Source organism: Lontra canadensis, unplaced genomic scaffold (assembly GCF_010015895.1).
Source record: "Lontra canadensis isolate GAN:19392208 unplaced genomic scaffold, GSC_riverotter_1.0 scaffold12, whole genome shotgun sequence".
NCBI classification, from domain to species: Eukaryota; Metazoa; Chordata; class Mammalia; order Carnivora; family Mustelidae; genus Lontra; species Lontra canadensis.
The window spans coordinates 29601620-29673708 of NW_022631006.1; the positions used below are offsets into that span (position 1 = coordinate 29601620).

At 38.7% G+C, this 72089-nt stretch overlaps 2 protein-coding genes across 10 annotated transcripts in view; one reads left to right on the plus strand and one right to left on the minus strand.

Moving 5' to 3' along the window:
- Positions 1–1157: 1157 nt before the first annotated feature.
- On the minus strand, positions 1158–58724 carry HNRNPC (heterogeneous nuclear ribonucleoprotein C). Of its 9 annotated transcripts, none has more exons than XM_032857013.1 (10): positions 58579–58724; positions 57893–57938; positions 53239–53264; positions 30971–31248; positions 24173–24248; positions 23484–23531; positions 3014–3174; positions 2423–2536; positions 2020–2177; positions 1158–1920 (listed from the first exon to the last, which is right to left on the minus strand). In XM_032857013.1, the coding sequence occupies exons 4-10, from the start codon at positions 31209–31211 to the stop codon at positions 1837–1839; spliced, it is 882 nt and encodes a 293-aa protein (XP_032712904.1). In that variant the 5' UTR covers positions 31212–31248; positions 53239–53264; positions 57893–57938; positions 58579–58724; the 3' UTR covers positions 1158–1836. The 9 variants fall into 9 exon arrangements, with proteins under 9 accessions (XP_032712904.1, XP_032712901.1, XP_032712895.1 ...); XM_032857010.1 differs by having other exon boundaries at positions 24134–24248; XM_032857004.1 differs by having other exon boundaries at positions 2020–2180; positions 24134–24248.
- Positions 58725–69616: 10892 nt separating this feature from the next.
- The window catches only part of RPGRIP1 (RPGR interacting protein 1), an 88297-nt gene continuing 85824 nt past the window's right edge, over positions 69617–72089 (plus strand). Inside the window, exon 1 of the mRNA XM_032857017.1 lies at positions 69617–69712. The gene's annotated coding sequence lies outside the window, so the exon portion shown is untranslated. The remainder of the gene's footprint in view (positions 69713–72089) is intronic.

The window sequence follows — 72089 nt, forward strand, 5'->3', positions numbered from 1 at the left end:
TTTATTAACATCTTGGAACCTTAACCCTTTCTTCTAAGCATCCAGCTTATTTTGGGGATTATGTGCTTAAAGTGAGTTTGTGTAACATGAAATCATGTAATATCAGAAAACAAAGTGGGGGGTAGAAGTATTTTTGACCAAATTAACCCACAAAAGCTACTTCTGTACTATGGATGTGGGGTCCAAGAGGTTCAGAGTTTAGCCTCTTCCTTCTGTTTTGTCACGTGTTATATAAAATGATTTTTTGAGATCTTAATAAATAGGGACAGGACTTCTGCCCACAGTAGGTTGGATATAAATGCCTTTGTTGCATGCTATGAAACAGCAACTTTCTGGGGAATCCAAGGTTTGTGTGAATGGTAAATAGTCCGAACTAGCCATGTTCTTATCCTGCTCTGCTGGAAACAAGTATAAAAACATAAACCAGACCTTTCAGGATTAGTTAGGCAAGTGTAACAAATCTAGAAGCTGTTTAATAAATCCATCTGTAGAAGTCTAGGTGCTAATTTAGTATCATGACCAAAACAAAAAACAAAAAACAAATAAAGAAAACAAAACAAAAACCACTGAAATTAATCACACAGGAGAAAGGAACAAAAATTATTTATATGGATTAAACTAATTGAAAGTAAATGTTCTCAGTCACCTGGGAAGGTATAAACTAAGAGCATAGAAGAGCAAGCTTTTCTATTTTTAAGAACTTGGAGGCACAGACTCAGAATCCAAAAGTAACTGCGACTCTAAATAGCAATTAAAAGGATAAAATGAAAGTAACAGAGGTTCATTCTCCAGTTGTTTCTAATTTTCCTAAAATCCTGACATGTTCGAACCTCTTCTATTTAAGGACAAAACGATTTAGCACACAATAAAAATCGCAAGAAGGGTGCCAAATGGACCACAAAACATTAATGAAATATCTTAATATTGTTCCCAAACCTTTTCATTAGGATCGAAAAGCCATTCTGCACAAGAATCTCCACTCCACATCAAAGCAATACCCACCCCAATGACATATCATTTGAGTAGTGTATGTTCGTATGAGTGAAGAATGACTCAGAGAAAAATATATTTAGTACACTCTAGCGTTTTTGTGGAGGCCGCTGTGAAACAAAGAATTTGAAATAAACAATTATAAAATACAAAAATAAAAAACCAGGTTTTTTTTTTTCTCCAAACTCCTGGTTTAATAAGGACTTGTTTATTTTGAGAAAAAAGGGTCCCAAACATCAGGCTGTTCACAAAAATAACCCACAGTATCAACTTTAGAAAACAAATCTTAAGACTATTACACTAATTATTTTTCTAGAGGATGCATTTGACATGCCAACTCTCATTCACAAAAATACATTGTTACATTTGTGTTGAACAGCCCCACATAGCCCTCTTATGTGGGGTAAAACACACATACCTCTAACTCAAAGCTGCTCTCAGGTGCTACTCAACTAATGCGATTGCCTTTGCAGTTAGGGAAGCAACTACTGAGCTCATGTATGAATGGAAAGAACTGTACTCCCTGCATACCAAGAGATTATTTTGGAGACAGTTGATAAAAACCACACGTCCTTTTTATTGTTAAGTCATAAAGAGGTATCAAAATTAAAAGCAAAAATTACAGGGTAAGACTTAACATAACTACTAGGAGCATCAAAGGAAGTGAAAATGGGACTAGGCGCAGGGCAATATGAATTAATGAACATGGGAAGGACAAGGATGGGGAGAACAGTGAGCATGTGCTGAAGAAGATACTAGGGGAGAGGATCTGGTGAAAATTTTGATCTTAGACAAGCGCCTAGGTAAAGAAATAATGGGACAAGATTTCTAAACCCCACTATGTGCTTAAGAGTCATCCTCGCCATTGGCGCTGTCTCTGTCATCCTCTCCTTCCTCAGCCTCTTTTTCATCATCCTTGATCAACTCCAGCTGTGAGAAACAGACACAAATAGGATGGAGTTAGAGGCACTCCATGTGTCCCTGCTCCCCCCTCCACCACCTCTTTCTTTCCTTTCCCGTGGTTTTCACCTGGTCATCCCCCCGATCTTCATTATCATCATCATCCAGTAGGTCCCCCTCCTCAGCAGAGTCATCTGCACCCCCCTCAGACTCCATCTTCACATTAGTCTCATCTTTCTTCAGGGAGCTGCTGCTCTGCTCCTCTTCTGACTTATCATTCTTCATCTCTACTGGGGATGAGAAGGACAAGTCTGTCTAGGGGCAAGTAATGTCCACAGGATGTAGACAATCCCCATTAATGATCACAGAACTGCAGCACAAATCTAAATCCTCCCACACAAATGCCCTTCCCAATTCAAATTCCCCAAGTTTCATATTCAATTGCTTTATACCCCACTATTCCAACATGTACCTTCAACTATCTTCGGTAACTAACCCAAATTTACACCCAACAAGCTGCAAGGCCATTTACCTCCTTGTTTGCTCTGTTCTTTCTCAATTTTTTCCAGGCTTTCCAGTAGAGAATCCACTTTTTGTTTTATCTGGGTCAACTCCTTCTTAATGGTCTGAAGGTCATCACCTTTCACTTTAATACAAACAGAACTCTGTATTAGGATCAACTCTACCAGAAGTTACCAGATGCCGAACACATTTCCAACTAAACCACAAGGCAATAGCCAGAGGGGATCCTAGGGGACAAATGGAGCCAGGATCATACTGTCCCAGTCATGGGGATCACTTAGTTGGTAGCTAAAAACTGAATCTAATGTGCCTACTCCCTTAGCAACAGTATTCTTACTTCTGTAGGCCTACTGAAGATCTCAATTATATTTGAAAGCACTTTTTGTACTGTTTGACTTGACTTACACACTTCGTAAATTTTTAAGCGCTTACTAGCTCCCTAAATCGAATACTTTAACTGGCCCCTTAATCACTATCTTTTCTTCCATTATTTTGATTACACAAAGCCATTAGTATAAAACCTGAACATTACTAACTGCATTCATTTCCCTATTTCAACAACACACAAGTAGCAGAATCACAAAACTGCAGTAATACATACACTTTCCAGACTTGGAAGAAGATCCTCGCTGTCCACTCTTAGAATTGAAGCCACTTTTGCCTCTTCGTGAGGTGTTTCCTGATACACGCTGGCGTTTTGAAGGAACTACAGCCCGAGCAATAGGAGGAGGAGGAGGAACACGTGCTGGGTAACTATACATCCTATTGGATAAAAGGAAAACAGACGTCCTTCACAACTAAAATTAAGTCAGCAAGCTCCATCAGTGCCCTTAAAAAATAATAAATTAATGTTGTCTACCAATTTGTATCTTTTTGCTAATTTTATTCCAAGGTCCAGTAAAAGCCTTCCTTCTTTTGCTTTCAATACAGCCGCTACTTCAAGAAACTACTACATACACACATGCATAACCAATGATGGTTGGCCTTAAGGGATGAACATCCAAGTTCCTCTGTACTCTGGCAGTATTAGTATTACTTTGTACAATGAATAGACTACATATATATTTTTAAATTTTACTCCATATATGATGTAATAATCATAAATAAATAAAACTTAGAAAACAATTCCAAATAAAGTACTCAGAAAAATGGATTGCAATTAATGGAATCTGCAAACAGTGGTTATTTATGGTGAGCTAAATTTGATGAGTATAGAAATAAATAAATAATGTACAGAGTACACAGAGTGAGTATGTATGTATTTGGGGAGTATAGAAATAAATTATTATATAGAAATAAATTATGGTGAGTACAGAAATAAATTATTACTATTAGTAGTCATACTGAATTGAACCATATAGAACGGATAGTTGGTACTAAGAGCCATTCACACGTGTTGGTAGTGTATAAAAGCCATAATCCATTCTAACAACATTTAAGCAGAGGATGCACTCATAGTTCCAATTCCAGCAGGATGAGGAATACTGTGTTTTGTTTGCTATTCACTAATGCCTAAATCCACTGCCCAGCACACATTCAGCTCACATTCACTGGTTGCTTAACTGCTGCTTCCTCTGGAGGAGTATCCCAGTGACTGCTAACGATATACCTCAAAGTGATGGCTTGGTATTGACTTATTTGTAAAGAGAAAATTCAAAGTGTTACAAAAAATCTTCTTACATGAGTAACAGTTCTAGAAAACCTCTACATTCCTTTATTATTTTACAAGAGATTGGCAGCACAAGAAAGTAAGATCTACCACTGGGAAAAAAAAAAATCCTTCAATTTTGTTCTGTACCTTTTAGTAACTAATTTAATTCCAAGGCCCTTAATTCCAAGGTATTAGTCTACAAAAATTACCTAAAACCTGCTGCTCTGCCTAAAGTGATGTATTACAAAGCCTTAAAAATTTGTAATTCATCTCTATAACTAGTCTCCAAGATATCTCATCAGTGACTAATCTCTGAATTTTTAAGTCTCCAATCCTCTAGGTAGTGACAATTAACTTTCTCAACCCAACTTAATCTAAAACGTTTCCATCCTACTTTAATATAGCAGTAAGTTATTTTTTCCCAGAAGTAGCTATGACGGGAACATATTCCTAAACTAAGAAGGAACACGTGGTACACTGACAAACAAATGAGTGTACTAGTTTATAATTTTCACTTAAGCAGTGAAAATTATACTTCTTTCTTCCCAATACTTCTTTTCTGGGATGGAGCCCCGCATCCGGCTCTCTGCTCAACAGGGACCCTGCTTCCCTTCCTCTTTCTCTGCCTACCTGTGATCTCTGTCAAATAAATAAATAAAATCTTAAATTAAAAAAAAAAAAAGATTTTATTTGCCAAAGAGAGAGAGTGAGCACCAGCCAAGAGGGAGAAGCAGGAACTCTGAATGAGCAAGGAGACTGATGTGGGACTCAATCCCAATGATCTGAACTGAAGGCAGATGCTTAACCAACTAAGCCACTCAGGTGTCCTGTAGCAGACAAATTTTAAGTGAGTTGTTAATTTGTCAGTTTGGCATGGTTTATGGGAATTAACACAAACAAAAAAGATACTTAGACTAATGTTTTATTATCACCACTACTTTCCATACATAAAGCTTTTCTTCTTTTGGCCCATTAATTTCCCACAGTATAATAATTCAAAAACTGTTAACTTAAAATATTAAATAATTCAGAAACCACTCTTCTTTGTGCTAGATGATGTTATTTAAAAGCAATTTCTGGAGGTAAATGAAGGTGAGTTATCCAAACTTGGGCATGAAACATCTCATGACCTAATCCCGTTGGATTCAAAGATACAAACTACCCCTTCCCAACCAATCCATTCACTGGCACTGGCACTGGCCCCAGTCTCTAAACTAATGATCCTGCCATTCCACATTCCCTGTACTTGTGGGCACTGGAACTTCCTTTTGAACCATACAATTTCATCTGATGCAGCTAAACTGGCACAATGAAAATGAGGCAAGAGATGCAGTTTGTGGGGCACCTGGGTGGCTCAGTGGGTTAAAGCCTCTGCTTTTGGCTCAGGTCATGATCCCAGGGTCTTGGGATCAAGACCCACGTCAGGCTCTCTGCTTGGCAGGGAGCCTGCTTTCCTTCCTCTCTCTCTGCCTCTCTGCCTCCTTGTGATCTCTGTCAAGTGAATAAATAAAATCTTTGGGAAAAGAAAAAAGAAAGAAATGCAGTTTGTTTTGAATCTATGTAATGGCCCCATGAATATAAATGGAAGTCAAATGCTCTAGTTTTCAGAAGAAAAACAAATTTTTCGGAGGACCAAGTGGTAGTGCTAAAGGGCATTCAGTGCCAGGAACTTAGCTGCTGCTCAAGCAAAAATGGGCTCTTGAAAAACTCACAAAGATTCCCCTAATGAAGTTTAAGTAAACCTTCCTTGTAAAATGTCAAAGTGCATGATTGGGAAAACATGAAAACCTTGCCTACTGTGACAACACTCAAGGTCAAAGGGATAGGAAATACTACAGCTTCAAGAATTAGCTACTTGCTTATCAAGGTAAGTAGCATGTGCTGACCCCCTAGTGATAAAGCTCAAGTCATTAAAAAGTCTTCATGAAAGTTTCATTGTTAACAAAGGAACAAACACTAAATCCCGAGAATTATGACTGCACTCTAAATGAGAAATCTGGACATTAAGTGTTGGTATAAAATCTAGCCTGAATTAAAAAAGTCATTTAAATACCATTTTAAAGAAATTAAAAAACTGTGGAGGCACGTTAGCTAGCTAATTATCTGAAGAGGTTAAGAAAAAGAAACTGTCTTAATCTCAAAGCAAAAACTTAAGCACTGCAAGTTACTAAAAACAAGTTTACAGAGATGCCTGGCTGGCAGTCAGCAGAGAACACAACTCTTGATCTTGAGGTTGTTAAGTTCGAGCCCTATGTTGGGTGTAGAAATTACTTAAAAATAAAATCAAAGTTTACAAAGACAAGTTTCTTAGATGATTAGATAGAACAGCGACCTTTGGGTCTCAAAAACCCTGATTCAGACTTAGACTTCATCACTACCAAAGTCGAAACAACTAGAATGTATAGTGAAAATCTGCATTCTCCTGAATATATTTACTATACCATACCTACTTCCTGTCTTAAAAATTTAGAAGGATTAGGGGCGCCTGGGTGGCTCAGTGGGTTAAGCCTCTGCCTTTGGCTCAAGTCATGATCTCAGGGTCCTGGGATCGAGCCCCACATCAGGCTCTCTGCTTAGCAGGGAGCCTGCTTCCTCCTCTCTCTCTCTCTCTCTGCCTGTCTCCCTGTCTACTTGTGATCTCTGTCTGCCAAATAAATAAATAAAATCTTTAAAAAAATTTTTTAGAAGGATTAAAAATAATTTTAGGTGTTATTAATTACCAAATAGGAAACAGTAGTTCTGGAAACCAACTGTCAGATATTCTAGGCCCATGAAAATCTTAAAAAAGAAAAAAATGGCTCAGTAAGTTAAACATCTGACTTTCAGCACAGAACTCCATCTCAGGGTCATGACACCCTCTAAGCTCAGCAGGGAGTCTGCTTTTCTCTCTCCCTCTGCTCCTCCCCCCCACACTTGTGTACTCTTAAATAAAATAATAAAAGAATAAAAGCTACAATGTGATATAATTTATAGGGAAGAGCAATCTAATAAGAATACTCCCTCCTCCCTGTATAATACGGATTTATCAAACTCAGTTTAAATAGGCAATCCCATTATAATTTCATTCAAGTGTCAGAAATTATTTTCTTCTGCTTCGTTTTTTTTTTTTAATCTACAATGAAATTTCAAGATGATGTTTCTCCCTGCTTATGACTGATTTTCCTAGAAGGACTGATTTTCCAACAGGCTACCACCGTGTTAGAATGTGTGAAGATCTCTGAAACTGCTAAAATTACATGAATTTATCTATTCACTATCAAGTTAAAAATCACTGATGCAGGAAAAAAGACCAATCTGAGTCATTTCTCAGAAACAAGATTAAAACAAAAACAAAAAAACAAAAAACCCACAACTGATTTTAAGTACATTCTAAGCCACACATGATTGACCACCCTAAGAGTCACATACTCTACTGACTCAACCAGCCAGGCATCCTAAAATGTGCTTTAATTTAAAGAAGTACAGAGAAAAATATGTACAAATCCATGAGATTCAAAAAGAATGATTTTAGGAAAGTGAGATTAACAGAATCTATCCATAAAGTGTATTCTGTGGGATACATCTAGAGAAAACCATGTGATACAGTAACAAAAATTACATACAGAGTTTAAGAGCCAATGAACAGCATCCTAGTTTCAATAATTACTAGTTAAATAAACTCCCAGTTGATGAGATACCTCAAACTCAAGCCACCAGTGCACTAACAATTCATTTAAAGAGTTGGAACTAAAGCCCTGAGTGAAGGAAGCTCTTCTGCTACTATAACTGTTTTAAGTTTGGTTCTTGACAGTGTGCTGTGACAATCTACAACTTCAACTACAAGTATCCCACCATACCATCCAGCGTAAACCTTCAGAACACTCCTTAGAGAACTATTCAATAATCAAGGCCTTTAGTAACCGGTCTTTGAACATTAAAAAATATTGTTTCTGGATAGTTCTTTCCCATTCTTTATAAAAAGCTTTTATGAAACCATATTTGAATGATTAGGTAACTATTTTCCATTATCTTGTAAAACTACCAGAACCTTTTTCACTAGACTATACATAGTACAACCCCTCAGACTTTTAAAATCATGTCATTTGTTTTTAACCCACTGAACCACCCAGGTGCCCCATGTAATTTGCTTTTTAATGTAAAATAACACAATGAAATTACCTTAAATGCATGATTAAAGATTATGGTATAAAGTTCATTTTAATATGCAAATACTATAACTAAAAATTCTATAACTAAAGTTATAGAATTTAAAAGTTCATCCTAATGATTTAAGTCTCTATTTCTTTATTTATATAATAAAGGGGGGGTTTTAAATGTCTGTGTAATGTTTGATTCAGGTTTGCATCAAAATGTAAATAAATATGAGGGGCGCCTGGGTGGCTCAGGGGGTTAAGGCTCTGCTTTGGCTCAGGTGATCTCAGGGTCCTGGGATGGAGCCCCGCATCCAATGGAGCCCCGCATCCGGCTCTCTGCCTACTTGTGATCTGTCAAATAAATAAATAAAATCTTTAAAAAAAAAAATGTAAATATGAAACTCTGTCATGTAAAAAACGGATGCCCAAAAAACCTGTTTTCACATTGCCAAAATGCCTGTTGTGCTTCAAAATAATCAACTAGCTAAGTTTTTATGATTTGTGTTTTATTTCTAAAGTAAGAGACAATTAAACCTTACTTGCAGGTATTTTTCCACAAGCAAAATGCTGCCTTGGTAAGTCTTCTTGGTAGAAGCCGAACTGAACAGAAATGTGAACTTAGAATTGCTTTGTCAATGCAATATATGGAGAGAGTGCCAATTACCAATATAAATTTGCACAGTTGTACTTTATGTTAACTTTCTTTGCATTGCCTATATCCAATGGTCCATTAAGAATATAAATGATCTGGGCGCCTGGGTGGCTCTGTTGCTGAGTGTCTGCCTTCGGCTCAGGTCATGAACTCAGGGTCCTGGGATCAAGTCCCACATCGGGCTCTCTGATCAGCGGAGAGCCTGCTCCCCCCTCCCATGCCTGCCTCTCTGCCTACCTGCAATCTCTCTCTGTGAAAGAAAGAAAGAAAGAAAGAAAGAAAATAAATGATCTATGTATGACTGAAAAACAGCAAGCCCTGCTCACCTTAATGATAAAAGGACTAAAGGACAAGTCAGTATGCTGCAAAAGATCACTCAATGTATAGTGGCACTGAAGCTATTAAATTTTAAAGAAAAAACAATTTGAATAAATGGTTCTACAATCTTTAATAAAGAATCATGGGTTTAGTATTTAGGGGTATTTTTGAAAACTCAGTTAACATCTATAATTTCAGTATGTACAAATGAAAATTGCCTGATTTATTTGCAACTCTGAGAGGCGGGGAAAAATAAACCACACCCACTCATTTTAAGATGCACCCAATTATATGTATTCAAAAAAATAAAAGCTACAATTTAACAAGAGTCCAAGAGTCTTAAGAAAATACACGAATTTGTCTTGACAGACTCATCTGGCAAGCTATGTTAACACAAAATCAGGTGTTTCCAGGAAAGACAACTTGAAAATTCACCTGAAAATTTTCTAAACAAAAATAATCGGAGCAGTAAGATGGGGAATGCTTTGATCAATCCATTCGGGAACAGTACTAGATTCAAGACTATGTACAAAAAAAAAAAAATAATCTTTGCTTCTGCTTTTATCAAGCCTTGTATTAAAGTGACAATCTTTAACAGACACAATTTCCAAAGAATTATAACCTTAATTCATTTGTTATAATGTTAACATATATACTCCCCAAATGTCACTTTGGGTCTTTTCCAAAGGTAGTGTCTTAAAAACTGTCAATGTGGTGCAATTTTCTTATAAAGCCAACATTAAAAGAGTATTTATTGAGAATATAGTTTATGGACCACATGTTAAGAACATGTAAGCCCATCCCAGGCCAGAAGAGTACACTTCTTTAGCTTCCAAAGAAATTTCTTTTAAGTAGTTAAGTTTGAGAACACAGATCTGTAGTTGCCAGGGGCTATGGCAAGTTGATACAAAAGTGCTTCATGGTAAATTTTTGGGAGTATGGAAGGTTCTCTACCTTGATTACACTGGTTGATACTGTACACCTTGTTTATACTATGTTAAAACTGTAGAGAGTAAATTTTGCTGTTATGTAAAAAGGTATCCTATTTTTTTTATCTTTCCATTCTTGAAATCATCTTGTAGTGTTTCTGTCCCAACCAGCATCATCAAAACCTAGCCCTGTCAAAGTCAACAATGAACCCCATACATTTTCTTAAAAAAGATTTTATTTAGGGGTGCCTGTGTGGCTCAGTGAGTTAAAGCCTCTGCCTTAGTCTCAGGTCAAGATCCCAGGGTCCTGGGATTGAGCCCCGCATGGGGCTCTCTGCTCAGCGAAGAGCCTGCTTCCCCTACCCCCCGCCTGCCTCTCCGCCTGCTTGTGATCTCTGTCAAATAAATAAATAAAATACTTTTAAAAGAAAGATTTATTCATTTGAGAGAGGGACGGACAGAGAGCACAAGCAGGGGAGCAGGACATGGGGCTCAATCCCAGGACCTGGAGCTGAAGGCAGACGCTTAACCATCTGAGCCACCCAGGCGACACCCCCGCCCGTAATACATTTCTAAATCTTGGATAACCCATCAATATTCCTTATCAACTTTGTTCTGAAACTGCAGGCTGAGTTCTCCAACTTCTTGCCTGAAGAGAAGTCTCCAGTCACTTCAATTCTCATACTAAACAATACTCAAAATTCATGTGACCCAGGCGTAACTTTGCCAATTTCTAGATCTGCAGTGTCAAACTGAGTAATCATTAGCCACATGTGGCTCTTCAAATTAAAATCTCAGTTCCTGGAATGCCTGGGTGGCTCAGTGGTTAAGTGGCTGCCTTAGGCTCAGGTCACGATCACAGAGTCCTGAGATCCAGTCCCACATCTGGCTCCTTGCTCCACAGGGAGCCTGCTTCTCCCTCTGCCTGCCTGTACTCTCTCTCTCTGACAAATAAATAAAATCTTTAAAAATAAATAAATAAAATCTCAGTTCCTCACTCACATTTTTAAAATAAAGATTTTATTTATTTATTTGACAGAGAGAGAGGGAGAGAGAGTGATCACAAGTGTGTGTGTGTGGGGGGGGGCTCCCTGCTGAGCAGAGAGCAGGATGAAGCTGGCCTCTATTAGAGGGCCCTGAGATGGTGACCTGAGCCAAAGGCAGAGGCTTAACCCACTGAGCCACCCAGGCGCTCACGTTAGCCACATTTTAATCAGAACAGCCGTATGTGACTAATGTCTCCCACACATTAACCATGTAAATACAGAATATTTCTATCACCACAGAAAGTTCTACTGGACAAATGTTCTATTTTGTTATTTCCACAGATACCTACTGCCTATATGTAATTTCCAAAAACAATTTAGAATTCTGTAATTCTTCAATCTATAATAAAACCATAATCTTTATGAACTAGTAAATGGTCCTTAGTATAAAGCGACAGTTAACATTATCTCCTGTGACCACAAGGCAGAACTATAAGACACTGAAAACAGTAATAAACCTCAAAAATGTCAGTATCAGATATTATATCCAAAGACTTGTATTTATAACATACAAAGACTTACATTCAACAAGAAAGCCCAATACAAAAATGAGCAAAGGATCTGAATACATTTCTCCAAAAATAAACAAGTATCTAACAAACACACAAATACACAAAGTGATTTTTAAAAATTTTTTAGTAATCTCTACATCCAATGCGGAGCTTGAACTCACAACTGAGATCAAGACTTCCGTGTTTTTTCGACTGAGTTAGCCAGGTGCTGCTCAAAATCACTAGTTTTTAAGAAAATGCCAATCAAAACCACAAGGAGTTAACACTGTTCACTCTCAATTAACACTGTTCACTCTCAAGTTAAATAATAAGAACAAATAGTAACACAACAAATGTTGGCAAGGATGTGGAGAAGTAGAATCCTCATATATGGCTGATGGGAATATAAAATAGTACAACTGCTCTGAAAGACAGTATGGCAGTACCTCAGGTTAAACATGGAAATACCATTAAGGCCCAACAATTCCACTCATATTAGTATACTCAAGAGGAATGAAAACATATGTCCATGTAAAAATGTGTATACAAATGTCTATATAGTAACATCATTCAAAATGTGAAAACACCTCCAATGTCCACCAACTGATGAATGGATAAACCAAATTTATCCATGGTATCATCCATACAATGGAATATAATCCAGCAATTATACTGCTGGATGGTTCAGTCAGTTAAGCCTCTGCCTCCAGCTGAGGTCATGATCCTGCATTCCTGGGATCTGCACTGGACTCCCTGCCCTCTCCCTGCTCATGCGCTTTCTCAAATAAATAAAATCTTTAAAAAAAAGGGGGGGGGGAGAGGAAATGAAGTATAAACAAATGGTACAACATGGATGAACCATTAAGTATTAAATGAAAGGGCGCCTGAATGGCTCAGTCAGTTAAGCATCTGGCTTGAGTCCCATTATCGGGCTCCCTGCTCTGCCTGCTTCTCCCTGTCTCTCTTATGAATAAATAAAAACCAAAAAAAATTTTAAAAAGTATTAAGTGGAAGAAATCAGTCATAAAAGACAAATACTGTGTGAATCCACGGATATGAAATGTCCAAAATAGGCAAACTATAAACAGAATGTGGTTAGTAGTTGCTAGGTCTGGAGATAATAGAATAGAAAATGATTGTTAACAAGTAAAGTTTTTATTTGGGGGGAATGTTCTAAAATTAGAACACGGTGGTCATGATCACACAACTCTAAATGTACTAATTGAACTGTATACTTTAAAATGAATTTTAGGGGCACCTGGGCGGCCCAGTTGGTTAGGTGTCTGCTCTCTGCTTGAGTTGTTAGCTCAGGGTTCTGGGATCAAGCCTGGGTCAGGATCCCCACTCAGTGGGGAGTCTGCTTCTCCCTCTCCCCTCCTCACCCGCCACTGGCTTGTGCTCTCTAATAAATAAAATCCACACACACACACACACACACACAGAATTTTACAGGGGTGCCTGGCTGGCTCAGTCATTTAAACATCTTTGGCTCAACCCCACATACGGCTCCATACTCAGCAGGGAGTCTGCTTCTCCCTCTTCCTCTCCCCATGCCATGCTCTCTCAAATAAAATCTTTTAAAAATACATATATATTATACAGATCTCTCTCAATGAAATTAATTTTTTTAAATTTACTTGAGAGAGAGAGTGAAAGAGAGCATGAAAGGGAAACTTAGAGGGGAGCAGCAGACTCCCTGGGGAGCTGGGAGCCCAATGTGGGACTCAATCCTAGGACTCTAGGATCACAACTTGAGCCGAAGGCAGTGGCCCAACCAACTGAGCCGCCCAGGTGCCCCCAATAAAGTTAATTAATATTAAAAAAAAAAAAACAAAAAAACAAAACAAAAAAAAAAACACAACCCCAAAAGGGACGCCTGGGTGGCTCAGTTGGTTAAGGAGCTGCCTTCGGCTCAGGTCATGATCCCAGCATCCTGGGATCAAGTCCCACATTGGGCTCCTTGCTCAGCAGGGAGCCTCCTTCTCCCTCTGCCTCTGTCTGCCAGTGCGTGCTCTGACAAATAAATAAATAAAATCTTAAAAAAACAAACAAAACAAAACAAAACAAAACACACCAAGATTAATGTCAACATTAATGTCAAGGGGAATGACAAAATTTATTTCAATTAAGAGTATCCTGAAGTAGGATTTAAAAAAGCAGAGGCGGGCGCCTGGGTGGCTCAGTGGGTTAAGCCTCTGCCTTCGGCTCGGGTCATGATCTCAGGGTCCTGGGATCGAGTCCCGCATCGGGCTCTCTGCTCAGCAGGGAGCCTGCTTCCCTCTCTCTCTCTGCCTGCCTCTCTACTTGTGATCTTTCTCTGTCAAATAAATAAATAAAATCTTAAAAAAAAAACAAAAACAAAAAAAAAACAGAGGCTATCTTTGCATTAGGTTATAACCAGAACAGCATTTAATTCAGAATCATACAGCAGATTCTCAAGAGTCTTTTTAGATCATTATTTGCTTATCAGGTGTTTATCCTGTCTCAGCTTTCATACTATAGCCTACTGTCAAACCTAGTAATCAGACTCTTAATGTCTCTTGCACTCCCAAGTCCTTGACAGAAGAATGATTATTACTTGGCTGTGAATAACTGAGGGTCAAACAAATGCTTCCCCAGGAAAAAAATATCTCCTACCTCCTTAAGATAAGAGTACAGGGACACGGACACACACACACTAAACACCCCAAAATGAATGTTAAGTGAAATAAAGAATGTGGTGTCAAAATTTTAAGTCCATAATAACCAGGTTGATATTGAAAGTATATTTGTACTAAACCATGCCCTCAATTAAATCCTCCTAGCAATGATCAGATTTCAATGCAAAAAATAAAGAGGGGCTCAGAGCAAATGCAAAATTTCATCTTATGCTTAAAATGACACCTAACAAAGGCAAGTAGCTAAGAACCCTGCAGATCTGAATCACATGCCTTTCCAAGCAGATGGGTCTCACCCAATTCTTCAAAACCTAAATAGTTCAAGTGTTTTTCCTTCAGGTCCACTGCTACTCAGGAGTATCAGAAAAATGCGAAGAGGAGGAGGATAAGAGGATAGTCCCACTAAGTCCAGTAACATGAAGGGGGGAACAGCTTCAATCTATACTCACTGTTTATGTAATTAATCCAAAACCTAAAACTTTGTGTGCCTAGAACAAAATAAGTACTTAAATATTAGTTTAGTACAATGGCTAGCCTCTTTCACTTGTCTTGCATTTCAATGGAGATCTAGCTCTCCACCACTGTACTCAACTACTTTTCTCCATTGTCTACCAGGATACCTTCCTAGAAAAGAGATATAATAGAAGCATCAACATTTCCCCCCAAACTTCAAACAACTCAAACCCTCTAAACCTCCCTTTCATGTAACCTTTACTAGTATGATCTTAGTCATGAAAGATTAAAAAAAAAAAAAAATCTAAGTTATACCACATAATTTTCTCCCTACAAAACACTTACTCTCCTAATAACTCAGTAATTTACACCAAGACCAGTCTACTTCAGAAATTCCTGTACCTACTCTCCATTCCAACATTTACAATGTTAACTACTTAATACATCTTCTTCCCCTCCAATTTCTCTTTTCTAGCCATGAAGCTGTTTCTAAGTTATATCTGCCTATGGGACATATGCTTAACATGCCATACACAAAGGCCTCTACAACCAACAATCTTTCCTTTTTTTTTTTTTTTTAAATTTTATTCATTTGACAGAGAGAGAGCACGCACAAGCAGGGGGAGGGGCAGAGGGAGAGGCAGAAGCAGGCTCCCCACTGAGTAGGGAGTCTGATATGGGGCTTGATCCCGGGACCCTAGGATCATAATCTGAGCTGAAGGCAGATGCTTAACCAACTGAGCCACCCAGGTACCCAACCAACACTCTTTCCAATTACAGCTGGATGCTTCCCCAAACAAAACCAGATATATTAACAATTCCGTACCTCTAACCTATCTGTAGCAAAACCTCCTCCTTAGTATCAAAAGCAAGTTGAAATACAGCACTTTGTGAAACTACCTAGGGGCTCTTTAAATCTTACAAGAGCTCCACAAAAAAAAACTTGACTCACTCTCCTAAGACACAATCCTGTACAATAACGGGAACATAACAGCCGACAGGATATTAATTCCACATCAAGTTCTTCACTGTTATCATATAGTGCTTGATACAACAGTTTCTTCATTAGATAACATACAGCTTGTCATACACAGACTATATTTGGTTATGTGAGTTGATGTATTCCATTCTTTATATTCATGGTGTGCTGGCATATTTACGTAGATATGGAATAGTTAACAGCACTCTGAAAAAGCTCTAAAGGAAGAATATTTTACAGTCCAGTCACTTACATGGTTTACATTATTATTCATGTACCATACGCAATGTGTGATATTTATTATAGTCCTCAAAGACCTCAACTAAATCAGGATTTTTTTTTGCAATTTTTTTTTTTAATTTCTTTTCAGTGTTCCAGAGGTTTTTTTTTTTTTAAAGATTTTTTTTTTTAATGTATTTGGGGCACCTGGGTGGCTCAGTGGGTTAAAGCCTCTGCCTTTGGCTCAGGTCATGATCCCAGGGTCCTGGGATTGAGCCCCACATTGGGCTCTCTGCTCAGCGGGGAGCCTGCTTCCTCCTCTCTCTCCCTCTCTCTGCCTGCCTCTCTGCCTACTTGTGATCTCTGCAAAATAAATAAAATCTTTAAAAAAAAAAAAGATTTTTATTTGTCAGAGAGAGAGAGAGAGAGAGCGAGAGAGCGAGCGAGCACGCACAGGCAGGCAGAGTGGCAGGCAGAGGCAGAGGGAGAAGCGGGTTCCCTGCCGAGCAAGGAGCCCGATGTGGGACTCGACCCCAGGAAGCTGGGATCATGACCGAAGCCGAAGGCATCCACTTAATCGACTCAGCCACCCAGTCGTCCCCAAATCAGGATCTTTTTGAACCATCATCTGTTTATCAGGTGTTTATCGTGTCTCAGCTTTCATACTATTGCCTACTGTCAAATCTAGTAACTAGACACATTGTTTCCTGTGCAACCCAAGTTCTCAATAGAAGAATGACTGAGAATTACTTGCCTGTCCATAGCTGAGCACTTTTTATTTAAACTGACATATGATTCATATACCATACAATAAACCCTTTGAATGTGTACACAAATTTATGCAACCATTATCATTATGTAATTTCAGAACAACTTCACGGGTTACCTCGTAAGGGAAAGAAAAGTGGGACCACAACTGATTAAAACCCACAACATTGGGGCACCTGGGTGGCTCAGTGGGTTGAGCCTCTGCCTTCCGCTCAGGTCATGATCTCAGGGTCCTGGGATCGAGCCCAGCATCAGACTCCCTGCTCAGCAGGAAGCCTGCGTCCCACCTCTCCCCACCCCGCCTACTTGTGATCTATCAAATAAATAAATAAAATCTTAAAAAAAAAAAAAACCCATAACATTTCAGTATTTCTCTAAAAATGGATGGTTTTATACTTAACGAGACCCTAAATGTTTATAGAAATATTGCCACAAATACTAAACACTTATATACCATGCATATGTCAGCATACTTAAGAACTTTCAATTTTGCTCTAAAGGTTAAGATCCCTCAAAACAAACAAAAAACAAACAAACAAAAGAGCTTTAATGCCCGTGTCTCTCCAGCAATGTGCTAAATATTTTTATTACAATACTTCCAGCACAAGAGCACATACAGCTTTCAAATGACTAAAACTCAATGCGCAAAGAGACTGTAAATAAATTAGAAATAAATTTTAAGGATTTGGAAAAAGAAATCACTTTTAAGTATTTCAAGGCAACTGCTCACACAAGAAGTCTTTTAGCAACAATGTTCCTAGAAGCAACAAGATTCTCAATAGGACAACTGAAATTGGATCTGTCAGAAGCTTTCAAGTTTTCACTTTCAACATCAACAATGTTGTCACACACAGACATGACTTATGCAAATCCCCTGGTTTTATACATAGATGTCCATGAATAGTCATCACTAAACAAAAAACTACTTTTGGGGCTATATCCTATCAGAATAAAATGTTTTGAATAATGATCTTAGTTTACAGTATATGTGAAACAGAGGGACAGTATGTCTCTCAGATATTAATAGATCTAAAATGGTAATTCCACATATATCAGCAATTATTAAAATTCATCCCCAAAACCTCTAACAACTCTAAAATTAGGAATGGCCTTAAAAACAAAAGGCCTAAATTCAGGTAATCAGTGAAAAAAGTAACTTATGGAAAAAACCTAGTAATAATCATTTGGACTTTTCCACCATTATAATGCAAAATCTGATCCTTATAATAATGCTAAGATATTAACAAAAACATTTATTTAATTTTGGAAGAACGGCACCATTCCTGGTACAACATGTACTGAGAATCCTTTCAAACTATGGTAATTTTGGCACCTGGGTGGCTCAAGTTTGTTAAGTGACTGCCTTTGACTCAGGTCATGCATGATCCTGGAGTTGGAGAATCAGAGTCCCATACTGGGCTCCTTACTCGGCAGGGAAGTCTGCTTCTTCCTCTCTCCTCTCTCTCATGCTCTCTTTTTCTCTCAAATAAATAAATAAAATCTTAAAAAAAAAAAAACCCACAAACTATGGTAATCTTAAATGATTACAGGTAACAGTTTTTAATTTTCCACCCACACCCTGAATTAAAAACAGTGCAGGATGTAGCATAAAACTATAGAATCTGATTCCATTGTCTTCTCAGCAGACAACATATAAAATATAAGTGATTTGGTTAAGTCTTAACATTAGGTTACCCTTCAGTGTTTTGTTTTGTTTTTTAAAGATTTTACTTATTTATTTATCAGACAGAAATCACAAGCAGGCAGAGAGAGGGGAAGGGAAGCAGGCTCCCTGCTGAGCAGAGAGCCTGATGCTGGGCTGATCCCAGAATCCTGGGATCATGACCTGAGCCCAAGGCAGAGGCTTTAACCCACTGAGCCACTCTGGTGCCCCAATTATCCTCTAGTTTTAAAGGTAAAGTATTTACAATCCTTGGGACTTAATCAGAAATGCCCACTCATCCCCAAACAAAAATACGAGTCATTCTAATTCTCCTAAGAAAACACTATTACCTACTTCCTGATATCTAAAGTGTTTCTCCTTATAAAATACCCAATGCTTCCTGCATCCTTAGAATTTCTGTCACAAATCAGAATAATGATGACTAAAAGGCATAATGCCTTTATGAAGTATTCTCTTGTTTCCCTTAAGCCCTGTTCCCTCATCCCTAATGGAAAGGGAAAAAAAAGAAAACAGATCCTGAAATCTCATCAAGCCTGCAAATCTATCAAGCAGATCAGAGAAAATAAAGGTGGCAGAGAAACATGCTAAAATACACAAAAATGTAACCCACAGAATCAAATCTGTGGAAAACAGATGAGATTACGAAGTATTATTTTAAGTATAAATGGTACTGGGATTATGTTTATAAAAGCAGTCTTTTTATCTTTTACTCTGCATTATTCTTTTTTTCTTTTTTTTGCAAAGGGGTGTGGGGGGCACAAGTGAGAGAATCTTAGGCAGGCTTCACACCCAGTGTGAAGCCCAAGCAGGGACTCAATCTCAGAACACGGAGATCAGTATCTGAGCCAAAATGAAGAGTCAGATGCTTAACTGAGCCACCCAGGTGCCCTTACACTGTTCTCTTTTATGTGTATGTTTAAATTGAGATGTTTCAGAAGACAGTAAAGAAATTAATTAAGCTGGGGCACCTGGGTGGCTCAATGGGTTAAAGCCTCTCTGCCTTCCGCTCTGGTCATGATCCCAGGGTCCTGGGACTGAGGCCCCACATGGGGCTCTCTGCTCTGCAGGGAGCCTGCTCCCCCGCCACCAACCTGCCCCTCTGCCTACTTGCAATCTCTGTCAAATAAACATATAAAATCTTTAAAAAAAAATTAATTAAGGTGTCTAGAAAACAAACACTAACCATTGTTCATTTCACTACACATTAGCTGGTAAGACTGCTGTCACACATAAAGAACTTGAGTTATGCTACAGATGTTAGTTTTCCGGAAAGAGAACTGGTAGGGTATCCACAAGTCCCTTCATTTTGGTACGTGTCAACAAAATAATATACAGCAGTATTAATAGGATAAATAAAATCAGAAGTATAACTTCCAGCAAATTTAACAAGTAAGAAATCTGAAGATCTTGATAATAAATAGGAATGAATCCTCATGGTCTTCACTGGTTGTAGTTGTGTTTGTTGTAGTTATATATAACCACTGGTTGTGGGTATATTTATAATGCAATTTAAAAAAAAAATTTTTAAAGATTCTATTTATTTGAGAAGCAGACAGCACAAGTAGGGGGGAAGGGGCAGAAACCGAACATGAAGCTTGATCCCAGGACCTCAGATCATGACCTGAGGTGAAGGCAGACGCTTAACCCACTGAGCCACCAGACGCACTTATAATGCAATTTATCTTTCATGTTTCCTTTAGTCTTCATAGCCACTCTATTAGTAGGCATTATTTCCATTTTAGAAGTAAGAAATCTGTGATTACAGGACTTTGGTCATAAGCTTCTTTGCTAACTTTGAAGTCTTCGGATTCTTCAGTTGTTCTTTCCTACATTCCTTATCAGCTGCCTCTCTACCGTAAGAATAAGTAGAAGAAAGCTGGATGATAATGAAATGATCTAGGGGTTCTTGGTGGCTCAGTCAGTCAAGTGTCTCACTTTGGCTCAGATAATGACCTGGGTCCTGGGATGGAGCCAGTCATCATGCTGCATCAGGCTCCATGCTCAGCAGGAGTCCACTTTTCCTCCTTCTCCCCCAGCTCATGCAGGCTCTCTAATAAAATCTAAAACAAAAATAAAAACAAACACAACAACAAAACCCTAAAGAAATGCCAAATTTATGTCTTGAAACATTTATGTGAATTCGGTGTTCTTAAGGGTTATGACTGAAGGGATTAGGCAGACACTGATTTAACCCCATTTACACAGGAAGACCCAGAGCTTTCAGCTCATCTTAGAGCCAATGTTCCATTCTGTTTTAATAAGGAATCCAACACAGATGATTTAGGATCACTATGTTAGCAACTAAGACAGCAGAAGTCTTAACCTTGCCAATAAAGTATGTTAAGAATGACTTCTAAGCAGAAACTAATGCAATTTTCCTGATTTAGTTTTATTTTTAACTAAGTATATTCATTTTCCTACTACAGACCTCAGTGATACACTTGAATCGGCTCTTTACCCACTACTGCCAGGTTGCTTGGTTATCGCAAGTGTCTTTCTAGGGGCGCCTGGGGGGCTCAGTGGGTTAAGTCGCTGCCTTCGGCTCAGGTCATGATGTCAGGGTCCTAGGATTGAGTCCTGCATCTAGCTCTCTGCTCAGCAGGGAGCTGCTTACCCCCTTCTCTTTGCCTACTTGTCAAATAAAAAGTAAAAATCTTAAAAAAATCAAGTAATACCATCAGACTAACTAAAGGTATTCTCTTTCCTCTTGAAAAACTGAAGAGTAAGGCCAGTAGTGGCACTGCCACCAACTTTTAGGATCAAAGAGCAGTGGCAAGAAATTTGAAGGTATTTCTGCAAATCTCTAAAATTTCTTCACTATTTCTTCCTGTTTACATCTCTTTTCAATTAACCCTTTGATAAGTCCTCACTCAAAAACAATCTTTTCTGAACTAATAGTGGGATGATGGTAGGGATGGTCTAAGTTTTACTGCCTCAACAGGACAACTAAAACTTTAGATAGCTACTCTCATGAAAAAGGTAGGATTGTACATGTTAAAAATCTCTATACACTCAATTTAAAACAGGAGGTTTCTTGCATTCCAGTTCGAGGTACACCCCCAAATTATTTATAATGTATATACATATATATAAATGTACTAGAATTTTTCTAAAGGGAGCCATGGACAAAGAAACAGGGTAAGAATTACAGAAATAAAAACTACTTCCTCATCCCTTATAAATGATTCTTGACTCTGACATCAAACTTCAGAAGCTTTAAAAAAATATATATATATATATGTACCAACAGTCAAGAATCTACCTAGACCATGTGTACAAGGATCCTTAAAGCTATAGCTGGGCACTGAGTATTTTCTTAAGCAGAGAGTTGAGTGTAAAGAGCAGTTGCCTCGGGCACCTGGGTGGCTCAGTGGGTTAAGTCGCTGCCTTCGGCTCAGGTCATGATCTTAGGGTCCTGGGATCGAGTCCTGCATCGGGCTCTCTGCTCAGCAGGAAGCCTGCTTCCCTCTCTCTCTTGCCTGCCTCTCCCATCTACTTGTGAGCTCTCTCTCTCTGTCAAATAAATCAATCAATCTTGGGGGGGAGGGGAAGAGCAGTTGCCTCAGATAAACTTATGTCTCAGGGGCTTCAAGTCACTCACCCAATGATCACATTTTCATTAGCAAAGAGATGCCCAGATCTGTTCTGTTTTTAAATACCTTAGTATTTTCAAAATATGAGAATCAGCATAGTTTTCAAGATATGCATTCAGACTAATAGACACAAAAATGTGAAGAAATCTCTAAGGACAAATGAAATAACCATTCTGATGATGCAGGAAGAATACTCAAATCACACAACCTTAATATGGCATTCAAAGACCTTAACAATGTAGGCCCAAACTATTTTTCTAGCCTTATTTTTTTGGCCTAATAATGACTAGCCTGCTGCAGTCCGTATCTGTCTCAAACACAAAAAGGATACAAAAAGTATTTATGTTCACGTCTTTACTCATAGTGTTTACTGACTGACTTGATTTCATTACCCAAATCCGTGGCATGACTAATCTACTCAGTTCAAAAATTTTTCTTTTGGGAAAACATTCCCTAATCAAGAAAGCTATTACTTTTATTTCCAAAGCAGAAATTGATCTAACTGAAATTCTTATATATATTAACACCATACTAATGACTGGAATACTGAAAACCTAAGATGAAAAATAGCGAAGGAAAACTCATACTAGGTCAAGTCCAGTGTAGGAGTACACTCCATATACTTCCATATAATAATGCATTATTTAAAAAGCAGGAAACCAAATAAACTTAGTATCTCCTTAATCTTCATTAAGACTAATGTTATCCGAATGCTAGTTAATACTAGTATCTTCTGTGTACTGTCATTCCCCAGTTAACTAGTTCCTATTATCATGTGTAAATCTTTAATTCATAACCATCCATAACGTATCCCTATCTACACACCTTCCTGATTTTATTTCTCAACGAAAACTAATGCTCTTCTGAAGACGCGTGTGCGCACACACGCACACACACGTATCAACCACTGTTCCAACCGCACACACGCACACACACATATCAACCACTGTTCCAACCACCTTGCCTTCTAGAATGGTGTCAACCACCACCCCCAATCTGCAAGTCTTCAACACTTTATAACCCCTAGAGCAATTTATATTGTTAATTCATTTATGTATGCTTACTGTATCCTATTTTGTATTAGTTGGTTTGCTCAATAGAGACTTAGGATCTTTTTTTAAGTAGTTTTGCTATAATACTCTACAATGCAAAGCCCAGTGGCAAGTATGCAATAAGGAAATAAAAAGGGAACATGGAAATGCTACGTAAGTCCTATTTTATCATTTGACAAGTCAGTCCTTACTTTTAGTTGGCATACAAATGCAAACAAAATACTAGACGTGTTCCCGTATGCCCTGACAATATATAAACTGACTCTTTGAAATCAAGAGAAATGTCACCCACCCTAGTCTACCCCTGACCATTTACAGGATGGATTTTCCATTATGTTTACAAAGGGGGTACCTCGAAAACATCTTTGTTATTCATTACAAGAGAATGTTCATTACATATTAGAAAAAAATAAATGGTTAGACAAGACAAAACACCTTTAACATACCTGTCATAATAATCTCGTTGAAAGTCATAGTCCAAGTCAAAAGAGGAGCTGAAAAATAAATACCAAAGAGGATTAATTTGGAGCTGTTGATGTAAATTCACAATAGCAGATGGGAAAAACAAAAACAAAAAACCATGCAAAACCAACCATAACAAATAGATCAAGAGATTAGCATGGAATAATTCCCAATCATTTAAGCAACAAATCACTAAAATTCCAATCATCTTAGAAGCCACTGGACATGCAGCAGCTAATTTGCAAATTTAGGCACGAATCTGCTACAATTCCAACATAAAACATAACACTAATATAAGAACACTGAAAAGTACAACAGTAAACCAAATATTCTTATGCTATTCTCCTTCCCTTTCGTATTTCCCAGCTTCTTACAAACTAAACAACTCCTCTCCAAAGATTTCACTGTATGTTAAAAATACCAAACTGCTCTTTAGTAAATAAAAAAATCTCAGGGAATTCTAACAATTCTCTGGGAAATGGGTGAAAAGGAGGTATACTAATTAAAAATTAATAAAGCATCATTTTTACACAGATAAAACATACTATAGTTAACCCTCCCCACATCCAGAAAACAGATAGAGAAGATGCCCACTGATGGACACAATGCAGTTATAAATAATAAAGTTCCGGACCTGAGTAGAGGGGACGGAGAAGGGTGTTCTGGTACTGACCCGTACATCTCCGCTGCAGATCGTTTCACACCTGCTTTTCCTCGGTTCACTTTTGGCTCTGCAGCCAGATTAATATCTGAAAAAAAACAAAAATAAAGACAAAAACTTTAACGACAACCCTGTAGGGGTAGTGTAGCATCTTAAACTACAGTTTTAAGATGTGTAAGTAGTATATAAATCAAGAAACACTGAACATGATGTCCCATCTTTTCTTATGTAAAAAAGGGCTCATGAATTTTTACAAGGCTAGGACTTAATTTTTCAATCCTTTATCCTCTGTTCTGTAACAAAAAGGTATTCATTATGTATAAGACATATATACACTTATTATATATAAGACATGACCATTTGTCTTTGGTACCTTCTACCCTCAGTTCCCAATAAAATGAAACTCTCACTACTAAGAGCATGTATTAGGAATGAATGAATGACCTCAGAGATATAAAATACATAGCAATTCACGAATTATTATGAGTAGGATCCCTTAAAGTATGATCCCTTAAAAGTATCCCCAAAGGTGAATTTTCATTCTCCTTATAAATAGGATCAGCTGTAAAAGTTGAAAGATAGGGGCGCCTGGGTGGCTCAGTGGGTTAAAGCCTCTGCCTTTGGTTCAGGTCATCCCGGGGTCCTGGGATTGAGCCCCGTGTCGGGCTCTCTGTTCATCAGGGAGCCTGTTTGCTTCCCTTCCTCTCTCTCTGCCTGCCTCTCTGCCTGCTTGTGATCTCTATCAAATAAATAAAATTTTTTTAAAAAGTTGAGTAACAGTTTAGATGACTATTCAGCCAATTGCTCAACAACTTTTCCATACACATTTGTGCATCCGCATGTGTCTCTGTGTGCGCACGCACACACACATACACACACAAACCAAGAAAAGGGAATTAAGGGAACAAAGGAAAAAGTCCTAGGTTCCATAAACGTAATTTTAAAAACACCTATTCCAACATGGCCAGCTATAGTCCTACGACTCACTGCCTACCAAACAAAAGAATTCATGATCTCTTCCTTATTCTAATAAGAGTCCATTTGTCAAAACCCACCTCTCCAAAACTTAGTTCATCAAATGACCAACTGAAAAAGACTTTTAGTACACTATTTGCTGAACATCATTACATTAATGAAGAATCTGAAGAGTTTCTGGTTCACTAAATTCATTTCCAATTTCTAGCACCTAATGTTAAGAACAACCTTGCCTTTACAGTTGACTTGTTTTTATCTGAGTAGGTTCCCGGCACAGTTTTCCCCACCTCTACACCTCCATCTCTTAAAAACAAAACAAAACAAAACAAAAAAACAACGCAATTCTAAAATAAAAACAGAATGAGATTATATATCAAGTTGATTATACAACCTCCCCCAACCTTTTCCTGAAGGTAATTTATTTATCCACTCGAAAGACAGAGAATGAGCAGGGAGTAGGGAGAGGGAAAAGCAGACTCCTGCTAAGCAGAAAGCCAGATGCCTGACTGGACCCCAGGGCCAAAGGCAGATGCTTAACCAACTGAGCCACCTAAGTGCCCTGATTACACAATCTTATAGAATTATTCCATGTGTCCTAAACTGTAGTATTGAGTCAATATCCAGAATAGGATATATACTAATAAAAAATCTCAAATCTAAAAAAGTATTTAGTAATCTTAATTTTTGTAAAAAAAACAAACAGGCATGGTTATTTTGAAACTGTTAAACTAAGCACATGTAAAACTGTTTTGTTTTCTTTAAAAAAGTGCTTCCTATTCTACTTACTAACTAGACAGAAACTATTAAAAATCAGTAATGAACACTCCCTGGTGTACAGACTGTGGCTTCTAGGTAATTCCCATTATTTTATTAAGTGGCAAACAGATTTAGGTCAAGAAACACATCAGAAGACCTGGAATATCTTGTGATGCCAGAAAGCAAGGATGCAATGAAATTATTATAAAACTAAGATCTCGGGGAGCGTGGGTGGCTCAATGGGCTGGGTTTCTGCCTTCAGCTCTGGTCATTATCTCAGGGTCCTGGGATCGAGCCCTGCATCGGGCTCTCTACTTGGTTGGGAGCCTGCTCTCCCCCCGCACCTGCCTCTTTGCCTACTTGTGATCTCTGTCAAATAAATAAAATCTTAAAAAAAACAAAAACAAAAAACGAAGGTCTCAAGGACACAGGATACACTGGCCACAGATGAAATATTCTGAGCTCTAAAGAAGGATATGTAATGTATTAACACACACCAATTTAAATTATTAGAAATATTAACATTATGGGGGCACCTGTCTGGCTCAGTCTGTACAGCATGTGACTCTTGATCTAGGGGTTTTGAGTTCAAGACCAATGTTGGGTATAGAGCTTGTAGAACTTCAAAAAACAAACAAAAAAACCCACACTCGGGCAACCTCTTCAGGGTCCCTTCCCTCCTTGGGAGCTTTGTACTATCACTTCGCTGTCGCTCAATAAACCATGCTTTGCTGCCCACCCTTCAAGCTAAAATACTGAAGTTTTTGTTTTGTTTTTTAAGATTTTATTTATTTTGACAGAGATCACAGGTAGGCAGAGAGGAAGGCAGAGAGAGAGGAAAGGAAGCAGGCTCCCTGCTGAGCAGAGAGCCCGATGTGGGGCTCGATCCCAGGACCCCAGGATTATGACCTGAGCCGAAGGCAGAGGCTTTAACCCACTGAGCCACCCAGATGCCCCTATTGAAGAGTTTCTGAAAAAAATTTATCTGGTCTTTCCAACATGAATGGTATTTCAGAAAAAGCAAATATTAATGAGTTGTTCATTTCAGAAAACTTAAGAAGGAAATTAGAAATCTACTCTTTTGCAACCCCTTATGAAATACCTCATCAATGATCATCAACGAATGATCACCAGTAAGGTGGAAAATTGATGGCAAACTTTATCACAGATGGATCAAGACGTAAAACCTGAACCTACAAATTATCCTTAACAGTACTAAAAATGGGCAACCATATTAAGGTGTGTTACAATATAAAATACATTAACATTATTCACATAACGTTTTCACCAAAAATAAATGGAATCTGAATTAAATCAAACTTCTAGATCTGCACGTCCAATATAGTGAGCTGCTAGCCACAAGCCTGAATTCAGATGTGTCTGAAGTATACACATTTACATTTCTATTGGACAGTGCTGCCCTAGATCTGGCAGTATTACACAAAACAGAGGAAGAGAACAAATTAAATGATACCACAAATAATCAAATCAGTAACAAATTAAAGGTCACAAATTTTTCAAACAGGAAAGGAAGGTATGGGGGAAACTCAAGACTTCAAGACATCTAAGGGGCAATTAATCAGGGGCGCCTGGGTGGCTCAGTGGGTTAAAGCCTCTGCCTTTGGCTTGGGTCATGATCCCAGGGTCCTGGGATCGAGCCCCACATCGGGGGTCTCTGCTCAACAGGGAGCCTGCTTCCTCCTCTTTCTCTCTCTCTTCCTGCCTCTCTGCCTACTTCTGATCTCTGTCAAAAAAAAAAAGGGGGGGTAATTAATCAAATGCATATGTGGACATGGACTGGATCTTGATCTGAATAAAGCAAGTTATTAAAAAAAGTCTGAAATAATATAGAAATCTAAACATGGATTGAATATTTGATGGTATTAAGGAATTATTGTTGAGTTTCTTTATGTGATAAGAGCAATGTGGTTTACATTTTGTTAAAAGTTCTTATCTGCTGGATATATGAAGTCTTAGAATTATTCTAATGAAATTTAAAAGAAAACCAATAAAATAGATGAAAACATGACTAAATATTGGTATTTAACAAGGTGAGATGTACTTACAAATTCATTAAATTTCTCTACTTCTGTGTTAGTAAATTTCCATGACAGTTAAAAAAAAATATATCATGAAAAACCCTGACTTCATTTTATGACGCAGCCATTTTACAGATGCCAAAGTTTTATACGTGTGTCTTCTTGTACTTTGGATATAGGACAAATAGGTATGAAAATTTCTCATGTATTCTCCAATTACAACTGTTCCATGGATCTTCAAGGTCAAGGATTACAAGATTCTCTAACTTCCAGTATTTTTCCATCCTAATCCAGTATGGTTGGGATTTTTAAAAATAGTTAGCATTTAGTAAGTGTTTACAAATTACACAATACTTTTATTCTAGAATGAGAGCTCTTTACGCAAAGAGCCACTGAGAAACAGTAACCAAACATTCAAAATAGTCTAAAAAGCTGTCGAGGGGCACCTGGGTAGCTCAGCTGGTTAAGCATCCAACTGCTGGTTTTGGCTCAGGTTATGATCTCAGGGTTGTGAGATGAAGCCCCAAAGGCCATCATGCTCTGTGCTCAGGGGAGGAGTCTACTTCAGATTTTCCCCCTTTCTCTCCAGCCCCACCCCTCTCTAAAAGAAAGAAAGGTGCCTGGGTGACTCAGTTGAGCGTCTGCCTTCAACTCAGATCATGATCCCAAGGTCCTGGAATGGAGCCCTACATTTGGCTCCCTGCTCAGCTGGAAGCCTACTTCTCCCTCTCCCTGCTGCTCCCTCTTCTCACGCTGTGTCAAATAAAAAAATTAAAAACTAAAACTTTAGGGGCGCCTGGGTAGCTCAGTGGGTTAAAGCCTCTGACTTCGGCTCAGGTCATGGTCCCAGTGTCCTGGGATCAAGCCCCACATCGGGCTCTCTGCTCAGCAGGGAACTTGCTTCCTCCTCTCTCTCTGCCTGCCCCTCTGCCTACCTGTGATCTCTCTCTGTCAAATAAATAAATAAAATCTTAAAAAAAAAAACAAAAACAAAAAACTAAAACTTTAAAATAAAATAACATCTTTAAAGAGAGCTGCTCCTGATAGTAAGAATGCTGTTTACTCCAAGAGTGGAGCTGTCACTTATTTAAAAACAAAAACAAAAACAGTTGAAACTTTATAATAAATCATGTTATGTAGGAAGTATTTATTAAATACTACAATCATTATGAAATGCTTAAGTTCTGTGTAGTACTGTAAGTAAACACCAACATGGAAATACTTCAGGGGAAAAAAATTCACAGCATCCTGAAGAAAGCCAGGTAGAAAATAAAACATTTAAGGTGGAATTCAACTTGAACACTATGCATTTAAAAAAAAGAAAAAGAAAAAACAACAGGGCGCCTGGTGGCTCAGTGGGTTAAAGCCTCTGCCTCCGGCTCAGGTCATGATCTCAGGGTCCTATCGGGCTCTCTGCTCAGCAGGGAGCCTGCTTCCTCCTCTCTCTCTGCCTGCCTCTCTGCCTACTTGTGATTTCTGTCAAATAAATAAATAGAATCTTAAAAAAAAAAATTAAAACAAAAAACAACCACCACCTGAATACAAACTCTTGATAATGTTGAAAACAATAAGAAAATTTAAATAAGCCACCACAGGAATCTTCAGAAAACTGAAGTCTTTTTATTTATTTGACAGAGGGACAGACACAGTGAGAGAGGGAACACAAGCAGGGCTCGATCATCTGAGCCACAGGCAAGGTAGACACTTAACGACTGAGCCATTCATGCGCCCCTAAAAAGTCTCACGTAATTATGAATTGCTGTAAACTTTATAAATCTGAAGTAGATAATTTTAACTGCTAAACAATACATTATCAACAATGGAACTAGCCATTCTGTGGCACTCAAGATGTCTGTGTGCTTGTTCCCTTTTATTCATAAAGGACAAAAAGAAATGGACTTTTGTCTTACAAACCCTTCAGCTTCCCTAATATTCACACACAGAAAAATATAAGCTATATAGGGGCGCCTGGGTGGCTCAATGGGTTAAAGCCTCTGCCTTCGGCTCAGGTCATGATCCCAGAGTCCTGAGATCAAGCCCCACATCGGGCCCTCTGCTCAGCAGGGAGCCTGCTCCCCCCTCTCTGCCTGCCTCCTCTGCCTACTTGTGATCTCTGTCAAATAAATAAATAAATAAAATCTTTAAAAAAAAAAAAGCTATATAAAATTAACTGTGATTCTGACAGCAAATCTTAGCAATGGATAAGCAGTCAAAATTATTCATGGAGATTAAATTCTACAATCATCAGGAACATCTTATGTACTCTAAGACCAAAAACAAAACCAGTTTGTACTGCTAATGCTAAAACATATGTAACACTAAGCATCTTTTATTGAGCGTGACATTTTAGACTTACACCAGAAGCTTCTCATGAAACATCCTAATTAATCCAAATTCTTGGTAACACCAAAGTACTATTATCTCAGGTAAGAACAGATAACAGACTGGAGGTGCCTGGGTGGCTCAGTGGTTTAAGTGTCTGCCTTCGGCTCTGGTCATGATCCTAGGGCCCTGGGATGGAGCCCAGCATTGGGTTTCCTGTTCCACACAAAGCCTGCTTCTCCCTCTCCCACTCTCCCTGCATCTCTCTGCCAAATAAATAATATCTTTGGCAGTGGGGGTGGAGAACAGGTAATAGACTGATATACTATACCTCCATTTTAACAGATGAGAAGGCTCAGCCAAGTTATGTAGACTGCCCAAAACAGTTGTGTCAAGCAATCTGACTCCACAGCCCATGAGTGACTAAGCTATATTGCCTTTGCCCATTCTACTGTGAGCAGGAGGACAGCTATTTAGGGCAGCCACTGTACCTTATGTAATGTCATTCCTATTTTCCTGACCTTACTCAAGACCACCAACTGGTTTATCCAGTCTCTGCTACACAGAAAGGAGTAAAATCCTTATTTAGCCAATTACAACTATAAACTTAACATTTTTTTCAACTTAGCTTAATGGAAAGTAAGAAAAACAGAAGCATGAACAGAAAAACTCATATCTGAATTAAACAGTCAACGAAGAAATACAACCCAGATCTTACCTAAAACCTGGCCAGCAATCATTCTGCCATCCTCTCCTGCCACAGCAGCACGGGCATTTCTCTCATTAACATACTGAACAAAGGCAAAGCCCTTATGAACAGAGCAACCCACAATTTTGCCGTATTTTGAAAAGATCGCCTCCACATCAGATTTCTTGACCACAAGAGTATTGAGATTCCCAATGAATACACGGGAGTTCATGGAGCGAGGATCTGTCTTGTTGGTAACATTGCTGGCCATTTTCTTTGATGTTAAGGTTCTTCACAAAGCTGAAAAACTGGATGGAAAAAAAAAAAAGCATTCAGGTTAAAAAAAGAGACTAGAGCCAAAATACTCCTTGATAAAACTTTCTACTCTTTATTTTGAACACTGTGACTAGAGTATCATATCAGTCAACTTAATCGGCTCTCACAAAGTATATTACTATTTTAGAGAGGAGAGCTCCTGAATATATGCACCCTTATACAAATTCAGTTCCATCTTCCCTAGTCTACTCCAGCAGTGCCAGATTATCATTTCAAGGGACCGTGGGTTGCGGGGAGGGGGGGGTGCTCTTCAAAGACAACTAGCAACACAATTAAGGGCATTATTCATTTCAAGTGAGCCCTCTCTGTTCTTAAGTCCTCAAGTAAATTAGAATACCTTGAACTCTCTATTATCAACTTCTCATAAATTTTAACCCTCCTTTTCATACTAACCTAACCATTTCCTGCCATATATCAATAACTCCACCTTCTTACACATTGCTATTATTAAAATGAGTCTCACCTATTCCAAAGATATACAAAACTCTGCCCAAACCATTTTTAGCTAGATAAATGTGGGCAAGAGACCCTCTCCCCTTCAAATATAATTAACTTTATTATACTAAGGCAATATATAGACCCAAATCATTCACTCTGGAAATATTTCCAGGTACATTAAACGATTCATAATATGCCAGAGATATCTTAAGTAACAATACATCATTTTATAGAATACAATGACTCAATCTATTTTTTATGTGATGATCTAGAAAATACAGCTGGGATATCTGTAATACTAGATGGTGATGATGATAAAACTAGCACATAGAACACTGCATGAATCGAGAGAGGACCAGGAGAACTAAGAAGAGTACCACTTTCCTCAAAACAAAAGTTATCTTTTTTTAAAAAAAAAATGTATATGAAGGTTCAGTCACATTATAATTACAAGGAGATTCATGTTCTATCACCTTAGGTTTTTTCAAGTAGAAACATTTTGACATTCTTTTAGGGTTTGTATCTGCTGCCCCTTCCCATTCCAACTACCAAACTTAAAACAGTTTAAGATGGTCCCACATTAGATTCAGAGTACCATTCTTAAGATTAATTTATTTTTCCATTCATCCCTTTGAAACTCGCATCAGATGAGTATCTAGGATGTTATTTTTCCAATCCCCAGAAGAATGACAAACTAGTTCATGGATTACATAAAAATATCTTCTATATATGCATATATGTGTGTAACAAAACAGGTAGTGTAACATCATTTATATAGATCACTAATATTCTGATCCTTAAAATACTACTCATTTCACAAGTAGTACTGATTTCTAAAGCTGTAACAACCGCTTTTCCCTCCTAGCCTTTCTAAAATTAAGAAAGTCTTTACTTGATTTTGGTTTCTGAATTATAGCTTTATAAACAAGTTAATTTTTCTTAGACTAAGCAATAAGAATTTACCAAACAATGGAACAGAGTCACCAACACTCTTTCACGTCCCAGAAAGCCTCCTCAGAACACCAAAAACAGAAACCTACTGAAAGGACTAACTGGTTTCAAATATTACTGCTGGTTATTAAGGCTTGCTATTAATATAAGAGGGGAGAACTCAAGCCAGTTTTCTACAATTATTTTCACAAAAAATAAACATATTCTACATATTATAGAAAATAATAGTAACTAAAACGATAAATCTTCCTAGATTTAATTAGCAATTACCTGTTGGGGAAGAGAATGGTTCTTTCTACATGCCATCAGCATAGTAAACAAGAGTGTAAAACAAACTGACAATAATGTCCCCTTCAAATATACTCCTTGGAACCACAGAAGTCGATTTAAATGGTTATTTTTTCACTTTTTACAAAGACGGTACATAGCTAGAACCAATCTAGAAGTAGACAATTTATTACAAAAGAATGCCTTAGGATATTAAGGTTTAAAACCCATGGAACTCCATCTGGAAAGGCTGATAAACATCCAGATACACAAGTAAAAATGTGCTAACGATGATTGCCATCTCTGAATTTAAGTATATAATTTTAGGGCGCCTGGGTGGCTCAGTGGGTTAAAGCCTCTGCCTTTGGCTCGGGTCATGATCCCAGGGTCTGGGGATCGAGCCCCACATCGGGCTCTCTGCTCCACGAGGAGCCTGCTTCCTCCCATGTCTCTCTCTGCCTGCTTCTCTGCCTACCTGTGATCTCTGTTAAATAAATAAAATCTTTTTTTAAAAAAAAGTATGTAATTTTATCTATTTTCTCCAATTGTATGTGGTTACTAAATTTGCTACAAGAATCCTGTTAATTTCTGTTAACAGTAATAATGACCTCAGCCTCAAAAGCTTGGCTAAAGGATTTAATGTACATACTAAGGATTTAATCAAGGTATAAGCAACAATAAAGACAAGTGAACCCACAAAGGTCCATTAACCCTGTTCCAAGGAACACATCTTCTAAAGAATAAATTACTACAAATTAATACATTTTTTTCACTGGACATTTACTGAATATCTGGTAAGTACTAGGTACCAAGGCTACTTCAGAGGAAAAACATGAAGAGCAGGATTCCTCACAGTTTACACTCTAATGATACCACTGTTCCAAAACTATTGAAGAGGGACCGTATTTACCAAAATTTTACAAATACCAAATGAACTGAGGTCACATTTCACCCTACCTCTGAAATCTGTATCCTAAATGCAAAGAAACTAAGGCAGGGGGTAACCCCTAGATTTCCCAGAACAAAACATCATCATCAGAGTTTTTGAACCTTTCTGAATCCCCATATAAAAGCAACTAGATAAACTTGGGTGCCCAGGTACCCCAATCAAAATGCCATAACGCAAGCTGGTAAAGGGAAGCCAATAGCCCACATGTGCATGGTTATCTACCACTGCAGGAGAACCAGAAAGACCTAGAAATGGAAGAATCCCCAAATACCCATTTAGTGGAAAGTCAAGGGAGCCAATTTTAAGAAAAGCAGTTGAAACAGGAAGGGTTTTTTCCCTGCTCCAAGAATGCATGAGTACAAGGTACTGTAACAAAAATGTCTCAAGATGCCAGAGTGGCTTAGTCTCCACAATCTCAAGACTAACTCAGAGCCCCATGTGCAGCATTCCATTCTTTAAACCTTTCCAACCCCCCAAAGTAACTACTATTCTTTGTAGTCACCACTTTAAAAAATTTTATTATTTGTGTGAGAGCGCGAGTGGGTGCGAAGGGCAAAGGGAGACTCCCTGCTGAGCAGGGAGTCAGATGTGGGGCTCCATCCAAGATCCGGGAGATCATCACCTGAGCCGAAGGCAGACACTTAACCAACTGAGCCACCTAGGCACCCCCTTAAATTCAAATTTATTGCTTGAAGAATACAGGGTATTTGACCTGAAGTTTCCCAGTCTGGATTTTCCACAATTTCATACTCCTAGTACAATTCCACACACTTTATTTTTTTGCTTTTAACCTTACATAGATAGCTCTGTAGCATATTACATTCTAAACTCATTTTTAACAATTTGGTATTCTTATTACCAACAACTGCAGTCTTTATCCACAAATCACTTTAGGGGCACCTAGCTGCCTCAGTAAGAACATACGACTCTTGATCTCAGGGTCGTGAGTCTGAGCTCCAGGTTATGAGTAAAGATTACTATATATAAAAAAAATACCTGAAAATCACTTTCAATAATGTGGGAATTATGATCAAATGTTTTAAGTCAATGGGTGCCTGGGTGGCTCAGCTGGTTGAGTGTCTGACTCTTGGTTTCAGCTCTGGTCATGACCTTGTGGATCTTGTGGGATCAACTCCCCGGACTCGGTGCTTAGGGGGAGTGTGCTTGGGATTCTCTCTCTTCCCCCCTCTCCCTGTGCATGCATAAGCAAGCTGTCTCTAAAATACACAAATTCTTAAAAATGTTTGCAATTTAAAATTTGGTTAATCCTTATCAATCAGTTTATAAATTCCACAACTAGAAGTTTCTGGCACATTCTAAATACTCCAAATTTCCTCACAGATGAAATTAGTCCAGTCACATCCTTTTTAAAGTTTTCTCAGAAAAAATGTTTTTTAAAGTTTTTGTTAATTCCGGTTAATATATAGTGTTATATTAGTTTCAGGTGTTAATAGAAAAACCCTTTTCTAAAGGATTACGTAGTTATGTGTGTACATAATCTCTATATCCAATGTGGGACCTCAACTCAGCCCAGAGATCAAGTTGCCTTTTCTACCAACTGAACCAGCCAGATGCCCTAAGGGGGGGAAAAAATGTCAAATTCATTCTTTTTAACATCCAAGTAAAGAAAAGTACACAGAATAAAAAAAAATTCTTTCCTAAAATTGGTTTCAAAGAGTAATATCAAGAGAGTAAACTTCTGGGGCACATGGGTGGCTCAGTCAATTAGGCTTCCAACTCTTTGATTTCAAGTGAGGTCATGTTCTCAGGATTGCGGAATCCAGCCCCATGTCTGGCTCCACACTGGGTGTTCAGTCTACTAGAAATTCTGTGCCTCCCTCTCCCACTGGCCCTCCCCAACTCATTCTCTCTCTCAAAAATAAAACAAAAAACCCACTATAAATCTTAAAAAAAAAAAAAGAGGGTAGATTTCTGAAATACTATGTTCCATGGAAACTGTGCTTCCCATTTAATTCACTACCAATGATCAAGTGGATCTGGTTTCCAGAAAAGCAGAATTTGAACACAATAAAATAAAATGGAATGATATCAACATTTTCCTTAAGGTTATTTGAGTGGTAGCACTCAAAACTATAGTCCCTGGGCACATACGGACACAGGTGTTATACTATGTATTTTATATTTATATATACATATATTTTCATCCCACCTTTTTTAAAAACATGGGGCATGAACTCATGACCCTGAAATCAAGATTTGAACTGAACTAAATAGCTGGACGCTTAACTAAGCCACCCATGTGCCCCTCATCCCGTGATTTTTACCATCAAAGGATCGGTAAGGCATGTCTTATCTGGTTAACAAATCAAAACTAAGAATACTCAGTTACCTTTATTGCCTTATTAGACCAAAGGATCTATGCATCTAATCATAGACTTTATGTTAAAGCAATAAAACCAAGAGATTTTCGGGGTGCCTGGGTGGCTGAGGTGGTTAAGTGCCTTCAGATCGGGTCATCTGGAATTAAATCCCACAGTGGGCTCCTTGCTCAGCAGGGAGCCTACTCCCTCTGCTTGTTCATTCTGACAGGTTTTTTTCTTTTTTAAGAAATGTTTCTGTTTCCATTTCTGCCATTCTATTTATATCCTAAAACCAACAAATAAATAAAACAAAATCTACATCTGCTCAGAATGCAAGCAAGCCTCTCAAAATTTTATTTTTAACTGTTCATTCTGAAGATCATGCTATCCTGATTCTTTGCCCTCTTGAGACAAACTGATCTTGGATTTTCAATCTAGCTAAAAAGTTGGGAATTGTTTGTAACAAGTACTCCGTTTCTCTTAAGTTAGCATTAAATCTCAAGTAAATTGTGCTGGGAAAAGGTGCAGTAAGGTGGGAGAGGCAAATTGCACTATTTGATAATTATGAGTGGTACACAACTCAAATAGTCCAAAACTACGGATTTTGATGGGGTCAAAAATCAATTTATAACTAGAATTAAGCCTTTCGCTTCTTTGCCTTTATTTGCAGGGCAGTGTAACTCCACCTTTAGTGGAAACGGATTGAAAAGATAAATATTTGACAACACAGTGCCACTATTCAGACTGTGTTCATTGTATTTAGGCACATTTACTACAAACAAAAAACCCATCAGAGAAAATAGGTAATACACCCAAGATGTTTCTACTGAAATTTCAGCCAATGCTCTACCTGCTCACCCTATTCACCTAGGCTACTCACAGTTATACTTACTGATATCACATTATCTATTAGCCCAGAAAGAAAAAAAATCAAACACAACATCTGAATGGCTTATGAAATGTCAAAATCATACTAACAGAAAACAAAGGAAATAACTTGCCTCAGACAAGAAAATGCAGAAATCTACCTCAGAATTTTTATTTCTACCCCTTAACTAGCCTATACATTCAATGTGAACCAAATGCAACTACCAAATGACTGTTATTTCCCAACTTTCTGTGAGTATAGAAAGCAAAATATCACTAGATGGCAGCAACGAGTTGGCAATTTTTTTTTTTTTTTTAAAGATAACTAATCTAGAGTCCAAGTTCTTCTATTTCATACTGCCTTTCACAATCTGTCAACGTTTCTCAGTACCTTTTGGATACTATAAAATTCTCCTTCTACTTAAAGCGTCATCATCTGAACTAAGTTATCTGTCTTTAACAAACTTAAGTTCCTATTTTGCCCATTTACATTCACATTACTCTATCTGGCCCTCATTTGTTCTCTACCTATGTTATCTTTAGTGCATTCCATCAATTATTTCCCTCTGGTTAACAATGAACTGTCCATGTGTCTGCAAAAACAACAGTGTACTTTAATCTGCTCCACCCCCAAAACTTTTTTTTTGTTTTTGTTTCTTCAAAACAGGTATGACCTCAAGGTCAAGAATACTAACATTGATTAAATAGCGTTATGTTGGTACTTTTAAGGACCTTTTTAGGACACAAAAACCTAAGTGGGCCATTTTTACTTATTTATTCTTCTAGGTAGGTTCCATACCCAGCCTGGAGCCCAACACAGGCCTTGAATTAATGATCCCAAGATCAAGACCTGAGGTGAGATCAAGAGTCAGACACTTAGCCAACTGAACCAGGTTCCCCCGCAAAATAAATTATAGATGGATCAAAACTTCAGTAAAAAATTTTACACACACAGTTGCCAAAACCTGAACAACAGAAAACATGCAACAGCCCCAACAAATATGAACAGGAAAAAAACGGTCAGGAAATGCAAAACAAATAGATCATAAACTCGAAAAATTTTAATTTAAGGAATAATTTAGAGAGGGCCCCTGGGTGGCTCAGTCGTTCAGTGTCTGTCTTCAGCTCAGGCTGTGATCCCAGGGTCCTTGGATGGAGCCCCACATTTGACTCCCTGCTCAGTGGGAAGCCTGCTTCTCCCTCCTCCCACTCCCCCTGCTTGTGTTCCCGCTCTTGCTGTGTCAAATAATAAAATCTTTAAAAATAAAAAAATAATAAAAAAAATGAAAGAAAAATAGTAATTCAGGTAACTGTCGATGTATGCTAAAATCACTGGGGAAAAAGTATCAAGCTTTTCTGCCCAAAAAGGGCAGAAAACAGGATTTATTTACCCAAAATACTGATTATAAAGGGGAAAAAAATGTACTTTTGGAACGGAAAATAAATGCCACCACTTAAACCAACTGATCTGACATTACATGCCTCCTGGTGTGACAAAAATAAGAAAAACACATCACCTATGCAATATCCTTGGTAAAATATCTGAACCTGCACATAGGGAAATACATACAAAGTAGAAACCTTTTCTAGATTAAGAAAGCAATGTGTGACCCTTTGAACCTTGACTGAACTGATTGCAAACATTTTTTTGGTGACAGGGAATTTTATTATGGACTGTATACAAGAAACTATTGAATCAGTGTTACTAATTTTCACTGGCTTGGTAATTTCGTTTATATAGATTATATTTATTCTTAGAGGAGATGCAGGCATCTTCAAGTTCTTAAGTGAACTATCATGCCTAAAACTATTCAAGGGCAAAACAAAACACCACACATATGGAGAGCAAACATAGCAATCTACACAGCAGCTACCATAACAAGAAGGCTAGAACATGGATGGTTTATTTTACATACGTAGTATTACCTGTTCCAAAGTTTATTAAAGCTCCTATTAACAACAAAGAGAAGATGTACACCAGGTCTCACATTTTAGCGAATTCCCAGAAAGTAGCATTTTCTATCAGATTTGCTAATTTAAGAATGATCATCCGATGGGGTGAAAAGGTATGGCACTCCCACTGCTATAACTAAGCAAACAAACGAGACGTAAACCAGTACATATTTCTCTAGGTTCCTTTGAAAATTCTTAAAAAGTGCCAAACAACGGCTGGGCCTACATACTTGCATTAATTAAGCAATTGGCAATGTTAAATTTCAGCTTATCCTATGTTTGGAATTGAAACAGAAAACTCTTGAGCATCTGTAAGCTCTGTGAATCCCTTTTAATAAAAAACACTACATAACCACTTAAAACATATTGTAGAAAACGAAGTGAAGAATGTTTATAATACACCCTAAAACTACATATGGTAAAGACTCCATACTGCTAAAAATTCATCAAAAATATAGGTGTACAGGTATAAGATAGAAATGAACCAAAACACCAAAATATTAAATAAGAAAAATATTGTTTTATATATGTATTTCTTCAAGGATCCCTTAATAAGCATTTTTATAGAAGACTGTTCCTACCCAAGTATAAATGGGTAATATAATGACAAAAAAAAAAAAATTTATTTTTTTAAGATTTTATTTATCTGACACAGAGGGATCACAGTAAGCAGAGAGGCAGAGAGAGGAGGAAGCAGGCTCCCCACTAAGCAGAAAGCCCAATGCGGGGGCTCAATCCCAGACCCGAGCCAAAGGCAGAGGCTTTAACCCACTGAGCCACCCAGGCGCCCCGAAAAAAATTTTAAAGTGAAGGTCTTTAAGAAAATATTCGCAGAGGGGTGCCTAGATGGCTCAGTCATTAAGCATCTGCCTTTGGCTCAGGTCATGATCCCAGGGTTGTGGGATCGAGCCCCACATTGGGATCCCTGCTCAGTGAGCCTGCTTTCCCCCCTTCTGTGTGATGTCAAATAAATAAATAAATAAAATCTTAAAAAAATAAAAAAATTCCCAGAATCTTAAAGAGGGAAAAACCAAATCTCATAGTTCAACCACCCTGCAGTTCTTCAAACGATGTTAAAATCCCCTTACAAGGGGCGCCTGGGAGGCTCAGTGGGTTGAATCCTCTGCCTTTGGCTCAGGTCATGGTCTCCGGGTCCTGGGATCAAGCCCCGCATCGGGCTCTCTGCTCAGCGGGAAGCCTGCTTCCTCCTCTCTCTCTGCCTGCCTCTCTGCCTACTTGTGATCTCTTATCAAATAAATAAAAAATCTTAAAATAAAAATTAAAAAAAAAAAAATCCCCTTACAACATCCTTGCTCACTAGTAATCTAGCCTCTTGGGGCTCACTGAAAGCATATGCCTTCGGCGCAGGTCAGGATCCTAGGGTCCTGGTATGCTCCATCATCAGGATCCCCACTCCACAGGAAGCCTGCTTCTCCCTCTCCCACTGTTTGTGTTCCTTCTATCACTGTTTATCTCTGTCAAATAAATAATATCTTTTTAAAAAAATGATAATTTAGCCTCTTGAGAACTGCCACCAAAATCAAGGAATTCATGTTATTCAATTCTAAATCTTAACTGCCTTTTAATGAATTTCTTCCTTTAGTTCCCTCCTTCAATGCCCATTCATTACCATTAAAATTAATTTTTTTCTGTAACCTAAAATTATCTTATTCAAACTACTCCCTATCCTCACCACCTTCCATGAAAATAAAACTGGTGCCTTGTAACAAATACAATTTAATCTATCAATGTCCCTTTGAACACAGTACCAGTCCAAATTTGGTTGCTCTTTCAAGAATGGAACACACTCTGATGCTATTCAGATGCTATGGTTTCTGGTAACTTTTGCATTGTCAACACATGCAGAATTCACTAAGTAAACCTCCTAATTCTTAAACACTTATTAATATAATGCTAAGTTCCCATATTGGGACAACTTTGTTAGTTTTCTTTACATTTAGTACAGAGCTTTACATTTCAAATACCATTTCATCCTCTATTTAGTTCCAGCCTGAAGTTTCAAATTTTGATTAAGTATTAACAACCTTGCAATTATGTATTCCTCACTGATTTGTTCACCATACTGAGTCTTGCCCTCATCATTTTAAAAAGCTTAATGCAATTTTCCTTCAAAATTTTTTTCATGTTATGTACTAGTTTCAAAACAATGACAACCAACAAAGTCAGTCCCAACTGTTAAGTCCTTTTGCATATTTCCTCTATACTGAAAAGCCCTACTCTGGTTTAGTTTTGAGCAGGACCTGAGTTAGTAACTAAAAAACCTGCAAAACAAAATTTAGGTAAAGCCTTTTATAATTTTAAACCGCAAAGGAAAATACCTACTCCCACAAATTCAAGCCATACCCACCATGACCAAACTTTGCTTAAAATAGTGACTAATGCGACTTCCTAAATAGAACATAAGAATTCGGGGCGCCTGGGTGGCTCAGTGGGTTAAAGCCTCTGCCTTTCGGCTCAGGCCATGATCCCAGGGTCCTGGGATCGAGAACCACATCGGGCTCTCTGCTCAGCAAGGAGCCGGCTTCCCCCTCCCCCCACCTGCCTCTCTGCCTACTTGTGATCTCTGCCAAATAAGTAAAAAAAAATCTTAAAAAAACAAAAATTTCAACACATCACCAAAGTACAAATACAAAAAACTAAAAGACATAAAAATGAAGACAAAAACAAAAAACCCTTGATGTCTGCAATACACATATTCACAATTCAAGTTCTTAATAATGTATACAAAAATGCATGAAAATAGTAAACAACCCAATGATTTAAGAGCTGAGACTTTGGGGTCAAGCAGACTTGTTTCAATTTTAAGCTCAACCCCTCTCAACAGTGTACTCTACCCTCTGCGAAGCCAATCCCTTCAAAAACCAGACTCTCCAACTGTAAAAGGAGTATCATTGACAGTACTTGTCTCACAGGCATAAATGAAGTACAGAAAACACTGACATGGTGCCTGGCACATATCAAGTATTGCTGCTGCAGCTGCAGCTATTACTACATTATTTACTATTACTGGTAAATACCAACAAAAAAAAGGGGCCAAGGATGCGTACAGGTTATTCGCAAATAATACTAAAGATCCAGAGATTTTTTTAAAAATTGAACATCACTGTTAACAGAAATACAAATTAAACCAATCATCATACTTCACTTACCGAACAAGGATAAACATTTTAAATTAAAATAGTAATTTTTACATATTATTTCTATGAATTGGTACCATACTCTCACAGGTAATTGGGACTTTTATATGGGACTGGCTAAATCAACTTCAGTGCATCAATCCAACTGAATACAAGCAGCAACAATTATTTTAAAATGACAGTGTATTGACACTGAGAGATGTTCAAGATGTTAAGCAGCATACATAGTATAAAGCTGACCCCTGAACAACATAAGGAGCTATGGGCACTAACCTCCCTACTGTGCCCCAAAAATAAACCCACATGTAACTTGACTCCCCAGAAACTTTACCAGTAAGTTAATACATATTTTGTAGATTATATACTGTATTCTTACAACAAAAATAAAAATTGTTAAAATCATAAGGAAAATATACTTCTAGTACTGTACTGTATTTGTATCTTTAAAAACCCACCTAAGTGGACTCATACAGTTCAAACCTGTGTTGTTTAACTGTCAACTATTATCTAAATTATGTGTAAGCTATCTTAGGATGCAGTAGTATTTTTACGTTTTTAAGTATTTTTTTCTCAATTTTTCAAGAACCATACTGCTTTCCTAATTTTATTTTGCCAAGATAGCTTAATGCTACCTTGAGATTTAATGATTGTGATACACCGCTTGGCCTAGAATCAGCAAAGATTTCTGTATCTCCCTAAACAGAAGTTGGAAAGGTTGAGTGCTTCCCTTCTACCAGAGCAATTCAAAACTGTAAAATCAAGAAAATGGGCATCTCTAAGACCAATTTTCCACTGGATATTGTGTTTCATAAATTTGGGGTCTCTCATTGTTAGTCCTGACAAATACAAGACAATTCTCTAGTCTCAACCTTCATAATCAACTGTCATTATTAAAAAATGTTATTTGGCGGCACCTGGGTGGCTCAGTGGGTTAAGCCTCTGCCTTTGGCTCAGGTCATGATCTCAGGGTCCTGGGATGGACCCCACATGGGGCTCTCTGCTCAGCAGGGAGCCTGCTTCCTCCTTTCTCTGCCTGCCTCTCTGCCTGCCTGTGATCTGTCAACTAAATAAATAAAATCTTAAAAAGAAAAGAAAAGATGTTATTTGTTGGGGTGCCTGGGTGGTTCGGAGGGTTAAGCCTTTGCCTTCAGCTCAGGTCATGATCTCAGGGTGCTGTGACCAAGCCCCGCATTGGGCTCTCTGCTCAGCAGGGAACCTGCTTCCCCCTCTCTCCACCTGCCTCTCTGCCTACTGTGATCTCTGTCAAATAAATAAATAAATAAATAAATAAATTTTTTTTTTTTAGAAGAAAAATGTTATTTGTGTGCTTCAGAGTGTTCTATCAGACTTAAGAGGAGGGGGGCCGCTGGCTGCCTCAGTTGGTAGAACACATGACTTGATCTTGGGGGTTGTTGGGCAGAGCCCAACTGCACGCAAAGATTACATAAAAATTAAAAAGGGGGGGGGCGCGCCTGGGTGGTTCAGTGGGTTAAGCCTCTGCCTTCGGCTCAGGTCATGATCTCAGGGTCCTGGGATCGAGGCCCGCATCGGGCTCTCTGCTCAGCGGGGAGCCTGCTTTCTCCTCTCTCTCTATGCCCGCCTCTCTGCATACTTGTGATCTCTCTCTCTCTGTTTCAAATAAATAAAATTAAAAAAAAAAAATTAAAAAGGGGGAGTGGTGCCTGGGTGGTTAAGTGCCTATCTTTGGCTCAGATTATGACCCCAGAGTTCTGGGATCCAGCCCTGCATTGCACTGGACTCCCTCTCCCTCTGCTTGTGCTCTCTCACAATCTGTCACAAAGAAAAAGAAAATCTAAAAAAGAATCCAGCATTTTAGAAGCCTATCATATTTTTAAATTTTAAATTATTTTTATTAACATGCTATTGTCTGCCCCAAGGGTACAGGTCTGTGAATCATCAGGCTTACACACTTCACAGCACTCACCTTATCACATATCCTCCCCAATGTCCATAACCCAACCACCCTCTCCATACCCTCCTCCATTTGTCTTGTGAGACTAAGTCTCTTTCAGTTTGTCTCCCTCCCCATCCCATCTTGTTCCATTTTTTCCTTCCCTACCCCCAAACCTCCCACTCAGTCTCTCAAATTTCTCCTATCAGGAAGATCATATAATTGTCTTTCTCTGACTGATTTCGCTCTGTGTAATACCCTCTAGTTCCATCCATGTTGTTGAAAATAAGCCTATCATATTCTTAACCAGAGCAGCCTCTATATAAACTCCCTTTGACAAACATCTATTTACTTTGGGAACACTTTAAGCCATTTAAAAACAAGAGGTCCCCAAATCTTCAAGTATCAAACAAGCATTAGAAATATTTATAGGGCACCTGGGATGGCTCAGTCATTTAAGGGTCTGCCTTAGGCTCAGATCTTGACCCTGGGAGAGACACTCCCTACTGAGCAGGGAGTATGCCTCTCTCTCTCCCTCAGCCTCTCCTTCCACTTGTGTTCTCCTCGCTTGCTCATGCTCTCTCAAATAAAATCTTTAAAAAAATTCTTTCCCCTTTTTACAGGAAAAGAATTAAGATTAACATTTCAAAATTACTACAGTAAGGTCAATAAATCTCAGCTGGGATATAAAACATCAAGAACATACGCAATATATAGAAATAGTAAGTAAAAAGAAGGGTGCCTGCATGGCTCAGTGGGTTAAGCCTCTGCCTTTGGCTCAGGTCATGATCTCAGGGTCCTGGGATCGAGCCCCACACTGGGCTCTCTGCTTGGTGGGGAGCCTGCTTCCCCCCGTCTCTCTGCCTGTTGCTCTGCCTACTTGTGACCTCTGTCAAATAAAAAATAAAATCTTTAAAAAATATTAAGTAAAAAGAGGTAAGAAGGACTTACTATTTCTAGTATTAACTAAAATTCTTTTGTGAATGAGAATCTAGTTTAATTTGTATAAACCCCTGGTAAGAACACTATCCTTATACTTGAGATTCATGCTTTTAAGTTTTAGGGGTCTGTCTTAAATCAGAATTTCCTTCAAATGGTTTAGCAAGTAACAATGAAAGAAAATGAAACTATGGCAATCTAGGTGGAAGGTATACAGAAATTCATCTACACAGACCTGCAAAATTTTGTTTTTAAACTATTACTCTCAAAATAAATAAATAAATAAATAAAATAAAATATTACTCTCTTCAGCTATCATTTACCACCGAAAATAGAGTGGTCATATTATACGAGATATATCATTTCCCTAAGAGCTGTAATAATTCAAAATACATCTATTTCAGATGTATTTATTTCAATTACTAGCTTAAGTGGTATAACCATTTACCCATTCTGCCTATTTGAAATTAGTTGATTCTTACCCTTATTTGTAATTTGGGGAGATCATTAGTTCAAATCTTACACATAAAATAGTTACTTTTTACATTGTATTATTTCAAATTTACACAAAATGGAGCGACACCATGATCCTCAACTTCCCCCCCAAACACCAAAAACTCTTGCCACAAAGCCCACCAAAATTTCTAAGTCACGAGCAAGCGATAAAAAAGGAATGCAAATAGTCTAGACCTAGTTTATCTTTACTGTACCCAGCACAGTTCTAGAAGAAAGCACTGAAATTCTGTATTTCTACGAAGCTTCCAGATGATGATGATGATGATGACGACGATGATGATGTTGCTGCTGGAGCACAGACCATATTCTGAATAGCAAAGGTCAACAATACTTACTGACAGAAGATTTAATTATCTTTGAGTTCCAACAAAATATGCTTTTTAAAGTGTATCATGGATACATGTGTTTGGAAAATCAGGATTTTTCACACAATTTACCAAGATAATACTATGCCTTTTTTGTTGTGTTACACCCCAGTGGGATCTGGGGAAGCACACAGCTGTCAAATAAAACATATTAGCATTTCTCCAATCATATGCATAATCACAGTCATTTAATGTAACAGACTATAAATAATCTCATATCAACTGACATCAGGCTTGTCACCAAATTGTCAAACTAATGAAAAAAATTTTCCATAGATTTTTACATTTCTGAATTGTAAATAAAAGATCTAGGACCAGTAGAGGAAATTATTTTGTGTAAGGAAATTATTTTAATAAGGAAATCCAACTTAAATTTACAACATTCTCCATCACTCAGATCTAAGCAGCTAGAACATAGGATTATACCTAAATTTGAGTATTAACAGTAAAATATACAGAGAGGAATCCCATCTTTTGCTACCCTGACCTCAATTTTATCACCAATGAGAATAAACATGCCAAGAGTCTTTCAACTTAAAAAAACTAAACTTCTAATAAAGGAACTTCTCAAAATCCGGAAAGGACCAAGCAAAAAACATGTAAGCAAGAGTCAATCATCCTTGTTAATACTCCCACAAAAATGAAACACAATTGGGGAATGCCTTTTTCAGCCCCCACAGTAGTATTTTAGGGTCTTAAATATTTTTTGACAATGATTTTATTTCTAAGTCCTTATCTTTCAAAAATACATATTGAAAGATCTACAGATGAAATATATAAAGGATTTGCTTCAATAACAAAGCTGAGAGGACAGATGCAGGTACAGATGGAACAAGATTACCAAAGGACTATTAAAGCTGGACAATTTCATGGAAATTATACTCCTCTGGGAATTTTTCACAATAAAATGAAAACAGCACCAAATATATGCATACACAGATCTAAAAATAAAATAATTAAGGGAATCTACAAAATTTTGTCAGACTATTCAACTATGTATGAAAGGGGAAAATGGGAAGAACATAAGGGCCCAAAATAGTTCTATTTAAGTAAAATACTGTACAAGAATGTAATATATGTAGCTATTTAAATGTTCAGATTCTACTAATTTTATGTTATGTTCACATGAAGTAAAAAAATTTTTCCACTTGAATATATGTGCTATACGTATGAATGACTTTTTGGAAAGCCTATACATTCATACTCAAGAGAGTTTTTTTAAGGATAAAGTTCTTCCAAATTTTATCTACAGCCCCATCATAAGAAGCACAATAGCCTATGCTCTCAAATGAAAACCTGATTCCTTCCACCACAGCCAAACCTATCTTAAAGCTGTTTTCAACACACACACAGCAAGTTTCCCTCCAACCCTAACAATATTGTTTTACCTGTATCTTTCAAAATATTTCCCTACACCTCTACACAGATGATAAACTTCTATGTGTGCCGGAGAAAAGACCACAGTACCCAGTGGGGATGGGGAAGCTTGAAGGTCTACGTGAGCTTGGAAAACATCAGTGAGGCCATGACCTTTGAGTTAAGAACCTAAAAATGAAATGAGAAACCTAAACTTAGGAATGTCTTGGGGAAGAAAATTCCAAGGAAGGCTCTGAGACAGGACCATCGAGCATTCAAGACTCAGTAAGGAGGCAATGTGATAGAGAATATACTGTATGTATACAACTAGTAAGGGAGGAGAAGCACAACAGACCATGTAGGATATTTTTTAAAATCACAATGAATATTTTTAAAGATTTTATTTATGTATTTGACAGATCACAAGTAGGAGGCAGGCAGGCAGAGAGAGAGAGGAGAAAGCAGGCTCCCCGCTGAGCAGAGAGCCCAATGCTCTCTGATCCATCTCAGGACCCTGGGGGATCATGACCCGAGCCAGAAGGCAGAGGCTTTAACCCACTGAGCCACCCAGGTGTCCCATCACAGTGAATCTTAACACTGAAAATAGGGAGCTACTGAGTTTCAAGCGGCAAATCCTTTAAGCCGTATGTTTTTCCAACATTACATTTGAGCAAAACCAATCTAGCTACCACACACCAATGGGAAGGGGTAAAAGAAACCTAAACCTATCCCAATAATACACGAGACAACTGCAGCTTGAAACTGGACCAAGCCATGGCAGTGTGATCAATACTTGTATTTTAAAGGAAGCCCTGACAGGATACTCCACCAAGCCCGAAGGGGAGGTCTAGGAGAAAAAAAAGACAAGGATGGCTAACCGAAGTCTGACTTTATGACATAAAAACTTGAGTTTCATTAACTGCAACTGGCAACACTGGTTTGAGAGAACAGCAGGAGCCCCATCTGGGACTTTTAAATTGATATAGTTCATATTCAGGGGTGCAGTCAGCTAGGTAACTAGACAGACTGGCATGTCATTCAAAGTTAAGTCTGGTGATGCAAGCATGAGAATCATTAGCTTGGATGGTACAGAAAATCATCTGACCGAACGAAGTAACACAGGGAGTTTGAGTAAAAAGAGAAATGGGAAGACTGGACACAAGAGTACTCCAATAGAGTGGAAGAATAAGCCAGAAACAGAACAAAAACCTAAAAACTATATAAAAAATGCTTCAAGGAGCAAAACTGGGATGTGTTTTTTTAAACTACAAATAGTTATTTCTTCAACTAAAAATCACTTTTGAAATGTGTTTACTTCCCTGAAATATGATCACATCCAAACATTTTATTTATAAAATTATACCGCAAAGCTGCATCTATCTAAATTTATTACTTTGGACTCTCCATCATTTTCATTTAAAGTGATTAAGAACTAAATATTTAATATTTTAATGATGGTATTTAGTTGCATACTCTAAAAATAGAAGTCCAGGGCACCTGGGTAGCTCAGTGGGTTAAGTCGCTGCCCTCAGCTCAGGTCATGATCTCAGGGTCCTGGGATCGAGTCCCAAATCGGGTTCTCTGCTCAGTGGGGAGCCTGCTTCCCTCTCTCTCTCTGCCTACTTGTGATCTCTGTCAACTAAATAAATAAAATCTTAAAAAAAAAAATTTTTCTAGAAGCGGTTGGGCTGCTACCTTTGGCTGAGGTCATGATCCCAGGGTCCTGAGATGGAACCCCGCATTGGGCTCCTTGCTCAGCAGGGAGCGTGATTCTCTCTCTGCCTCTGCCTGCTTGCGCACTCTCTGACCAATAAATAAAATCTTACAAAAAAAAAAAAAAGTCGTCATCCAAAGCAGTTTTTTTTTTCAGGGGAGGGGTAACTGTACCCCAAATGGATATGTTTTTCAAAAATACTTCATTATGTCAAGTAAAGAACAGTCAATCTAATATGATTAAGAGTTGAAATCTGTAGACTTAACTGCCTGGGTTGACTCCATGTGTCACCATTTATTAGGTATGTCTAACTTTGAGCAAATTTTTAAAATTGTGTTTCAGTGCTCTCATCTCCATTACACTAATGATAATACACAAAGGTTATGATGACTAAGAAGTTATAAGAACATTAACAGTGATGGACATATACACAGTAAGGTGTTCAGATTATTATTTCCAAAAGGAAGGATCTACTTCATTTTTCCTTTCAAACAGGGAAGTGATCATATCATGTCTTACCCAATGGGTTGTTAAGAGAAGTAATCAGTATCCTAGTGTCTGATCAACTTGTCCTCTTCCAACTAATTATATCTGTCCATTAATACACACACAAAACTCATTTGAAACAACTGGGTGAGTATCCCCAGGCCTAGGAGAGATTAAAAGATAGTGACCTACCCGGATAAGTCTTTTGATTTAGTGTCTTCCTTAAACTTTGTCCTCATTCCCCAGACAACAGCCAGAAGGAAATTCCAAATAGGATCTCAAGCATTCTCCAGTGTCCTTCAAAGGACTCCTTTTGTTCCCAAGACAATCTAGATACTAAATAAGGACCCTACAAGGACCACCAGTACACCAAGCTTGCTAACCACTTCGCTCATCTTTCCAACTCTGTGTCTTATTCTATGCATCCTTGGTGCCTACTCTCCAGTAGTAATTTTTGCTCTGAGGCCAAGATTTCCCCCCATTACCTGTGCTTTCAAGTAGGATAATCCACTTCTGGATCTTAATTTCAGCATCAATTCAAGATCATTTCACTGGCAGTACACTCCCCTCCCACCTCCATATTCTAAATTTGGTTCCCTTTCTATAACCTCATTCTGTTCTTTTCCTTCTAAATTATACAGTGCTCTTTGTCATTCTATTTCTCCTCTCAATGATCTGTAATACCCGATAGGACAGGGGGCAATAGGTTTTGTTCAACCAGATACCCCGCCTAATGAGGATTTTCAGAATAAGCACTCAGATGTCTAATGAATAAAATCTCTACTTAAATGTTCCAGGAGCATCTCAAAAACCAATTGTTTAAATTGCTTTCTCCTACTCTTACCCTAATCTGCTCCCTTTGTTTACCGAACATCTATCCTGGGAGTCAGCTGAAATCCTTGCTCCTCCTTATCACAGGGACTACCAAATCCTCCTACGTTTATAAGCTAGTCCCTAGTTCCAATACCACTGCTTTTGACCAGGCCAGCTCATTATTTTTCTGTGTATTTTACTATGTTCTTTATCACCTAACCTCCAATCTTAGTCTCCATTTCCACACCAACAGAGTGACATTTCCAAAATGGAAAACTGATCTCACTCCCTTGGTTTAGAACCTTTCAACAGCTCACCAACAGTTTTTGGATAAAATACAACCTCCTTAGCGTGGCATTAAAATTTTTACAATCTAGGGACACCTGGGTGGCTCAGTGGGTTAAGCCTCATCATAATCTCAGAGGCCTGGGATGGAGCCCCACAACAGGCTCTCTGCTCAGCGGGGAGCCTGTTTCCCCTCTCTGCCTGCCTCTCTGCCTACTTGTGATCTGTCAAGTAAGTAAATAAAATCTTTAAAAAAAATTTTTTTTAAATTTTTATAATCTGGTCTTAATTCTAAGGTTCAGTTCAGTTCTCTTTCCCTCAGAAGCATTTCCTGCCCTTTTAAGAGTCATTCAGGTACTCATTTTTACATGCTTCTGTAAGTTCTATGTTTACCTCTAATCACACCATGACAGTCTTATTCATTTGTCTCCCTCACAACGTTCTAAGTCCCTGAAAAACTACCATACCTTTTTGTATCTCCGCAAAACAGAATATGACCCACAAGAATTTGTAAGATTAACAAGGGACTGGGGCACCTGGGTGGCTCAGTGGGTTGAGCCTCCGCCTTCGGCTCGGGTCATGGTCTCAGGGTCCTGGGATCAAGCCCCGCATCCAGCTCTCTGCTCGGCGGGGAGCCTGCTTCCCTTCCTCTCTCTGCCTGCCTCTCTGCCTACTTGTGATCTCTGTCCGTCAAATAAATAAATATCTTAAAAACAACAACAACAACAAAAACAAGGGACTGACAGTGAACAGGAGCCACACAATCACATTAGAGTAACAGGAAAAACAGCTTTCATTTAACAGAGGACATCAATAATACTTGGACCTAGAAATTTTCCATTCCTCTTCTAGATAACCTCAGAACATTCTATATCACTTTCTCCCATTCTGTTTTCTTTTGAGGATGCCTTCAGAGTTCACTTTTTAAGTGGATTTTATTCTTTTAGTACAAGAAAAACAGAAATATGTGATTAATCCTAGCAATACACAGCACTGACTACACCTTTAAAGATCATTTTACTTTTTCCCTCAGCTCGAAATCTACTACAGCAGCTCTATAGTGAGTTACCACAATATTCCACCATAGTCAGTAAAATACTAGATGTTGTGGGATGCCTGAGTGGCACAGTCGGCTGGGCATTCAACTCTTGGTTTCAGGTTATGCTTGCAAGCCCTGCACTCAAGTATGGACTCCGCTTGGGACTCTCTCTCCCTTTGCCCCCCCCCCCAAAATGGACGAATTAATCTTTAAAATAAAATACTACAGGTTGCTAAATTCTGAATTCTTTAGATTCTCATTCTTTCCGAGTACTCTTGAGAACACATTCCCTAACATTTGCTGGGCCACAAGTTATCACTGAAAGAGAGATCAACTCTGTATTTCCTGATTTGGATACAGATTAAAAAAGTTTCACTGCTTTTTGAGATTAACAATCTACCTATCCTTAGAACAAAGCAAAACAAAAATCCTCCCAAGAAAAAGCATTTTAGTTATTACAGGAGGTTTTTTGTGGTTTGATTCATGTTAAATTTCAGTAAGAATAGCCTAAATGGAATACAATAAAAAAACTATTGTCACAAACCCAAGGAAGATTATTCTGAATTACAGAAAATTTTTACTTATTTTCAACAATCTAAGAATAAACCCACCTAAGGTGTCCTTATCTTGTTGCTATTTAAGACAAACCATTTTCATTCTGAAGTATATGTAAACTTCAGCTCCTCTTTCCAATAATCAAAAAATTGTCAGCCCAAGTTAGTTACAACCTCTAATTCCATCAGCTTTTAAAAAACTGAGCTGGCATCCCTTGGGGAACATCTCTTGAGATTAAAAAAAAAAAAAAAAAAAATCTTAATCCAAACATTTCCAAAAGCTATCACCTACACTGTATCAACTAGACTTAAATGGGTGTATTTCCTAGTCTCTGCAATGAAACCAAGTGGACCTCACACCTCTTACCATCACCCGGGAAGGGTGTGCATCTGTTCCGAAGGCCCCCCTGGCTCCAGGTCATCCTGGCTGCTGCTGTTCCAGGCTGGGCATCCATGTTGCTGCAGCTTGTGGTTTGTGAGGGGTAGTAGTGTACAGGAAAAGCAGGATGGGATTTCAAGGGTAACAGGAGGAAAATGGCTTTCTGGGAAAATGCCATCACCATCATAGGTGTTAAGTAGTACCACACACATTTTATTGCAGCACAGTTTAAAAATTTAACAAATGAAAGATTAAAAATAAAAAAAACAAAAATAAAAAATTAAAAATACAGACGTCCAGAGATGCTCTAAAACAGTTAAGTTAAAGATCAGGAAAAATAAGGTCACAGACTTAACAGCCAGTAAAATTCTTTCGAGCCTGGGGGAGGGGATGAGGGCAAGGATGGGGTTGGGAGAGAAAAGGTTTATGTGATCAATCCACTTAAAAATGCTAATGCCTTCACTTTCTCTCCCAAGATGCAAAACTCCGAAGTCAATCAGGAGGCCGGAGAAATTCTTATGAACATTCAGAAAAACTCGATTTTAATCCGGTTAAAAATCATCAGTGTCATTATCATCATCATCATCACCATCATTAAGTATAATAATAATAATAATAATAATAGTAACTAGTAACAACAATAAAAAGGAAATCAGCGGAAAGTCAGGAAAAATGTAAAAAAAAAATTGGAATAACTTACTGTAGCTGAAGATCAAAAAAATCTCACTGTAAAAAAACAAAAATAAAAATAGCCCAGATTAGAAAAACGGGAGGTGCAAAAATGTCAAGTCAGTAAAGTTCATTTCTTTTTTTTTTTTTTTTTTCCCAAAAGCAGTTTCCACAAAAACCGCAAGGGTAAAGTTCTCAGTAGCAGACAAGCAAAGCCCTTTCCACATCATCAATCAATCTTAAAAATACACGAGGAAGTAGAGAGGTCAGTTTATGAGAGGCTAAAAGGCTCCTCCTCCTCTAACCCAACTGCTGCAGAAAAAATAGAAATAGAAATTTTAAAAATTACATCTTAAATCCAAGTCCCGTTTTGGAAACAATTAAAAAAAAAAAACACCTGTAAATTTGCAGTAGTGCACACCAAGTTGCATCATTATGTTTAAAATGTCTTTATAAAATCAGTTTTGGAATGGGGATGTGTGTGTTCTGGAAGGGTGGGGAAGGGAGGTTAAAAATCAAAGCTGAGCTCCAGTGAGTAGGGATGGGGTTCGCCTTGCTGCCCTGTGAAAGGAGAAGGGACAGATTGAGTCAGAGTTCCTCAGAAATGTTGTGCCCTAAACCCCCAAGACAGAAGTATCTGTCCATTGCATGTAACACATTTTGGTAAAGCATTAACATTACACTGGGAAGGGAAAGCCTCTATAAAACCATCACCTCTACCAGTGACTGTCTTCACAATTCTTTATCAGTAGGTGACAAAAATTTACTAAATATAGGCCTATATTCCCACAAGGGTCTTAAAAACAAAAATCTACGAACATTCATCTTGATAATCAGCAGCTTGGACAAAGAAATTATAGAAAAACCAGGCCAACAGGGATGAAGAAGTGAGCAAATGTCAAGTATCAAAATTATTAAGGGGAATGGTCTCTCATGAAGATACATACTAGAGATGACATCTATTCTCAAAACCTGTATATCATCAAAACAAGACCTGATAGGTTCTATAGGGGAAGATGTTTATATAAGGAGCACATCATAAAATTTAGTAAGGAGCTCATCATTCCAGTGACAGAATGAAAAACCAAATGAAGGAGAAAAGATTACTAGAGTTACTGAATATTTAATGTCATAAAGTAAGTGAAAATTATGGTCCTTAATGAATTTGTTTCTGTGGTCTGTTTATAAGCTAGTATATGCAGCTTATTTCAAGATACAAACTCTAAGAATCTCACACAACACCACAGTAAAAAATAACATGCATGACAGATTGGCTGTTTCATCAGATAAAAGATTTTCAATTAGATTGCAGGTTTTTGAGAAAGTAAGGAAATCACCGCCCTCACAATTCAGCCAAATGGTTTTAATCTCCTTTACAAATGTTAACTAGGGGGACCTAGCTGGCTCAGTTGGTAGAGCATGTGACTCTTGATCTCAGAGCCATGAGTTCAAGCCCCACATTAGGTGCAGAGCTTACGTCAAAAAGTAAGGGGGGGTGGTCAGGGGCGCCCGAGTAGCTCAGTCAGTTAGGCACCTGACTCTTGATTTCAGCTCAGGTCACGATGAGCTCAAGCCCTACATTGGCCATGGGGCCTGCTTAAGATTCTCTCCCACTCCCTCTGCCCTTATCCCTCTTAAAAAACAAAACAAAATAAAACCTTCAAAAAATTAAAATTAAAAAGTGTTCCTTGAGTCAATTATGTGTGAATGACTACATCACCAGAACAAGTACTAAACCTCTAAAATTTTAACTATAAATTTTTTCCAAGTAGCAGATCAGTTTAAGTGTTAACCTGCAAATTAGTTTTACATTTGGATTGATGTTAAAATGTACAAACTATACAGGTACCTGGATGGCTCAGTTAGAGGAGTGTGGGACTCTTTATCTCAGGGTTGTGGGTTTGAGGCCCACAGTGGGCAAAGGGACTTCTTAAAAATAAAATCTTTGGGGCACCTGGGTGGCTCAGTTGTTAAGCATCTGCCTTCGGCCCAGATCATGATCCCAGGGGTCCTGGGAAAGAGCCTGGCATTCAGGCTCCCTGCTCTGTGCGAAGACTGCTTCTCCCTCTCCCACTCTCCCTGCTTGTGCTGCCTCTCTTGCTGTATCTCTCTCCATCAAATAAAAAAAATATTTTAAAAAATAAAATATTTTTAAAAAGTGTACAAAATTAAAAGTTCTAGAAAAGATACATAGCTGATTATCTCTACAGCAGTGTTTGTAATGTCCAGTTATGGTGAAACTTTCAATTTTCTTACTTAAGTCACAGCTTGAACCCGGTACTCAAAATCTTCAGGGTGTATTAAGTAACTTTTGTGGCTCATCTACAAATAAATCCTCTGCACAGTCGTCACAAGACAAAACGCTCACCAAAAAGTTAATATGAAAAGAATCATCTGTTTCTGAAAGTCATGAAGAGGTCTTCTAAGAGGTCTTCTAAAAAGTTACGTTAAACTGATGAGCTACCACCTCATAAGAAAGACTGAACAATTTTAGTGCCTAATTAAAATGCTTTGCAATTAACAGTATACCTAAATTATACTTCGTCAAACCTCTGGGAGGTTTGGATCCCTTCTTCTAAAGCACTATTCTTGAAGTGAGGGTTGCCAACCAGCACCAAGTGGCACTTATTAGAAATGCAAATTTCCGAGGCCCACACCACACTTAATTAGAAACTCTGGTGGTGCAGCCCAGTAATCTACTTTAACTATTCATTCCCCTTACGATTCTACTGTTGGTTCACATTTAAGAACCACTATGCGAGGTTAATGGGGAGCCTCTATCCCATAAGTAAGAGTGGTATAAAGTAAATCCAGGAACATCCTGACTTACAGTAAATGCACCAAGAGAATTAAAAAACCCTACAGTAATCCTTTTTCCCCCCTTTAAGCCCCAACTTCCTAGTAACTGATGACACTTGCAGTTATGCTACGTCAAAGAGTGCTAGTTCTCACTTGTCAATCCTGTAATAAATCTAACATGTAAAAACCATCATCTTCCCTGAGCCCAATCTGAATATACATATTAAGCATGAGCAAATGATGTTCTCCATGACAATCAGAGCTACTTCAAGACTAATTAAGATAGAATACAATCATTAATATATAAAACTGCTTTTAATAAAACTTTCGGTACACTTTACAGCCTTCTGACAACAAATGACTTGAGCAGAAATTAAGAAAATAGGTAAGATGTCTAGGCCCCCTTCTAAATATAAAACAAATCCATAACGTTTGGCTGATTTACCTAATACAGTAACGGGGGCGAGGAAGATGGAGCTAGTTTTCTCAACTTTTAGGCCAAGATTCTTTCAACTGTCACTCCCAAGTTAACATCTTAGATAACGACTACTTAATATAATCTTTATTATTAGATTAACTATTCTGGATTCATTCCTTGTTTGTTCTTACAGCAATTCCATCCAAAACAAAACTGCATGCTGAAACCTACTAAAGACCTAATCACAAATTTAAAGGAATGTTTAAATTCTCTATAGAAGGAATAGCAACCAACACCAAACATTCCATTGCAACCAGCATGGGGAACACAAAAAGGTCAGAAGAGCTGCAACTTAGTCATCCTCCTTAAATCCTTCCTTTTTAGCGACATGAAAATGCTATTAAAACCTATCTGCACCTCTAAAACGGTTTCAGACATTAATTCTGAGGCCCAATCTTTCCAGATGGATAGTAACTCTAATTAGCTGTTTCCTCGGTACATGTTGTTCCCAAGAAACCCTATTTCTCTCAGGTCAAGGCAAGAACAGTGCCCTTCAATTAATTTCAATTTTTACCAATTGTTATTAAAAGATTTCTTACATTTCTCTTTATTTGCTAACAATATTTTATGTTTATGACTTACATCTTAACTCATCACTGCCCTTATTTCTAACAGTTCTGTAGTGATAAACTTTAGTGGGTTTTTTTGTGATAAACTTTAGTTTTAAGCCCATGTAATATACAGGTTTATATTTTTTCTGAAGAGCAAACTTTTTATTCCCTATTACATTAGCCACATGGTGAGGAAATTGACAAATGCATTAACTATTCCATATAAAAGTACTTTTACCTTCTCTCGGTTTCCTAAGGGATGAATTTATCCTGCAGTATTGGTTTAAACTTTGCTAACAGTTTTTGGGAGAGAACAGACTATGAAAAAGAAATCATCCCCCTCCCCAGGTATCAAAAAAAAAAAAAAAAAAGCGATTTCTTGGGTAAGTCAATGTGATACTACTTAGAAACACCTATGCAATTTTTATAAACTTAACATTTTTCATAAGCTTCAGGACTTAGCAAATAGTGGGCACAATAATACCTTAATAAAAAGTATGCGTTAACTACATACTTTTTAAACAAGTATTTTAGAAAATCAATGCCAGAATATCCTGAAAGTCAAACTTTAAGTTTATATCAGAATGTTAAATTAGTAACTGCCAATCTCGTGATTAAATATTTTTCCCAAGCGCAGTTCGGGAATTTCCAGTTTTTACTGGAATGACTGCCATGATTAGGTTCTTGCAAAGATTCAAATACAGTACTATCAATACCTACTATTCCAACAGCTACGTAAACCACTTGACTAACGTAGTAGAGTCAAATTCCTTAGTAGTTCCGCTACTGATTTATTATGACCCTGGCAACCGACACTCTTGTGCCTCTCAGTTCCTGAGAAAGATAGTAGTACCTACCTCAAGCAAAGTTCCACTAACTTATATATTTCAAGTGATTTGTAACCTGCAGATAAAAAGTAAGCCAGCTTTAATTATTACTGTTAATATGTAAATGAGATTACAATATATTTTTTAAAAACAACTGAAAATAACTACTTCGAGGTCCGCCGTTCTCAAAGAGGTGTAAAATAAAAAGTAATCAGTAAAACATTAAATCTGTTGTTATATTTACTACTCTTATGCCCTTCGGTACGCTCCGGAATTAAGAGGCTCGCGGTGCAATTATCTACTTAGTAACCCTTACCCATCCCCCGCCCAATTTTTAAATTTAACAGGAGGCATCAGCGCTACGTGAACTTCCAACTGTATTAATGAGCATCTCGATCTTGCCTTTCATCTTTCTCTCGGAGTCCTCATGGTCGTAGAAAAAGAAAGGAAAGCAGCCGTTAACACAGAAAAAGGGCGAAAAAGGAAAAGGACGTTTCCCCTTCCGATCGTGGCCTAGAGGACACTAGGTTAAATCTGCGCAAGGGCTGAGGCCTATAAAACTCTCTCCGGCATAATACCTAACGACCCAACGCAAAAAGAATAAATGGAGGCCTGGTTACTCTACCGAGGGTAGGGTTCCCTCGTCTTCTCTCCCACACCCCCTCGCGCTCGCCGAGGAACCCAGCGCCTGCCCTGCTTTTGCCCCCTCCACTTACCAGGAGGGGGAAGGGAGAAGAGATTCGATTCTGAATCTCCTACTCCCGGGTTCTACGTAGAGAAGCCAACTGCTGCTCGAGGTCGACGACCCGGCCGCACAGCTCAGTCTTCGTCTCTTCACAAAATGGCCCCCGTGTCTCCTCCGCCGCCGAGGCGAAGGCCTAGACCCCGCCCCGCTCCCGAGAGTCGTGCTATTGGCTGCGACTTTCCTCGCTCCCGCTTCTAATTAGACAGTTCTACCGCTCTTCACAATTCTGCCCAATCACAATCAGTAGTGGGTTAGACTAAGCAAGAGAATTTCCACATGCGTGAGAGAAACTAGTTTGTAAATGGCTACTTTTCCTGTCATTTATCACCCGAGAAGTGCTTATTGGTCACTGTACCTGACGAAGCGCTGGGTGGTAACTCGCCTTTGTATCGCGCACCGCTTCACATCCGGGTATCCGGGTGGTCTGATTGGCGGCTATATTCCCCTATCCCTGCTCCTTAGAGCGCCTGGCTGAAGGCCCGCCCAGATCTCAGAATTCCCGCGGCGCGGGGGCGGGGAAGGACTGAAGGATTTTGTTAGGTATCTCGCTGCAAGGACCTGCCCTACCCCCCGGGCCTAGGAAAAAGGTTCTTCCGCGGGACGTAGCTAAAGAGAGGACTTCTCTTAGAGAGGGGAGGGAACAGTGAAGATCAGGCTGCAGAAAACTGACCAACCCTACAGTTACTCCGACCTAGGTCCCTTCTCAGTTCTAGACTCAAATGTCAGCTCCCTCCTGGACAGCTCCCTTCGTCCGTCAGCCTCTTAAGCTCTTCGTCAGACAATCCGTTCCTTACCCAAATCAGCTGACTTTTTCTTTTCCAGTACAAGAAGTAAAGGGAGTCTCAAGTGCTGGTTTGGAATACTATGCCCACCCTCTGGCCTCGAGTCATCCTGATGATACCCTACATACCAACCAAACTGGCTTATCCCTCTATCTCCCCCCCCAACCACCCCGCCGCCCAAAATGGCCTACCATCTGCCGGCTGGGGTCACCGCCTGCCCAGTCCCCACGCTTGTGGTGTAGCAACCCCGAACGCGGTAAGAAATAGGTCCAGCTCTTCTAAGGAGAGAGATTCCTTTGTGCGGTTGACGAAAGGAAGATGCAGGACACCTAATAATGTGATTACATCTGTAACCATTTTAAGGGGTAAACAGACATGTGAATGCAGTTTTAATTGCAGATAGACTCACAACGAAGTTGTTACCTGTCAAATGACAAAACAATTTCGTAACTAGCTTGATGTCCTTCCTTTGAGGGAAAATAATCACGGATTGGGAGAATACAGTGTCTCAGAAGCAATGGAGCCCTCTACTAGAGGGTGTTTGGGCAACAGCGACTTTTACATAGCAGTAGACGCAGCAACTCAGAAACAGGGCTGGAATCGCACATCTGACCTTATTTAGAAAGGTCAAGGAACAAGGAAATAAGTTTGGAGCCCAGCGTTGACGTAGCTTTTGGGGATTGGCTGACAGCATATACTGTTTCCCGTCAAGAAGAATTTAAAGGCGGCCAAAGTTTGGTTTTCCCACGTGATACCCGGCAGGAGGGACTCCATCTTGGCCTAGAATTTTATTTCAACCTACTTCTGGGGAGCAGATCTTTTACCTTTTTAAGTGGTATGCCTTTTTATACGGCTATAATTTTTTTTTTTTTTTTGCCATACGTATGTATTGCTTTTAAGCTAACTTGAAAAGCAAAAACAAAAGCATGTGAAAAAAGACCCAAAATATTAATAGTGGTTCTCTCTTTGCGGGAGAATTACAGGTGCTTTTTGTTTTCTTTAGATGTGGCTTTTTTTTTTTTTTTTTGCTTGTGCTTTTCTGTATTTTCCAAATTGTCAACTTTGAGCAAGTGATCATCCTCCAATTTATTAAGGCCTCGCTCAATTGCCACATTGCATTGGAACCTCACAGCTCTATAGTTAATGCTACGTTCATCTCGCTTCCTGGATGGTAAGGTTTTTATAAAACGATGCTTATTGAAGCATCGTTTTATACAATTTTATGTTAGTTTCAGGTGTATAACCTAGTGGTTCCACACTTCTATACATTATGCGATGCTCACCACCCACAATAAGTGTAGTTACCATACAATGTTATTATAATATAATAGGCTGTATTCACTATGCTATGCTTTTCAGATTTGTGGCTTATGTCTTTTACAACTGGAAGTCTGTACCTCTTAATCCCTTTCTCCTTATTTCACCTATCCCACCCATTCTCTCCCCCTCTGGCAACCACTAGTTCTCTGTATTTATAAGTCTGGTTTTTTGTTTTGTTTTTTAGATTCCACATATAAATGAAATCATATGGTGTTTGCCTTCTCTGTCTGATGTATTTCACTTAGTATAATACCCTCCAGGCCCATGCATGTTGTACATGGCAAGATCTCCTTCTTCTTAATGGCTTAGAAATATTCCATTGTGTGTATATAAAGATATATATCATCTTTATCCATTTATCTATTGATGAACAGTTATGATGCTTCCATATCTTGGCCATTATAAATAATGCTGCAATAAATACAGAGGTGCATATATTTTTTCTCATTAGTGTTTTTGTTTTCTCTGAGTAAATAGTCAGTGATGGAATCACTGGATCATATGGTATTTCTATTTTTAATTTTTTAAGGTACACCCATACTCTTTTCCACAGTGATTGCCCCTAAAATTTACATTCCCTGCCCTCCCTAAATTTGCATTTCCTCCATCAGGCCACAAGGGTTCTTTTTTCTCCGCATTTCCAGCAAAATTTCTTATTTCTTGTGTTTTTTATTTTAGTCATTGTGACAGATGTGAGGTGATACCTCATTGTGCTTTTCATTTGCTTTTCCCTGATGATTAGTGATGTTGGGCATCTTTTCATGTCTGTTGACCATCTGTATGTCTTTGGGAAAATATCTATTTAGGTACTCTGCCCATTTTTTTCTTAAGATTTTATTTATTTATTTGGCAGAGAGAGAGACAGAGAGAGAGGGAACACAGCAGTGGGAGTGGGAGAGGGAGAAGCAGGCCTCCTGTGGAACAGGGAACCCGATTTGGGGCTTGATCTCAGGACTCTGGGATCATGACCAGAGCTGAAGGCAGATGCTTAACAACTGAGCCACCCAGGCGCCCCTCTCTGCCCATTTTAAATTGGATTATTTGGTTTTTTAGTGTTGAGCTATTTAAGTGTTTTTGTTTCCTGGTTTTTTTTTTTTTCTCTTAAGATTTTATTTATTTGAGAGAGAGAGAGCATGAGTGGATGGAGGGGCAGAGGGAAAGGGAGTAGCAGACTCCCTGCTGAGCAGGGAGCCCAATTTGGGACTTGATCCCAGGACCCTAGGATCATGACCTGAGCTCTGAAGACAGACACTTAACTGACTGAGCCACCCGTGTGCCCCTGTTTTTTGTTTTTTTAATTAAGTGTGCTCCTAGAGCAATAATGGTTTGAACTCATAACCCTCAGATCACCTGCTCTACTGCCTGAGCCAGCAAGGCATGCTGCTGTGTAAGTTCTTTATATATATTTTGAATGTTAACTTCTTATTGGATGTATGTTTTGCAAATATCTCCTCCCATTCATTGCTTTTGCTTTTGTTGATGGTTTCCTTTGCTGTGCCAAAGTTCTCTTATTTTGTGCAAAAGTTTTCATATTATTTTACTACCAATAGTTTATTTTTGCTTTTGTTTCCCTTGTCTGAAGACACATTATCCATAAATACCTTGCTCAAGCTGATGTCAAAGAGTTTACTGCCTATATTTTCTTCCAGGAGTCTCACATTTATATCATTAATCCATTTTAGTGTATTTTTGTGTAAGTAAAGTATAAGTGGTCCAGTTTCATTCTTTTGCATGTAACTGTCCAGTTTTCCTAATACCATTTATTGAAGAGATTGTTTTTCCCCATTGTATATTCTTGCCTCCTTTGTCGTAGACTAATTGACCATCTAAGTGTGGGAATGCTGGGTTTTCTATTCTGTTCCTTTCATCTATATGTCTGTAACCATATTGATCTTTACTATTTCCTTCCTTTTACTATCTCTGGGCTTTGTCTGGTTGTGGATGGCAAGTTTTTTGATGGCAGAGTTTAATATTTTTTTTTAAAGATTTTATTTATTTATTTGACAGAGAGAGAGAGATCACAAGTAGGCAGAGAGGCAGGCAGAGAGAGTAGGAGAGGCAGGCTCCCTGCTGAGCAGAGAGCCCAATTCAGGGCTTGATCCCAGGACCCTGGGATCATGACCTGAGCCAAAGGCAGAGGCTTTAACCCACTGAGCCACCCAGGCACCCCGCAGAGTTTAATTTTTTTTTTTAAGATTTTATTTATTTGAAAGAGAGCATGCCAGAGAGAAAGACAGCATGGGAGCGAATGTGGGAGTGAGTGTGCACAGGCATGAGCAGGGGAAGGAGCAGAGGGAGAGGGAGAAGCAGACTCCCACCAAGGATGGAGCACAGAACTCTGGGATCAGGACCTAAGCCAAGGGCAGATGATTAAGGATTAACCAATTGAGCTACCAAGCACTCCGAAGGATCTAATTCTTACTACTCCGTATTCCCTTGCTTACTACATATTCTAAGGCCTTACAGAGAGTGTTTGAAATTTGTATTAATCAGTAACTTCTATTTATCAGGAGCAATTGTTATTTTCTCAGGACACACTTTCTTTATTATATATTATATATAGCATTTACTCAGAGGGACCAGAGGCTTGGTTGACCTATAATTAATGTAACTACTAACTTAAGTAAACAGAAGTAATCAAACATAAAAGAGACAAAGTGGGGTCCCTGGGTAGTTCAGTTGGTTAAACATCTGCTTTCAGTTCAGGTCTTGAGAGCCCTGCATTGGGCTCCGTGCTTGATGGGGAGGCTGCTGCTCCCTCTCCCTCTGCCTGCTTGTGCTCACTCCTGCGCTCTCTCTCTCTCTCACAAATAAATAAAATCTTTAAAAAGAGAGGGAGACAGCAGGCCCCAAATGGAATCACTACCAAACTGAAACTTAATATTTAACCTGATTGCAGTTTCATTCTCCCCCAGGAGTGTAATCTTAACCAGTCCATCTGAAATTTCCTGATCAGCACCAGTGAGGTAATCCTCCTAATAGACTATTTTGTCCTCCACAGGAAGGTGACCTTTCCTGAAATAATCTTTCCCCACCCCACCCCCCATTTATGTCTTCCTTATCTCACCTCTTTTCGGCCTTTGAAAACCTTTCCTTCCCATAACTCTCTGGAGTTTCTTTTTATATGCTAGATAGGCTGCTGCCCGTTTCATGAATCATTGAATGAAGTCAATTAGATCTTAAGATTTGCTCAGTTTAATTTTGTTTTTTTAACAACACTAACATGTTTTCTTACTTATTGTTCTCATAGAATAAAAATATCTATAAAATGTTAATGAAACCTACTTATTTTCATTTTACCAGAAATTTGTTTTACCACATGATGTTTGTTATGACCTACTTATTAACCAGCACTGTATTTGATGCAAGAGAAGTACTTAAGAGGCCATTTCCGGGGGTACCTGGGTGGCTCAGTGGGTTAAGCCTCTGCTTTGGGCTGAGGTCATGATCTCAGGGTCTTGGAATAGAGCCCCACATCGGGCTCTCTGCTCAGCAGGGAGCCTGCTCCCACCCCCCCACTCCCGCCTGCCTCTCTGCCTACTTGCGATCTCTCTCTCTCTGTATTTAAAAAAAAAAAAAAAAAAGGCCATTTCTGTTTTCAAGCAGTTCATTCCTTAGCTGGATGGGGTAGAAGTAGAAGATACAGGAAGAATTAACAATCAGTCCCTCTGTCAGATAACTCAGAATTTTTTGAGGATGGGAAGACAAGGGGCACCTGGGTGGCTCAGTCTTTAAGTGTCTGCCTTGGGCTTGGGTAGGGATCCTAAGGTCGTGGGAGGAGCCCTACATCGGGCTCCCTGCTCAGAGGGAGGTGTGCCTCTTCCTCTCTTACTCCCCCGCTTGTGTTCCCTTTCTCAGTCAAATAAATAAAATCTTAAAAAGGGGGGGGGATGGGAACACAAGTGAAAAAATAGCATAATACAAGGCAGAATGCTAAGCACCATGTTGATGACAAATACAACTCTGGTTTTAAGTCTTTGTATACCTAGGTGGGCGAGATGGAAAGTCGGAGTGCGCTGGATCTCTTCTGTTTACTCTAAACACCTTACAGGTCTTTTTGTTTTGTTTTGTTTTTAAGATTTTATTAATTTGCCAGGAGAGAGAGAGAGCCAGAGACGGAACACAGGTGGAGTGGGAAAGGGAGAAGTAAGCTTCCCACTGAGCAGGGACCCTAATGTGGGGCTCGACCCCAGGACCTGAGCCAAAGGCAGACAGTTAATGACTGAGACACCCAGGTTTACAGTTCTAAAGTTGAATGCTTCTATTGGGTAGGTTGTGTATAATAGAAAGAAAGCCATGAGCCAGATCCCAGTAGTGGAGGTGGAGTGGGGAAAGAGGTGAAGAACAGAGAAATAGTAACTCCTTACCTTACGCTAAAGAAAAAACAACAACAACAACAACAACAACAAACAATAAAACTGAACTTTTGTTTTTAATTCAAGAAATAATTCTTTTTGAAGAGGCTTTATGTGGTTTGTAGTTATTACCAGGGTGTAATATATCCCCTGCAACCTTCCTTCCTCCCAATACCAACCCACCTGCCAAGAAGAAAGGAAAAGCAGCAACAGCTGTGAAATGCCTAATGTACTTTCCTCCTAAGTTATTAGCTGAACGTTGTACTAGTTATCTGTCATCCTACATGCCCTTATTTTACTTAATTATCTACCTTATTCCATTCAGCAAGTCAAATAGGACTATACTAGTCAGTCGTAATTGCCTCTCTTCCTCTGCATCCTCCCACAGCCAAGGATGTCCTATTGGAAAGTGAGGAGGTGGTCTCTGATTAATCCAGACAAGGCACTTAATTTAAACTTCACAGAGCTCTCTGAGTTACCCAACAGTACTTTATAATTCTTCACTGTCATTTGGAAACCTTTCTGAATGTTTGTAATCTATCTTCTTCAGACAGCTTTATTCTATGTGAAAAATAACATGATAAAGATATTGTACATCACTTTCAAGACCCTTCCTCTTTTACTGCCTTCTGTCTCCCACACTGAGTTTGTCCCCCAAGCCCATCCTGCAAATTACTGCCATGGTATCATCTGAAAATACTCACTTTTTTGTGTGACTCCCACACTAAAATCCTATAATAGCTCTATTGCAGTCCTACATTTTCATTGTTTCATTCACAGCTCTTCCATGACTGGCCCCGCCTTACCTATCAATGTTTTCCTGTCCACAAGACCCTGAGCCTGGGCGCTGCTTGCTGTCATTGGACTGCAACAGGCCACATTGCCATTCACTTTCCCCACAGTCCAACTATTCTTTAAAACCCAACTCAAGTCTGAATTAATGCCTTTAAAGAATATAGATGCTTCAACTGCTTATTCAAGCAACCAATACTCCATGTGTTTTTTTTTTAAGTGTTGTAGTTCCAGTCCTCAAGCCTTGTATCCCTTCTCAGACTCATTTCATAGTTATTATTTACCCTATAACAAGATAGTACTGCTTTTTTGTGCGTGTAATCCTTTTATTAATGAACCCCATTTTGTACTTGGTGTATGTGTGTGAATCATAAAATTTAACAGGTTGATGATTTGAATCACTATTTGACATGCATTTTGTTATACCTATTTCTGTTTTCATTCCAAATGCCTTTGGCAGTGGGTAAAATCATACTAGGGAATTTGGAATCTGGACTCCAGTGAATAGATTATTGATGATCTGGCTTCTAGAGTACAGATTCTGCAAAAAGGACAGTATACACTGCTAATAAAATTATTGGCCACTTTGGTTGGGTACATACCTTCTTAAGGCTTCCAGTGGTCCCACCTCATTATTTTAAAGCTTTCCATATGAAAATAAGCTGTTTTCTTTTTTCTAATAATATGTGATTTTGTAAAAATTTGAAATACAGATAAAGTGAAAGTTTCTATTTGATCCATCCTCCAAAAGCAGTTAAGTATTCTTTTCTTTTTTTTTTAATTTTTTTTCAAAGATTTTATTTATTTATTTGACAGACAGAGATTACAAGTAGGCAGAGAGGCAGGCAGAGAGAGGAGGAAGCAGGCTCCCTGCTGAGCAGAAAGCCCAATGTGGGGCTTGATCCCAGGACCCTGAGATCATGACCTGAGCCAAAGGCAGAGGCTTTAACCCACTGAGCCCCCCAGGCGCCCCTAAGTATTCTTTTATTAAGAATACTTTTCTTAAGCAAAAGTAGTTAAGTATTCTTAACTACTTGGTGTACATCTTTACAGATCTTTTAAAAAATATACATATGGATTTATTTTTACCTAAATATTATCATAATCTGTAATCAGTGCCTTTTTATTTCATCCTTTTTTTCAAAAAGATTTAGAGAGAGCACTGAAACAAGTGCAGGGGGAGGGGCAGAGGGAGAACCAGACTCCTCCCTGAGCAGGGAACCCGCCGCTGGGCTTAAGGGTCTCTATCTGAGGACTGCAGGATCATGACCTGAGCTAAAGGCAGACGCCTAATGTACTGAGCCACCCAGACACCCCCTCCTCTCTTTTTCTTAATAAAAAAACCCTGAACTTAAAGTTTTTTAATAAATCATAAAAATACGTTTATCCACAAAGGTTGAGAAAGTTGGAAATTAAAGGAATTTTGAATCGTAACATCCCCTTAGTGGTTTTGAAGTTGAGTAGTAGTTGATTTTGAGTATTACTGGCCACCTTCAGATTAAAATAAAAACAATAATTGGTCTTCATTCTTGAGTGTTGACCCCCTTGCCTTCTCTTCTCTTTCACAGCAAAGTTTGGAGTAATCTTCCATCCATCGGAACAGGGATTGCTGACCATCCCCAGCAAATGGTGACCCCAACATGACCGTTTTGCAACAGACGCCATACCGATTGCCCCAAAACGAAAAATCTGCATGTAGTAAGCTGCCATCGGCTCATGGCTGAGTTTGGGGACGTTTCAGGCTTGAATATTTTTTATGGAATTAAACTGTTTCTAAGAATTCCAGATATGGGGAAAAACCTCTTTCTCGAAGAGAGACCATATATTAAGGTTTTAAAGCAAATTTTATTTATTTAAAGATTTTATTTATTTGACAGAGAGAGGCACAGTGAGAGAGGGAACACAAGCAGAGGGAGTAGGAGAGGGAGAGGCAGCCTTCCCCCCTAGCAGGGAGCCCGATGTGGGCTGGATCCCAGGACCTGGGGATTGTGACCCGAGGCTGAAGTCAGAGGCTTAAGGACTAAGCCACCCAGGTTCTCTTTAGAGCAACTTTTTTAAAGGCTAACAGGGCTACTATAAAGGAGAAATCGATCCTTAAGGTGAGCAGGACCTTTGTAATGGAAGACCAACTTCAGGGTTTGTTAGAGGTTGTTGAACACAACCTGTGGTTCCCTCACTGGGGAACTTTAGATTTAGAAGTATGCGAGAGAATTGGAAAGAGCTCGAAATGTTGCCATAGACAAGGTAAATAGATTTCCCTTCCTTCCCTTACTATGTGGGATCTAGTCAGGTCCACCCTGGCCCCTTTACATACTGAGGACACCTCAAACTTCCTTAAAGAAAAAGAAGGGGAACCTATGACTCCTTTGGCTCCCCAGATTAGCCTTTTAACTTCTTAAGTTAGACCCAGCAAAAAGGAAGAGCTCCCTCCTCCCCACCTCAACCAGAAAATTCTACCACCTTCTCCCCTTTGACTCCACCCCCCTTAGTAAATCCTTATTGGGGGCTACATCTAGAAAGTGACACTTAGAGGGGACCATTTCCTAGGAAAGTTGGCTGTAAAGACTATGTGTGTTGGAATGTTGTTTAGACCATGATGGATTTCTGTCGTTACTGTTTTCCATCAATACCCTCTACTAACTACTTTAGCTACAAAATTGGATAGTTTCCTCTTGTAAAACTTCTAGTGTTTTCCATGGATTAAAAATGGTAGGTCTTCAAGGCAAGGTAAAATAAGGCATGACCTTTATGGAGTGACCTTCAAGGAACAGTATTTCAGTCCATACACCAGCACCCATCTTAGTCTAGAATGCGACAGGGAAGCAGGGGTGGAGGGCAGGCCTCCCTCCTACAGGGGACTATATCAGTGGCAGTGGTCGTGGTGTTTTTTTTTTTTTTTTTCAGGGGATGCCTCAAGTGGCTTTGACACCAGGAACCTCTGACATATCCCATGTGGAACGCCACCTAAGAGTCAGGGGGATTTCCTAGGTAATGGACCTTCTCTTTTCTTCAGTTCCCAAGGACTCTACCTTGGGGTGCCTTTTAACCCACTGGAAACAATTCGGATTGCAAAATTTAGGAAAGGATTGATCTTCTGTAACACTACATGGCCTCAGTGGGATCTATCAGTTAGATATCTTCAGTAGGAAAAGGTAAATGGACCAACAGTACCCATTGCTCGTACCTAGGCCTTCATTGTCCTACACCAGGAACCCAACCTAAAGGTCTTGCAGAATGTGTTAGCCTGAACATGTTTGGCTAATAAACTCCCTCCTGACATACTAGGTGATGATGATCTAAATAGGCCTCCTCAGAGTAAACCCTGGTTGCTGGAGGAATCACAGGCCATCCCAGATGAAGGGGACTCTTGACTCTCTCTCACTGTTCTTAATAGATGTGGGGGCTTCTCCCTCACTCATTTCCTGGGCTAATGGCTATAATTGGAGCCAACTGTGGTTAAGTCTACCTGGGGACAGGGACTTTAAGGAATATTCCCAAGCAGCTGCTGAAACTCCCTTTGTTTCAGGGAAATTCCCTGTTTTCTCTGGCCAGACATGGACTACCTATTCCCCCTTGTTGGCAGGAAAACATGGCATTTGCTCTTCTGTTGGAGCTAATGAGCTCTAGAACCAGGAACCCTTTCTCTGCCTTCTGACAGTACTTTGCCTATCCTGTCTTCCCCCTTTCCCTTTCCCTGCTTCTGTACCACCTTGGGTGCAGCCTGCATAACTGGCTTCTAGATCATCCTCGGTGCCTCAGGCACCATGGTTTGTTCTCCCTTCACTTCCAAGGAGCAAAGAAGAGCACCCCCTGGACCTAACACCACCCACTCTAGATTTCCACACCAGGGTCTCAGGTAAAAATTGACAATGGGGAGGATCGAGGGAAACATCATTCGGTATTTGAACTACGTTATGTTTGTCCGTTTCATTAAGACAGACAAGTCTCCGAGTATTGACCCCCTTGCCTTCTCTCTTTTACAGCAAAGTCTGGAGTAATCATTCATCTGTCAGTGCAGGGAGTGCTGGCCATTCCCAGCACTAGGAATCTCCAGACTGAAACTCACCCTCCCCAACACATTCACCCCAAGACTTTTCATTGGGAAGGTTTAAAACCCCAGGGATCAAAAGAGGATTCTAATCCTGTGAGGAAAGTATAGAGTGAGAATAGGAGTATTTAAATATTGAAGGATAGCCGGAGGACAGGTTGGCAAGCCTGGATAATGGACCTCTGCCCTAAGAGGAAACCAGCCTTAAAAGAATTTTATATCACCCTGGAAGGAACCCTCCACCCTTTCCCATGTGATAGATGGGTGATAAAAACCTGATCGGATAACAATGCAGGGAGGGTAAATCAGATTAAAACAGCCAGCTGACAAGCCCACAAAAACCACTGGCCTTGGAAACTCCAGTGGCAACCCTCCCGGGTCCCTTCGCTTCTCAGGAGTTTTCTGTTCTATCATTCAATAAACTGTAAAAAGTATTGTGCCAAGTACTATGCCAGGTCATTTAAGAACGTAAAAGTAAACAAAATAATTGTGGTCCCTGACTTTTGGAACAGTCAAGTATTAAATGAATAATTAATTACTTAGAGTAAATTACATTAAGTGCTACTGAACATAACTATGGAGTGCTGTGGAATGTATATGATATAGGCCCTTAGCCCCTTCAAGGAGATAATTGTGAAAATAAATAGCTTAATTTAAAAAACCTTTCTATTTCTTTCTTATTTCTTTCATTTCTTTTTCCCCTTCCTACTAAATGTTTCTCCATCTTTTCCTTTGTCTTCTTTGCTCCTCTTCTAATTTTCATCCCATCAATGACCTAAATCTTGTTTCTTGTAGCTTAAGCCTTCTTAACACACTTGCCATCTGTTCTCCTTCTGGCTCAGAAGCACAAGATTTTATCCTTTGATAATTCTTCATTAGGCTATCTTTATACACTTACAGAGTGTTTTTTAGTTGACAAGCCTTACATTTCACCACTAGTACTTATTGTACTATTATGGTAGAAATTGACCTTTTGAGCGCATATCTAAATGTTATAAAAATACTATGTGAACTGGTTCAGATCCTTTCAAATATAAAATTATATTTTATGTAGTAATTACATTTCACATGACTGACCATTATAATAAAGTTTACCCAGGTATTTGAAATTTTTTATTTTTGAAGATTTTATTTATTGGTTCAGAGAGAGGGAGTACAACCAGAAGGAGCAGCAGGCTGATCAGAGAGCCCAATGGAGGACTTGATCCCATGACTCTGGGCTCACGACAGGAGCCCACGGCAGACACTTAACCTCAATTTATATTCAGATACCTAAAAATCATAATAATCTCCCCTGCTCACTTCATTGTGCAAAGAACCCTGAGTACTCTTCTCTTCTAAAGAGTGGTGAAAATAGAATAGTAGGAGTTAAAAAACAGTAGATTTGGGGAGTGAAAATAAATGCCAAATTGGGGCTAACAATATCACAAAGAAAGGTAGCAAGCATTTGAATTGGCAGATTGGAGTAATGGAGGACAGATCATTAAAATGCCTTCCCTTTTTAAAAAAACTTATTTTAATTCCAGTGTAGTTAACATACAGTATTATATTATTTTCAGATGTGCAAATAGTGATTCAGAGTTCCATATATTAGTGCTCATTGAGATAAGTGTACACTTAATCTCCATCACCTATTTCACCTGTCTCTGCCACCCACCTCCCCTCTGGTAACCATTCCTTTGTTCTCTGTAGTTAAGAATCTGTTCTGTGGTTTGTTTTTCTTTTGTTTGCTGTTTTGTTTCTTAAATCCCACAAATGCATGAAATTATATGGTATTTGCCTTTCTAAAAAAACTAGGAGTAAACTTAACCAAAGAGGTGAAAGACCTGTACTCTGATCAAAAAAGAGAACTACAGACCAATATCCCTGATGAACACGGATACAAAAATTCTCACCAAAATACTAGCCAATAGGATCTAACAGTACATTAAAAGGATTATTCACCATGACCAAGTGGGATTTATTCCCGGGCTGCAAGGTTGGTTCAATATCCGCAAATCAATCAATGTGATACAGCACATTAATGAAAGAAAGAACAAGAACTATGTGATACTTGAAATAGACGCCAAAAAACCATTTGACAAAGTACAGCATCCTTTCTTGCTCAAAACTCTTCAGAGTGTAGGGGTAGAGGGTACATACCTCAATATTGTAAAAGCCATCTATCAAAAACCCACAGGAAATA

Bases quoted from the DNA above. Each gene is read 5' to 3' on its own strand.
- HNRNPC (XM_032857008.1), bottom strand. From the start codon at position 31,211: ATGGCCAGCAATGTTACCAACAAGACAGATCCTCGCTCCATGAACTCC. The intron at 24,249-30,970 runs GTAAGATCTGGG...GTTTTTTTTCAG, and splicing joins GATTGCTGGCCAGGTTTTAG to ATATTAATCTGGCTGCAGAG. The intron at 2,537-3,013 runs GTATGTATTACT...TTTGTATTAAAG, and splicing joins TTCTTCCAAGTCTGGAAAGT to TGAAAGGTGATGACCTTCAG.